We start from the raw sequence: 72,089 nt of genomic DNA, 5'->3' as shown, positions 1-72,089 counted from the left end.
TGTAATTTTTACAGTAACAGTGCATATTTATGGCACTGATTACTGTAGTAATGTCACTGGTACCCCCAAAAGTGTCAAAAATGTCAGTCAAGGGTCCGATCTGTCCGCCGCAATGTCGCAGTCCCGAAAAAAAAATCGCAGATCGCCGACAAACACCAAAAACTACAGAAATCTTTCCCTTAGTTAGTAAACGCAATAACTTTTGCGCAAACCAATCAAAATACGCTTATTGCAATTTTTTTTTTACCAAAAATATGTAGCAGAAAACAAATTGGCCTAAAATTATAAAAAAATTTGATTTTTAAATTTTTTGGGGGGGGGAATTTCATATAAAAAAATGTGAAAAATATTGTTATTTTTTCAAAATTGTCGCTCTTTTTTTGTTTATAGCGCAAAAAGTAAAAATCGCACAGGTGATCAAATACCACCAAAAAAAAGCTCTGTTGGTGGAGAAAAAAAAAGACGTCAATTTCGTTTGGGTACGGCGTTGCATGACCGCGCAATTGTCAGTTAAAGTCGCACAGTGCCGAATCGCAAAAAGTGGCCCAGACGTAAGACAGCAAAATCCTCCGGTGGTAAAGTGGTTAAGCAGGGAATGTTATTAGATGAGCCGTAATAGGAGACCATGTTAGAACAGTTCATAGTGTCTTTAAAATTTGACAGTCTTTACAAAGCTGTAAACTAGGTCTATTGCATCTCATCTTGATTCTAATAACATCCACTACTCAAGCCTTAAAGAAGGGGGAAGTCTTTACCCCAAAATGTGTTGGCTGTATTTGATGTACTTAACGAATAGACATTTAAAAAAGATATCAGGTGTTGTACTAGGTGCTCCTCAATACCCACCTCAAGGTTTATTGCTCTTTTCAGAGAGATCGGAGAGGTCGCAACCTATGATCAAAACAAGGTCCACCTACACAATACCTTCAATATGGTTCAGCTACTTTGAAGGAAGTCGCACTCCACTGTTTATCAATCAGAACCAAGTATAACATCTATCTGTCCAGCAATATCACACAGATATCAGATGATTCGATAATAGAAGTCAGCGAATCTTATTCACTAAGCTCTGGGTAAAAGAACAGTGAACGGCCTGATTGCCTTTAATAAATCAACACCAGTGATGCAGAGAGTGTTGCCCTGCATCATCCATGATCACCCAATGCCAGAAGAAGACAAACGCAGACCCAACACATTGGGTAACCAGACAGAAGACATAAGAAAATGGTAAGTAGAAAAAGAACCATAATGTACTGCTGGCTATGGTCTCAAGGGGGGAAGGGGATCCTTTGTGAAGGTAGGGATGCACGAAGCCTGGAGTTGGGTTTTAAAATATTTTGTAGGGTTACCTCACTTTGCACAATGCCCCTTGCCCTAATAAACAAGGCTGGATTCATAAGATGCACAAATGTTGTCCTGACAACATAAAAAATATTGGGTTGGTTAATACGGCAGCCCTGAATGGAGTTTTTAAACTGGTGATTAAATTAATTGATGACAGAATGAGAACAGGGACCTAATAATACACATGTATCATGCTTTGAATGTTGTTACCCATTTGTACAAAAGTCACCACTACAATCAAGTCCCATGGGAAGTTCTTCTGGTTTCTTAAAGAAAGCTCATATATAACGCCTCGCCTGTATGTCTGCTTGTTTGTAGTTAACATGTCTAGCGCAAGATGCTTAATGTTGTTGTTGAAAAATTATTGGCATTAGTGCGGTGACCTCTCAGGTTTGATGTAAAGATCTTTTAATAGGCAATAGATTTTGATGTTGCTAATTGGAAAGTGTGAAACCTGTTTGCTTCTGTAGGCGCAATTCGATCAGTCACACAGTAGCATCCTTCAAGGATTAATAACACTGCATGCAACAACGGAACTTCATTTAATAATATGTTGCGTGCAGTGGTCACGGTTAGCGTGAAATCAATCGGTTTGCTTGTTATCTATTAATTGGTTCCAATGTTACACTAAATATGGCATAAAATGGACCATTTGGTCTCTTCATTACCACACTTGGTGTGTTCTGTTTTCAGATGTGGCTGGAGAAAAAACCTTGAACAGATGATTTTTATGGAATACCAATAGAGTGGAACTACAGAAGATGCAGAAGGTGCAACAGTTCCAGGTCCATAATGTCATGACTGCTGCCTCCACTTACCCTTTTAATGTTATATTCTAAAAAATGAGCAAATGCTAATGTTCTTTGCCAACAATCCACTCCGGCCCCATCTTTGCCAGCAAGTCCGGCCCCATCATCTGTTTTCGAGGGTCAACTAGTCAAGGCTCACAGAGTTTTATTTTGTAAACTTTACCACTTTTGAGTATAATAAAAAAAATGCTCACACCCTTTTGGGGCACATTACCAAGTAGTATCTAATGTTCCTGTGACTGAAGTGCTAAGGGATACATAACCCAGAAGGAAAAAAGATAATGGTGATCTGTCTAATGGACCAGACATATTTCTCACATATTTGGGTAACCAAGAATCTATCCAGTCCAAGAATAATCTAATCTAATTTTTTCTCATCTAATTTTTTTAGTGTTATCTTAGAACATACAGCCGTGGCCAAAGGTTTTGAGAATGACACAAATATTAATTTTCACAAAGTCTGCTGCCTCCATTTTTATGATGGCAATTTGCATAAACTCAAGAATGTTATGAAGAGTGAACCAACAAATTGCACTTAATTAAAAGTCCCTCTTTGCGATAAAAATGCACTTAATCCCATAAAAAACATTTCCACTGCATTTGTGAAGAAGGCTTCAGGGCACCCAAGGAAGTCCAGCAAGCGTCAGGACCTTCTCCTACAGTTGATTCAGCAGTGGGGTCGGGGCACCACCAGTGCGGAGCTTGCTCAGAAATGGCAGCAGGCAGGCATGCATGCATCTGTACGCACAGTGAGGTGAACACTCTTGGAGGATTGTCTGGTGTCAAGAATGGCAGCAAAGAAGCCACTTCTTTCCAGGAAAACCATCAGGGACAGACTGATATTCTGCAAAAGGTACAGGGATTGGACTGCTGAGGACTGGGGTAAAGTAATTTTCTCTGATGAATCCCCCTTTCCGATTGTTTGGGGCATTGGGAAAAACCTTGCCCAGAGAAGAAAAGGTGAGCGCTGCCATCAGACCTGTGTCATGCCAACACTAAAGCATCCTGAGACCATTCATGTGTGGCATTTGTTCTCAACCAAGGGGGTGTGCTCAATCACAATTTTGTCTAAAAACACAGCCATGAATAAAGAATGGTACAAAAACATCCTCCAAGAGCAACTTCTTCCAACCATCCAAGAACAGTTTGGTGATGAACAATGCCTTTTCCAGCAAGATGGAGCACCTTGTTACATAGTGTGAGGGGTTAGCTCGGTAGCGGGTGTGGGTGACCCCTTGGGGGGGTTCGTTACACAGAGAGACAGCCGAGGAGTGGTTGAAAAACAACGGTCTATGGTTTATTCTTCCAATTTGCTGGAAACAAGTGCAAGCATCCAAACAGCATAAATCAAACAAACATAAAATAAACCCTGGCCACTTGGGGCGTCTACCTTCACAACACAGGAACCTACCTATGGTGTCTGTCCCAACCTACTGCTGGGCAGACACTGCTGGTCATACAGAAGAAAACCAATAGTCTATTTGTTTTCTTTTCACACAGAAAAAGCCCACCACCTCACCTTCAGAAGTCTCTCAGCTCACTGCTCTCCTTAACGCACACAGCTTCAGGAGGCAGCAATCAGTAGTCATCCTCTGGATAACTTATAGAGGCCTTAATTGCCTCATCCTGAATAGCTGAAGCTTTCCAACGTCCTTAAACCTTTCTGGCTACCTCCGCAGCCGACACCCGATAGTAATTGGTGAATTGTCTAAACAAGGCAGAAATGTATCTCCCCTCTGTGACAACACCCACACATTTACCTGACTTCCTGTCACAATAGTTACATAGTTAGTCAGGTTGAAAAAAGACACAAGTCCATTGGGTTTAACCAAAAAAAAAAAAAAAAAAAAAACAGTATTGAAAACCCAACCATACAATCCCATATACACAATCCTATACCCGTTGTTGATCCAGAGGAAGGCGAAAATAAACCCCAGCAAAGCATGATCCAATTTGCTAAAGCAGGGGAAAAAAATTCCTTCCTGATCCCCCAAGAGGCAATCGGATATTCCCTGGATCAACTTTACCTAAAAAAAAAATGTAATACCCATTTATATTATGTACACCTAGGAAAGAATCCAGACCTTTTTTAAAGCAATCTAGTGAGCTAGCCAGAACCACCTCTGGAGGAAGTCTATTCCACATTTTCACAGCTCTTACGGTGAAGAAACCTTTCCGTATTTGGAGACAAAATCTATTTTCCTCTAGACGTAAAGAGTGCCCCCTTGTCCTCTGTGTTGACCTTAAAGTGAACAACTCAACACCAAGTTCACTATATGGTCCCCTTATGTATTTATACATGCTGATCATATCCCCCCCCCTTTATCTCCTCTTCTAAAGAGAGAATAAATTCAGTTCCTCTAATCTTTTCTCATAGCTGAGTTCCTCCATGCCTCTTATCAGTTTGGTTGCCCTTCTCTGCACTTTCTCCAGTTCCCTGATATCCTTTTTAAGAACTGGTGCCCAAAACTGAACTGCATATTCCAGATGAGGCCTTGTCATAAGGCAAAGTAATAACTAAGTTTCTTGGGGAACAAAACATCAAAATTGTGGATCCATGACCAGGAAATTCCCCAGGCCTTAATCCCATTCAGAACTTGAGGTCAATCCTCAAGAGGCGGGTGAACAAAGAAAACCCCACAAATTCTCACACACTCCAAGCATTGATTATGCAAGAATGGGCTGCCATCAGTCAGGATGTGGCCCATAAGTTCACTGACAGCATGCCAGGGTGAATTGCAGAGGTCTTGAAAAAGAAGGGTTAACACTGCAAATATTGACTCTTTGCATAAACGTAATGTAATTGTCAATAAAAGCCTTTGACACTTATGAAATGCTTCTAATTATACTTTAGTAAACCACAGTAGCATCTGAAAAAAAGAAATCTAAAAACACTGAAGCAGCAGACTTTGTGAAAATGAATATTTGTGCCATTCTCAAAACTTTTGGGCACGGCTGTATGTGTCATACCCTGCTGTTATTGTGGACCTCAATCTGCAATGTTTTATTTTTATTTTTGATGTCTTATACTTTTTTAGCTTTATTTGCCATTTGAGCCTCACTCTCCAGCTTGAATGTCAGAGGTCCCCTGATGTCATTTGGCTGAGCCAACACAGTGGGACTGATTTACTAAAAGAGTTGTAGCACACCCCCGAAGGAGTTTCTGTAGTTTGGTTGTTTTATCCCCCAAATTTAGTACAGAGGTAGCCAGGCACACTGCATTTTCTCTCTCTATCTCTGGCTCGATGAAGCAGTCTAGGGTGTGCCTTTTATGCTTTTATTTTTCAGAATAAACTTAAATGGAATGGGGGGCATGGGATACCCCAGGAACACTGAATAATCTGAGGACACCTCTCCTACTAGTTACTTTGTGGCGCAGAGCAGAAGAAGTAGCTGGAATTAAGTTCTCCTAAAGGGCCACTACTGACTGAACAGTTACATGAGCCCTCTGCAGAAAAGAAAACCAGCACACAGTCACTAGGGCTCATAATTTAGGTCACTACTCACAATGTCAGTTGCTTCTGTATGATATCTACGGGGCACTCTTCTGTTAGGGAGAAATAAAGTTCACAATACCACAGAACAGCTGGTAAACCTCCGCCAAATTCCATCGGGCACTCTTCAGCAAGCTCTCCAGATCAAAATCCCATACTAGAACTTTTGAAGTAGGCTTCCTAGCTATACTACAGCGACATGCACCAGTGACATCATAATAATTGTGACGTCACTGGTGCATCTGCGGTCCAAGGTGCGGTTCAGGCCTCGCTTTCGCCCTTACTCCCCGGAAGCCGGAACATCCACGGAGAGAGTGGAGAGCGGAGGAGAAGCAGTTCATCCATCTGCCAGGAAGTACCGAGACCCGCCGGCCAGGACTCACTAAGGCCCTCAGGCTTTTAATTATGCATCAAAATGTGAGTTTTTTAAGCACCCGTATCTTTTAATACATTTCTGGATGGTCTACACTTAGAGGCACCTCTGTCTTCTCTTTTTCTCTAAAGTAATCAACCGCTGCTCTATTGGCTACAGAGGAGCCAAGCTAAATTTGCCTGACACCCTATATCCTTACTTGGAGGGGGCTAGAAAGTAAAGCATGTTCACTTAGCTTATTGAATAAAGTGAAGCTATGTTAACTGAAAATTAATTTTCCTAAGTGAACCGTAGTAATTCAACCTCATAGTGACCCTACTGCTAAAAGTGTTTAATGGCATCAAACACTTGAGTCCCATAGTTTTTAGAGGTATGTAACCAACTGCATGGAGTTGTTATTTAAGAAAAGAGAAGTATGGCCAAAGCTTTTTTGCCCATCTTCTTCTGTAGGTCACACAAGTGCACTTGCTTGTGGCTCTGAAAGGACCCTGACCATATTATCAGGAGCCATCCAGATGCCTGATCAGCAGCTGGCTCAGCCTTTTAGCATGCTGCTGAGAGCCTGAGCCAGACGCTCCCACTCCTGCACCCTCCCCAGCCTGGCGCTCCAGTGAGCACTGGAGGAGCAGAGCTGAGAGTGGTGACTGACACTTCTGATCCTGTCATGTAAGCGCTCAGATCATGGGCTTAGAGCTGGCGAGGGACAGCCACAATATCAGAGTGAGAGAGGGTAGTTAACAGGAAAACCACTGTCAGAATTTAGGTGACCTCTAACATCTGACACCCAGCTGAAGAATCAAACTCATAGTAAGTAGAGTTAAACAGAGGAAGAACATAAATTATTCATAGATACACTTACACAGTTAAAATAACTGAAAGATGGAATATTTGGTTTCTTGCACAAGTCTAGTCTTGACTGTTTCTTATTAAAACAATATTGTGTCTTCTAACTGGAAGAAGTTCTCTCTAACTGCCACTATGTTTACCTTTAAAGACTTCAGTTTTGTCTTTGTTGTGAAGCTTATTGATGAATCTGGTTCCGCCCTAAATACTTGAGAATAGCCATTATTTTAAAGACCTACATTATGCAGGAAAGTTCTACAAATTTCCCATCCTAGACATCAAGGTCGCAGTCTGACCAGACGCCCCAAATCAGTCAGATTATCGAAGAAGCCAACAAAGGCTTTTTTTCCAAGCAGCTTGTCTGAACTTTGGCCTCTCGGAAGGTCAAAGTTCTGGTTCAAGTTTCTTCAAAGTTGTCTGTCTCCGGGGAAACACTGTAGACATGCATAATGAATATGTATTTTGTCTACTCAGCCTCTTCAACTTGTCTTTATTGTTTGGAGAGGCACAAATGTACCATTACATGATCACCGATTCTAGTAAACATATTATTCTTTGTTTCTTTTTCCCTAAGAATTTTTTTTTCACACTTTTTTTTTAATTGCTTATAGTATAGTCAACAAAATGGCGATACAAAAAAATAAATAAATAAAATAAATAAATATATATTATATAAATAATATAATATATGAATATAAAAAAAAAAAAAAAAACATATATATATATATATATATATATATATATATATATATATATATATATATATATTATTTGTATTATATATATATATATTTATATATATATATATATATATATATATATATATATATATATAATACAGATAATACATAAATAAATATAATAATAATAAATATATATATGTTTATATATATATATATATATATATATATATATATATATATATATTATATAAATATATATTTTTTAATTCCTTTCCATATGTATATAATATATGAATATAAATATATATATATATATATTTATTATTTGTATTATAAATATATATATATATATATATATATATATATATATATATATATATATATATATATATATATATATATATATATATATATAATACAGATATTAAATAAATAAATATAATAATAATAAATATATATATGTTTATATATATATATATATATATATATATTTTTTTTTTTTAATTCCTTTCCATATATATATATATATATATATATATATATATATATATATATATATATATATATATATATATTCTTCTTGTATTTTATTATTACTGTTATTATTATTATTCATATTACTATTATTATTATTACTAAAATGATTATTACATTTTTAAAGAAGACTTGCCCTAATTAGAAGCTCAATATGCTGTATCTTTAATTACATTTTTGTTTTTGTTTTGTTTACTTTAGTTGTAATGACAGAGCTAAAAACTTGAAGCCTAATACCTGACCTGCTTCCCACCTATGCAGTGTGGTAATGAGCATTTGCCGTATGTTTCCACAACAGGAATAACCGCGCAGCATGCATTGCATTACAGCAATGGTGTTTGGAATTTTTTTGTTTGTTGCGGTTGTTATTTAAAATAAATGAGCTGCCTTAACACATTAACATTAACACACTGGAATGGATCGAAAAAAAATGATGCGGCCTGAAAAGATTTTTTTGTGCATGCACACCTTGTCCCAACCTCCTGCCCTGGTCCATAATACTAATGGACAGAGTAGGAAGGCAAAATTTGAAAGTTTGCATTGCATCGTGGGAACTGAGATTTATTTTTTTTTTCTTCTTTGCTCATACCTGCATAGCTGTCACGTGTTAAGAAGAAATGACCTTACACAGGGATCTTTAACTTTCTGACAGTATTGTACATGAACTTTATTTTGATGGGTTTCTTTTGCAGAAGTGATTATTGTTTTTTTCAACAGTTTATTTTTTTTCTTTACGTTTTTTTTTTTTTTAATTATTATTTTTATTATAGAGAACCAGACCCTACTGACAGTACTGTACATTAACTTTATTTTGATGGGCTTCTTTTACAGAAGAGGTCATTGTCTTTTTAAGTGTTTTGCATTTTTTGTTTATGTTTTGTTTGTTTTTTTCTAATCATTATTTTTAAAAAAGAGAACTGGAACCTACTGACAGTACTGTACATGAGCTTTATTTTATGGGTTTTTGAGGTTATTGTTTTTTCAAGTGTTTTTGATTGTCTTTATGTTTTTTTTTTTTTATAAATCATTATTTTTATCACAGAAAACTGGACCCTACTGACAGTACTGTACATTAACTTTATTTTAATGGTTTTCTTTTACAGAATAACATGTTTAATTGAAATTAAATTGTTTCCTTAATTTAATAACTTTTATCAACAATAATTTTATCATAGGAAAATGGACCCTACTGGTCCTATTTGCAATGTGAAAAATAATTAAAATGATTTTATCATGCAAGTGCCATTTTATGTAGTGCTCGCTTATTGTTTTTACAGAGATAGAAAATAAGGGAGAATCTGAATAGAGTCACAGATATATAAAGGCAAAACAATAAATAAACAAATAAATAACTAACAGTGGTTCTTATCCTTACCTACTCTGTACAAAACTAAATAACTTTATGGTGCATTTTTATAACTGCATTTTTCACTTGTGCAGTCTAAATGTTTCCATCATATTTGTAGATGTTGATAAGGTAAACCCTTCTCAGCTGTTTTGAAATAATAATAACCTTTATTAAAAAAAAATAAATGAAAAATAACTCCATTATCTTACCAGTTCTCAGAGCACCAAACAGTATTTTATTTATTTATTTTTTATGTTTTTTTAATCATTATTTTATCATAGAGAACTGGACCCTACTGACAGTATTGAACATGAACTTTATTTTGAGGTAAACTAAGGCTGCATTCACACTTGAGCGTAGCGTTTTTTACCGCGATTTTACCGCGATTTTTACCGCGATTTTTACCGCGATTTTACCGCGATTTTTTCAGGCGTTTTTCATTGACATCTATCAAAAACGCTGGTAATCAGCCCAAAAAGAAGCTCATGTACTTTTTTCAGCTACAGGCGTTTTGCAAAACGCTCAGATGTGAACAGGGGCCATTTAAATGAATGGGGTTTTACTTGTTGGGCGTTTTGGAAGAGTTTCTTTTGAGCGTTTTTGGAGCTGAAAACGCCCAGGTGTGAATGGAGCCTTACAGTGGTTCTTATCCTTACCTACTCTGTCCAAAACGAAACAATTTTATGGTGCATTTTTATAACCGCATTTTTCACGTGTGCAGTCTAAATGTTTCCATCATATTTGTAGACGTTGATAAAGTCAACCCTTCTCAGCTTTTTTGAAATACTAATAACCTTGATTAAAAAAAATACAAAAAAAAATCCATTATCTTACCAGTTCTCAGAGCACCAAACCAGATTTCATTTACCTATTTATTATGTTTTTTTTTTTTTAATCATTATTTTTATCATAGAGAACTGGACCCTACTGACAGTATTGTACATGAACTTTATTTTGATTTGTTTTTTTTTTCTTTCAATTAATAATGTTTTTTTTTCCAAAATAATAATTTTTATCAACAATAATTTTATCATAGGAACTGGACCCTACTGGTCCTATTTGCAATGAGAAAAATTCAAAAATAATTTTATCATGCCAGTGCCATTTTATGTAGTGCTTGCTTATTGTTATTACAAAGATGGAAAACAAGGGAAAATCTGAATAGTCACAGATATATAAAGGCAAAAAAAATAAAAATAAATAGATAACAGTGGTTCTCATCCTTACCTACTCTGTCCAAAACGAAATAATTGTATGGTGCATTTTTATAACTGCATTTTTCACGTGTGCAGTCTAAATGTTTCCATCATATTTTTAGATTTTGATAAAGTCAACCCTTCTCAGCTTTTTTGAAATACTAATACCCTTGATTAAAAAAAATAAAAAATAACTCCATTATCTTACCAGTTCTCAGAGCACCAAGAGCAGACAGGAAGGCATACAAAGGTCCTGAAAATTTTCAATCCAATTTAGTAGGGCCTAATAGCAAAAGTGCATTCTGAGCACCTTTAAATGAGATCTGCAAGCTTGGTGGGAACAAGTGGAAGTCTATTACGAGAAACATAACTCCCTACAGTAAACCTTACACTGTATGTGTTTTTATGTTTTTAAAGTTTAAAAGAATTGACCTCCGGAAGCAGACACGCTGCTGAGATGAGGCAGGACTGAAGTCAGGGAGAAAAGGTTGGATAAAAGGCTTTTGTGATACGAATCTCTGTCTCTACTGCCCTTAGCAGAAAGGCTTAAATATCTCCTCCATGGACAAACAGATCAATACAAGCTTTTTAACATCTACAATGAGAGCTCATTAATGCTCTCTCCGTGTCCTCTCTGTGCTTTGGTGACCTGGTGGGAGCTCGGGAAAGTGAACTACAGCAAGATAATTATCAGAGGAAAAACTACTTCATAGCATCTCCTCCTGGCATGTCAATTGTTTTTCTAATTATTCCGGACAGAAGTAAGTGAAAGAGCAAACTAATTGAAAAGGCATTATGATTTATCTGGCAGGGAGAAAGCGGGCCCCTTTAGGTGAGGTTAGGTGCCGTCATTAGGTGTGCTTGGCCTTTTAAATGGCAGAAAGAGCAAGGAAGGGCTGCCAGGTTTGATTGTAATAATTTATGAATGGGTCAGCTTATTGGCCTATAGAGAGATGGAGAGCGGAGCTACTGTACATGTGAAATGACTGCCTATCCTCGCAATCCAGCACTACTACATCAGTCTGAAACATCGGCAATCACATAATAATAATAACAAAATTTAAATATTTGAAATTAAATAAAATTTCCGCCCACTATTGTTTCATTTATTTGTTATTAATATTATGATGATCAAGGCTCAAAATGTTAAGTTCTGATCTACTAGCCAGGCCTTAAGAGTTACTTGCTACCAGTTTCCCAACCCAACCCTACCCTGCCCCGCCCCTAGACACGCCCTTGTAAATGATCTCATGAAATTACATTGTGAAATGTTTTATGCAGAATTAGCAGCTGAAAAGTGGTCTGGTGTAGGGATGATCGAACTTTTGAAAAGTTTGGTTCGGCCAGAACACCTAAATTTCCCGAAAGTTCGGTTCGGATTCCAGAACCCCATTGAAATCAATGGGACCCGAACTTCTGGAATCAAAAAACACCATTTTGAAGCCCTAAAACCCAATAAATGCCCCCAAAAAAGTGCCTAGGGTTCTGGGTCATACCCCAGGGACTATGAATCAGGCAAAAAAAAGTTCTTAAAAATTGTCGTTTTTGATTAGAAATTATTGAAAAAATTATTGAAAAAAAAAAAAAAGAGATTTCTTTGGATTTAGTGTCTGGGGGGGGGGGGGGTCTAAAATGTGTACCTGTGAAGTTTCAGCTCAGTAGCATGTCCAGAACCAGAAGAAAACAGATTATTTTCCTTAGAATTTCAGTAGCGCAGGGATAGTGTTATCTTCCTTTCACACCTGGGCGTTTTTGTTTCAGGTGTTTATTGGGCGTTTTTTGGACGTCTTTGGAGGCAGGCATGACATCTGAACTTCTGTATAGGGGTATATATATATATATATATATATATATATATATATATATATATATGTGTGTGTGTATATACATATATATATATATATGTGTGTGTGTGTATGTGTGTGTGTGTATATATATATATGTGTATGTATATATGTATATATATATATATATATATATATATATATATATATATATATATATATGTATGTATACCCCTAACCCAGAATCTGCATAGTGGGGTCACCCTGGCATAGCAGAGTCAGTTCACCCTAATCTACATTACGGTCACCCTGACACTTAAAACTTTCCCTACAAAAACTAGATTATTGAATCTAACTATAGTGGTATATAGTACCCTAACTACACTGCATATCCCTTTCCTCACACTAATAATTGCAAAATGACATTGGAGCAGCAGGAGTAACAGAAATGCTTCCACTCTATTCCACAGCCTCTCTATTACAGTGCTAGAGGTTTGGCGGGGCTATGTTATATACTGGGGGGCGTATGGGGGGCGTATTCACTCCTGATTGGCCTCTGGACCCCCTAGTCACTCCAATTGGCTTTTACTGATGTTTCTGGGCCAATCATGGGCTTTTAAAGCTCAGTTTCTGTCCCATTGCGTTTTGGGCGGTTCTGGTGGCCAATTCCGAACTTTTACTGCAAAAAGTTCGGAATTCGGCCAAATTTCAAACACCCAATGTTCGGGTCGAACTGATGGTCGACCCGAACCGTTGGATCATCCCTAGTCTGGTGCTGTCAGAGAAACCTTCAGCTGCAGACTGGCCGTCACATGACACGCACCACATGACTTCCACATGACTTCCTGGCTGCCTATAAAAGCTGAGCAAGTGCTCAGAGGAATTGCTGGTTTGTCTTTCAGCTTCCTGTACCTGAGTTCCTGTTTCCTGTTTGATTGTTACCTGCTGTGACCCTGACCTACTCTGCTCTTCTCCTGGACCCGACCTCCTGTGTTTGACCCTCTGCCTGTGACCCGTCTTCTGTCCCTTGACCTTCTGCTTGTAACTCAGTCTTGCCTCTTGTCTCCAGTGCCTTGACCCTCAGTCTGTGTCCTGGATTGTCTGCTTACCTGTGTTTAACTCTCAGCCTGCTCCGGACTTTATACTTACTTCCTCTGCTGCATCCTGATCAGTCTCTGCTCCAGTTCTACAGGACCTCCACACAAGCTCTACCCTGCCTGCTGGTAGCTTGTACCTCTTTGTGCCATCCACCCGCTGTATCACCTCCAGAGGGGCGGAGTGCGCTTAGTCGCAACAGCGAACCACTCTCGGCATCTTGGCCTCGGTGAGTACCTCTATTCTGATAGGTGCCATCTGTGACACACCTCCATCCCAATATAAACATATAAAACAGAACAAATTGGCCCTTTGGATGAGGTGAGCACATGTGGCCAGTGATGAAAAATGGATGTAGATATATATATATAAAAAAAAGTATTTTCAACCTTTATTGCAGTTTGTTGGAGTAAAGAAAATAATAACATCATGCACCATGAAACACATGAAAATGCCAAACTGATTGGTGGTATTGCAGTACACGATACTGATAATAATAGGTAACGTATATGTATACATAATAGTACAATGCATATTAGTCTCAAAAGTAAATACATAATAGTACAATGCATCTTGGTCTTGACGTGTTTCGCGAGCTACCGCTCACTTCTTCAAGAGTGGATGCATGGGAAGCATGTAAATCGGTTGGGCTTCTAATCAGTGGTGGTGGGATAAGTCTGACCCAGGAGCTGAAGGGTCCAAGTAGACGGGAACCAACATGGCGGCATATGGGAGGTGAGTGGTAGGTGTGTAAAATGAGAAAGTGTACCTTCCATATCATAGAAGTGAATGCTGGTGACATGAAACAAGTGTTCAAGTATTGAAAAAAGAAGAAGAATTTCCCAACTACCATCCTTCCCAATGGTTCCCCCAAGCAGGGATGGTCCATAGGACCGTAACATCATGTAACAAGGTGGCAAAAGACAGGTCAAGCAGAGGCCAAAGGGGGGAGAAGGACGCCGAGTGTGCGATTTTAACAATATTAACATAAAGCGTTATTCATTGATCTAACTGTGATAAATAAAATAAGGATGAAATATGATTGGCTTCTATAGGCACTGTACACATCATGCAGCAGCTATGGATTTTAGGGTGTAACTCCACCAGTCCTACCAGGCGCCTGTTCATATTTGTGGACTACTGTACACATCATTACTGCCTTGTTAAAGTGGTAGTAAAGCAAGAAGTTTTTTTTTTTATCTTATTGCATTCTATGCATTAAGATAAAAAATCTTCTGTGTACAGAAGCCCCCCCGGCACCCCCTAATACTTACCTGAGCCCTGTCTCAATCCAGCAATCTCAGCACAGCTGCAGCACAGTCACTGCAGTGGCATCATTGGCTCCCACTGCTATTAATCAAAGTCAGTTAGGCAATGAGGAGAGAGAGGGGGCTGGGCCGAACCACTATAGTAGAACTTACCTGTCCAGGGAGCCCGCGATGCCGGCACCCAAAGCCGATTTACATATCGACTCTCGGGTGCCGCCGTCGCCATCCAGTGTAAGGAAACCCTGCAGTGAAGCCTTTCGCTTTGTAATTGGCCCAGTGGCGGAGGAAAAAGGAGGGGGCCGAACTTCCGAGGGACAGCGCCGTGGCGCTCTCTCTCCCAGGAAGTGGGGAAGGGTACCTGTCAAAAAGGGGAAGCAGATCAGCGGAGTTCCACTTTTGAGTGGAACTCCGCTTTAAGTAAATCTTTTAATGCTATATTAAATATAGCTTTAAAAAAATTAAAACCAATGAATGACGCTTTCACTGACCTAGGATGCAGAGAGACTTACAGCAGAGCACAGCACTGGACAGGGGAGCGGGAGCTGCCAAAGTTAACTTTTCTATTAACAAGCTAGTGAGTGGTTGCTAGGCAGTCCAAGCAACCAATCACCAGCTTGTTAAGAGGAAAAGCAAACTTTGATAGCTCCAGCCCAACCCCCCCTCTCCACTCCGCCCACGCCCACCTCATCTAGTTCTTTTCCGACTCCCACTGTATGCCAGGCCCTGCTAAGAGAATGACGGGGGGGGGGGGCTGGGAGGATAATTGGCTCCCATTCAACCCCGCCTACTGGAGGGGCCTGCCCCCCCCCCCCTCTGAAGCGGCTCCACACTTGCCCTTTAGCTTATTTCCACTCGCTTAATGTGAGCAGGCGAATTTTGAGGGCTGACGATGATTATTATTATTCATAATAATATTATATATTGCAACAATCGTAATGATTAGGAATACAAAAAACTATTTTATTTATTACAGGTACTTATATAGCGCTGTTGCTTTACATATATATTGTTCCAGCAGAGCAGGAGTATGAAAAATCAAGGGGGGGGGTACATCCAGAACTGTTTGAGGTGACACTGGGTAACAAAATCAAGTAAAAAGGGGGGGAAAGGAACTCATAGAAGGACCCGTGAGTAGCCAATTCCACAGGGAAAATAGTGCCAGGGGGCCCCCTTTTCCAGGGGCCAACAAGGGGCGGGCACAAGCATGGCAAGGCAGGCACAGCGTGGCAACAGTAAATAAAGTGCAGGGGAGGAATACTCACACCGTATGCAGGTCTCAGTCTATCCAGCCATGCCATGGCCTCATCCGGGTCTTCAAAGAAATGCACCCGGTCCACGCCAACCACACGGAACCTGGCTGGGAACAACATGGCGTATTTCAGGTTGCTGGCACGCAGTTTCCGCTTGACATCCGTAAACTTGCCCCGACGTCGCTGGACCTCCGCGGAAAAATCTGGGAAGGCGAGCACCTGGGTGTTGAGGTGGGGTATATTCCCTTTTTCCCGAGCCAGGCGGAGGATAACATCCCGATCATTATAACTGAGGAATTTGACAATGAACACCCGTGCAGGGACCCCCGGGGGCAGTGGTTTAGATGGTACTCGGTGGGCCCCTTCCACCACAAAGGACTGGGAGAAGGGTTCATGGCCATAGGCAGTGATTAGCAGGTCCTCTAGAAAAGTGGCTGGGGATGCACATTCTGCATCCTCTGGCAGGCCGACAAACCGCAAATTATTGCTGCGCATGCGGTTTTCCAGGTCATCCTGCTTGGCCAGGAGCTGGGCAATATGGAGCTCAGCCTGGTCGGATGAGGCCTGCAAGGGAGGGACTGCATCTTCCACATGGCCCAAGCGGCGTTCGGTCTCGGACAACCGGTCCCGCAACCTTTGGCGGATAAGAGACACATTTTGCTGTCAGAGTCGCCTGGCAGGTAGAGATGGCATCCAGGACCTGTGTGAGGTCAGCGGCGGGAACCTCCGGCAGTGCAGACTGGGCCGTGCCATCTTCTGGCGGAGCCCCCTTGTCCTTGTGCCGGAATTTATCAAGCTTCGTGGCCGCTTCAGACTTCTTACAAGGAGGAGACATACTGCCACTAACTCCGGGAGGGAATCGGGGCCAAGAGAAGGTAAGTCCTGGGTCTGATAAAAGACAGGATCGAAGAGACAGGATGATGCCCGCGGAGCTCTCGTTCAGTGCGTCTTACTCCATCGCGCTTCAGGCCACGCCCCCTTTACATATATATGGTAAATCTGTAATTTTACAGAGATATCAAGTTTTCCAAAATACTTCTGAAAATCCCTAGTAATAATATTAACAATCTCATACAATAACTACTACCAATCTCACCCTAATAATAAAACATAATTTATAGCTGAATTATAATTGAAAATGTTCAAATGGTAATTTTAGGTCAATATATGCTTATTGATTTAACCAAAAAAGCAGCGCTGGTTTTTGGTTCAATCTGTTCTACTTATCCACCTGCTTGGGGTATTATATTTTGAGCAAATGAACTGTATCCAGAGCGATGGATTTTGGATAATTGTAAACAGATATATGCTTATTATTTTTCAGTGTTTTTTTGTTATTTTTGCAACAAAAATAACAATGCATATTAAATTAAAAGAATTAATCATTTAAATATAACTGTCATTTTTCAAATTTTAGTTGCATGTAGAAAGTTACTGTTATTGTTTTTGTTGCTAGTATTTGTATTATCCTTACAACAATATATAATAAATAATATATAATAAAAAATAAAATAATCACATAATCACCACCACTAAATTCTTTCAAATAACAATAATAATAATTGTAATGTGTATTGCAATTAAAATAGCAATTATTACAATAACGTTTATCAAATTACAATTATTGGTAGAACAATGCTTAATATTTCTATTGCTCTTAATTTTTTGATTAATTATAACAGAAGACGTAGTAGTAGTAGCAGCATCAGTGTTAATAGGAGTAGTAGTTTATATTTGCCCTTAATCATTTCCTATAATATATTTATGAACTGTTTTCATTATGTTATGCAGAGCATATTAAACAATTGACATAAATCACTGCCCCCTCCAGACTTAGCCCCCCCATTGTCTTAAACACACAATCATACACACTCTAGGGCAGACTTTCTCAAACAGGGTCTCTCCAGAGGTTTTCCATCCAAGTTCTATTTAGCTGTCTGCAGGGCCTTTTTCCAGCAGGAATGTGGGGGAATGCGGTTCCGGCACCTCCAGCACCCCCAGCACTGAATGGATGTAACGGTAAGAGGTGCTGGGGAATCCTGGAAGGTATATTGTTGCTGGCTGCTGGGGATCTATTTGTGCCTGGGGGGTAACTATTTTTGCTGGGGTGGTCTATTGTTACTGGTGGAGGATCTATTGTCGCTGGAGTGATACTGTTGAGGGAGGGGTCTATTGATGCTGGCTAATGGAGGGCCTATTAATGCTGGCTGCTGGGAGATATATCGTTACTGGTGGGGGTCTATTGTTACAGAGGTGGATCTATTGTTGCTAGGGAGTGTTTTGTTGCGGTGGTCTATTGGTAATGGGTGGGCCTATTGTTGATGGGGGAGTCTGTTGTCGCAGGGGATCTATTTTCCTGCATTTCTTGCTATCATTAACACATTCCATACAAATTACATAGCACCACAAAATGATGCTTGGTTCTGTATTCTGTAAAAGGGGCGGTACTGGGAGGTGGGTAGGGGGCGGAGACAAGGGGTGACTTAGAAGGGGACAGTACCTGCACCTATTCTCCTGGTGTCTGTAAGGAGGGTAGCCTTCTACTAACCACTAAAAAAAGGGGGTCGATCTCCCCCTGTCCCCCAATGTAAGGGACGGCTAAATTGATCATCAATGTAAGAAGCCACTTTTCCACTAATAGGACTTATTATTACTTGATTATAATTGGAAAAAAATTTTGTTACTATGTAACTATGATTTTAATTGGAAAATAATTTTGTTCTATAGAGCAGAGGGATGCTTTTATTTAGTAGGGGTTCCTAAAGATAATTATTTTTAGGGTTCCTCTGCAGTAAAACGTTTGGGAAAGCTACTCTAGGGTCAGGTTGGTTGGATGCCAAAAAAAAACCTATTGGTATAGATTTGGTTAAAGAGTACAGAAATGCTTCTTACAGGGACTTAAATCTGCTTGTTCAAACATTTTGTTTTCCGACTTCACATTTCACTCTACTGATGATGCAACTGATATCTACTGTATATTTATATTTATTATTGCTTTCATTATTTCTCAGTACTGCCTCACAATGTCAATTTTCCTGGAAGATCAGAGTCGGCCTCTAAATTCCTAGACAGCAGGCAAACTTCTTATTACTCCTATTCGGCATATAACTTCTTGTAATATTATCACAATGCTCAAGAAAGATATAAAAATGGAGAGTGATAATCTATAAAGTATAGCCAATGTGGACCACTGTTTCCTAAACAAAAAGCCATCCTTCATACCCTGAATATCTGAGATTTTCATCACATGCAGACGCTCAGATCAGTGAAGCAGAAAATTGTTTCTAATGAACAAAGGCAACAACAAGGATCCTGAATACCAAATGTTAACTTCTTTCAGAGGAGTATAATTTTTTATGCAAATGCTGGGAAATATATGAAGCTGAAATATGCAACTCATTGTTAGTAGTGGAGAAGTGGGGAAGACCTGATCATGGTAATTTAGTGGAAGAGGAGGACATTATTTATTACATTGTAGCATGATGGAAGAGTATTGTTAGTCCATATAGGGCTTGAATTGGTGCCATGTTCATCACAAACCAAGCCGTTAAAACTATAACATATCTCTGGTGATTCAGTAATTTTAACTTAATATTGAAAAGTTTACCCTAACGCTTTCTAAAAGTATTAACTGTACTCCTTTTGGAATTCCATGTTTTTATAATGCAGACTAGGGATCGACTGATATCGATTTTTCGTTGCCGATACCGATATTGCATATCGGTATCGGCCGATATGGGCCGATATTTTGTACATTTTAAAGTTTTGAAAAATAAAGAAAATTTTTGACACAAATCTGGTACTGAACATGTGGGGTAGGTCTTTTAGCTGTAATGTGCGGTCTTCCCTTCCCTCCCTGCCTGCCAGGAATCCCGTGTGAACCTAGTTTAGTGTTATTAAAATCCTAGAATCCACTTTTTTAGTGTTTTATATAATGTCCAGTGTGTGTTTTTGTAATAGAATAGTGGGAAATACCTTCATTACATCGCTGCTCCGGGCTCTCCTCGCTAATCTCCCACTCTGCAGTTTTCTCCTCTTATAGCTGTCAGAGGAGGATCTCAGCCCCTTCCCTCTGCAGTGTACACAGAAACGCCGGGTATTAGATTAGAATAGTGGGAAATACCTTCATTACATCGCTGCTCCGGGCTCAGCTAATATCCCACTCTTTTTTTGGAATATTAATTTAATATCTTGTAATTATTTATATATTTATTAATTTAGAGCAAGCGCTATAGGTAGCCTTTTAGACTACTTACCTACATAATATCCCACTCTGCTGTTTTCTTCTCTCATAGCTGTCAAAGGAGGATCTCAGCCCCTCCCCTCTGCAGTGTACACAGAAGCGTTGGGTATTAGATTAGAATAGTGTGAAATACCTTCATTACAGCTCCCGCTCTGCTGTCCTTCTCTCCTCCCCCACCAACAGCTGGGGGTCACAGAAGGGCCGAGCGGCGATGTAATGAAGGTATGTCACACTATTTCATTACAAAAACACACACTGGACATTATATAAAGCACTAATAAAGTGGGTGCTAGGATTTTACATATGCTAATATTACATACACTAATATCGGTAATATTGGCTAGCTCCGGGGCTGATACCGATAATCTGTAAAAGTGAATATCGGCCCTCCGATAATCAGCTTTGCCGATAATCGGTCGATCCCTAATGCGGACACAAGGTAATATTTGTGCCAGGCTATAAAGATCTGGCTATTGCTGCATTTGTCTGATAAATTGCACATGGCTAGAATGTGTAAGGCCCCTTTCACACATATGGACAGTTTGTCCATTTTTCATTCATCCATTGGCGAATGAAAAATGGACATCAATGTATCTCTATGGAAAAACGGATGTAAATGGATGATCATCCACTTACATCCGTTTAAATCCGCTTCCCTCAACATCCCTTTTTTGGAACTAATCAAAGCCCTATTTTTCTTCCGTTAAAAAAATAGGTGAGCCGGAATACGGATGTAAATTGACTAATGGTCCGTTTTTGCATGAAAAAAGGGCTCCTGGACTCAAGTGGTTAGGGACTCTAGTTGGAGGATGTAAAAAAAAAGGAGGAAAAACTGATCCAAACTTTATCTGTTTTTTCTTTGAAATAACATGACTGAACTGAATAAATGAATGGCCCACATGTGTAAAAGGGGCCTAAGAGATTTTGAGTTGCTGTAATTGCACTCTTACGCTATGAAAAGTTTCTGGCACTGCAACACTGCCACTTTGTAGCCTGTACACCTGACCCTCGATAGGCACCTTTAGGGTTCATGTCAATGGCCTTTTGTTTACTTCGGAACTGCTTCTCTCCCCATACAAGTCTATAGAAATGCAAAAACAGCTGAAGCAGGTCACGTGTAGGTCAGCAGGAGGTCAACTGCTCCAGCAATGATCTTTGAAGCTTTAAAACCTTCTGCACTTGCCCATTAAAGCTTGTAGACGTTGTTCCTTAAAAGGCCCCACTCAACAGGTTTTGCCAGTCTGTATCTAGCTGTCTTTTGCCTTTGGGATTTTTGACCTTGGCCCCTATTTTGCCTCTGTTTCCCACCAGCCTTGGCTATTTTCCTGTATGTTCATAGTTTGGGCCGATTCCATGCTGTACCTGGTTGCCTGTTATTTACTGCAAGTTGCACCCTGGGACATTATCAGTGTTATTTCCAAGTCACTGTTGCATACCTCCCAACTTTCTGAGAAGAGAAAGAGGGACACCTATTAGCAAAAGTATGTATTCACAGGACACCACCCTGCCACGCCCCCGTATAAGGAGAATTAATACACAAAAAATGATTGGTTAAACCCACAAGTGTTTTTTTTTTCTATTTAACCACTGCTATTCCTTTATATTGGTATTTGAAATGTACAAATGAAACAATTTATAATTTGGATGAAAGGTTTAGCACTGTAAAACAGTTTTTGATAGATTAATAGTGCATTTTTTTATACAAGTACATACATCAGACCAAAATGAGGGACAAATGAGGAGGAAAGAGGGACAGAGGAACTTTGTTCCAAATGAGTGACAGTCCCACAAAATCAGAGACAGTTGGAAGCTATGCTGGTGGTTTCTGTATGGACCTTATATCCCAGGTAACACACTGGTAAAGTGTACTGCATCTTAGTCTCAAGCTGGATTTTTAAGGAATGACAGATCAGGAAACTAACTAAGAATAAATTTAATCCTACTCTTAATGAGCTGTATTCTTTGCCTGACCCCCAAAGGTGGTCCTTCTGAGGGGTTAAATATCTATAGAAATAAGGTGTACAGCGCCACATATATGAAAACACATAGAAATGATGGAAAGGAGGAAAAATTCATATATTTGTACCTATAGAAAGCCAAAGCTCAGCCCCAAGAACAGTCCATGGGTCCACAGTAAATAATTCGATTTTGCCCTTTGATGAAACCAACATCATCAACAAAAGATGGAGGAGAATCCAGCACTAAGAAATAAATCTGGTCCACAGACGATACAACACCACGTGCTCTGAAGAAAAATCTCCTTACCAGAACATTTGACCCTCGGTCGGGAGTGGTCAAAAGGGCATGTGTTAGGATGACAGGCTCTAAATGTTGGCACAGGTGTCAAACACAAGGCCCGCGGGCCGAATCCGGCCCTCCAGGCCATTTCATGTGGCCCTCGCATGTCTTCTGCAGGTGCAGGAGAGCTCCAGCCCTCTTGGGGTCTTCCTCCAGACCCTGTACTTTTTGCTTTTCAGCAATACCTACAGCTTTTTCCCAGCAGCAGCACAAGATAAGGAGGTGCACTGTGATGTAAGGGAGGGTGGGGGGTTCAATTTCTGATGGTGACGTCTTATGTAAGAGTATGGGATACTCTGGACATCTAGTCTTACAGATACAACTGGCCCTTTTGAGGGCAATAATGATGCTGATGCGGCCCGCGATTAAATTAAGTTTGACATCCCTGGCTGTACACATCCAAGCTCCGGTCAGCGGTCCAATGTCATTACATTTATAAAGATGGTAACTCCAAAGCACTCCCAATTCTCGTCAGCTGGATAAGCCAAATAAACATTTTAGCATTCTTCGTTTCTTCTTGCTTGGTTTGTCAGGTAGAAGCAAATAATATCTTGAATTTAGGAGAACCCCTTCTTTTGCTAATCCTCAGGAGCAGGTTGAGGAGGATAGATTTTTTTTCAGTGCTATTCTTGTTTTCTTGTTATTTCTTTCCTTGCGTCTCTTCTTATTTGATGGTGCCAGTGTTCTCCAGACCTGCAAAGTTAGGAGCATGAAATTGTCCAAAATATCTTGGTATGCTAACGCTTTAAGAGTTGCCTTCACTGGAACTAAGGGGCCAAGCCCAACCCCTGAAAAACAACCCCACACCATAATCCCCCCTCCACCAAATGATTTGGACCAGTGCACAATGCAAGGACCATAAAGACATGGGTGAGCAGGTTTGGGGGTGAAGGAACTTGACTGGCTCGCCGTCTCCGCTCTAATTCATTCCAAAGGTGTTTGATCAGGTTGAGGTCAGGACTCTGTGAAGGCCAGTCAAATTCCTCCACCCCAAACTTGCTCATCCATGTCTTTATGGGCCTTAATTTGTGCACGGGTGCACAGTTATGCTGGAACAAAATGTCTTGATATGCTGATACCTTAAGAGTTTCCTACACTTGAAATAAGGGGCCAAGCCCATCCCTGAAAAACAACCCAACATCATAATCCCCCTCCCCACCAAATGGTTTGGACCAGTGCACAAATCAAGGTCTATAAATATATGGATGAGCAAGTTTGTGGAGGAGCTTGACTGGCATGCACAGAGTCCTGACCTCAACCGGATAGAACACCTTTGGGATGAATTAGAGGGGAGACTGCAAACCAGGCCTTCTCATCCAACATCAGTGCCTGAACTCACAAATGTGCTTCTGGAAGAATGGTCAAACATTCCCATAGACACACTCCTAAACCTTGTGGACAGCCTTCCCAGAAGAGTTGAGGCTGTTATAGCTGCAAAGGGTGGGCCAACATAATATTGAACCCTATGCACTAAGATTGGGGTGCCATTAAAGTTCATGTGCATGTAAAGGCAGGTGCCCCAATACTTTTGGTAGCATAGTGTATGTTGTGGTATCTGGCACCAAGATAGGTGGTGCATTGAGGTGCATTATCCTGCTGAAAGAGGCCACTGCCATCAGGTAAATCCTGTTTCCATGAAGGGGTGTACTTGGCCACCAGCAGTTTTAAGGTAAGTAGCATCCACATGAATGGCAGGACCCAAAGTTTTCCAGCAGAACATTCCCAAAACATCACACTGGGGTTTCTTTACTAAAGCTGGAGAGTGCAAAATCAGGCTCACTTCAACCAATCAGCTTTCAGGTTGTATTTCCAAAGCTTAATTGAACAAGCTGAGGTTAGAAGCTGATTGGTTTATTTGCAGAAGTGAGCCTGATTTTGCACTCTCTAGCTTTAGTAAATAAACCCCATTGCCTCTGCCAGCTTGCTTTCTGCCCACACTGTATCCTGATGCCACCCCTTCCCCAGGTAACATACACAGCCATCCATATGATGTAAAAGAAAGCATGATTCATCAGAGCAGGCCACCTTCTTCCATTGCTCTATGGTCTTGGTCTGATGATCATGTACCTATTTTAGGTGCTTTTGGCTGTTGACACAGCTCAGTTTAGGCACCCTCACCAGTCTGCGGCTACACAGCCCCATACACAACAAATTGCTATGTCCATTTTTTTTTTTTATGCTTTTAAAACATCAATTTCTTGGAGAAGTTGCTGCCTAATATACTCCACCGACTTTCAGGTGCCATTGTAACAAAATATTCAATACAGTAAAACCTTGGATTACGAGCATAATCTGTTCCTTGTAATCAAAAGAACTCGTATATCAAAGTGAATTTCTCCATAAGAAATAATAGAAACTCAGATGATTCCTTCCACAACCATTTATTCATAAGTCCTTCAGTTTATAGTTCATATAAAAAGATTATGGCAATGTGATAGGTTGTGTAACCTTAAAATGACCATCCATAAATGGCGCCTCCACAAGGGGATCAGAAGCAAAATCCAGAGCTACAGAGTATAAAAGAGAAGAGAGGCGCCTCTAAGTGCAGCAATATGGTTACATTTATTCATAGGTTCAACGTTTAGCAACTCACATGGTTGATGATTAAAATAGGCACATCTAAGAGTGCAGGCATCCAGGGTAAAGCTGTCCACATAGACCGTCCTCCGCACCGCTGCCTCTCACTGCCGTCAGTCTGCAATCGTGAACGAGAAGACTACCCTGCAGTAGAACGATCTGAAATAGAGGCTTAAAGCGCTTGTAGAGCACAGCGTCAAAGGGATGACTCTGATGGCATGCAGTGCATACTTAGATGTGCCTCTTTTAATCATCAACCATGTGAGTTGCTAAATATTGTACCTTCATAAATGTAACCATATTGCTACACTTGGAGGCGCCTCTCTTCTATTTTATACTCAGTTGTGACATGACGCTACTTGTATATCAAGACATTGCTTGTTTATCAAGTCAAAATTTAAGAAAAAAAAATTAATAAAAAAATGTGCTTGTCTTGCAAAACACTCTCAAACTAAGTTACTCTCATTCCAAGGCTTTACTGTATATATATATATATATATATATATATATATACACACTGCCCCCTAGAGGGCTGCTAAGAATTACACCTTGCGGGTGGGTCCTCTGGGTTACCATTCGCAAACCGATAGCAGGAAAAACGGCATTTAAAGTCCTTGGCTCAGACAATAATCAGTCCAGAGGAAGTGTGTTTTTTGTTTTTTTATTTAGAACTGGGATGGGAGAAGGGATGAGTGGGATGCTCCGATGCTCCGACTATGAACTATTCACAAAACTGAGGACACTAGCTGCAATGTGTGCGGCAAGGCCACTGCTTCACCCTTCCACTCAAGTGAAGATAAAAAGTATGATCCTGCTTGAGTTACTCTTCAGGGTCTAACTTGGCACCCCCTTTCTAACTTGCTGTGTGTGCTGAACTCCTGTTCGCTGACACTCTTCCGGAGCGGTCCCCTTTCCTGAGCAGACCCCTGGCAAGCTTCCCGGTACTCACGGACACTGTTTTTCCCAAGGTTGCTTCTGCCTCAACTCCGCTTGTCAGTCTCCTAGACCTCCTGGCTCAACACCACACTTCTGGTCCACTAGGCCGACCGCCGCTGACCGCTTTCCTCAGCAAACAGGAGGAGAGACAGCCGTCACCCTCCTCCTTGGACCTGGCTTCCCGCTCAAAGATGCCCTGTCACATGTGACCTTTACTTTTATAACATATCTCAGGATGCATCACTGTTCGTGCCAACCCACTGGGATAGTTACAAAAGCCTGTGTGTCACTGGCTGTGTTTCCTCCACTGTCCAACAGTCTCCCCTATTGGATACAGTGGGGACACTCCCTCAGGCCAGATGAATCACACATGGACACATGCAACAGGCCTAACTAACAATCAGGCTCCCCTGATAAGCAGATGGAGACACTAGGCTTTTACCTACCTAGCACCTACCTAGGAGGGTGCTACATATATATATATATATATATATATATATATATATATATATATATATATATATATATATATATATATATATATATATATATATATATATATATATATATTTATATATATATATATATTATATTCTGACCCACATTTTAATTAGTCTAATAAATTACACATGTCAATCAAGTTCAACCAAAATTCTATTTTAAAGATTATAAGTCTTGTAGCTCAGTCTTATAAATAGTAATAGGTATGTGCACATGCATTATAAAGGGATATCACAGATTCATGGTTCAAACACGGAGCAACAATTTGGATTCAGATGGGGGTAGGGCATGATTCCCTTCCCAGTTCTTAATTTTCAGCCTTCTTTTTCCTTTTCACAGCTAATTCAGAAAGTTGATCGCGTCTTAAATCATACTGGACATCTTTGGGGGTAAAAAGTAAGTACAGTTTTTTGTTTTGTTTTCTCGCCTCTCCACCATTGATGACCCGTTATTAGTTGACTGGCAGTATATACTTTTAAAATTATTTTATTTTTAATGACAAAAACTGTTCCATCCCCTTTAAGCAAAGTATGCGAGTCGGAGGTTTCCGTAACACTGGGTAATGAAGTCGAACATGAAATGAAATAACAAAATTAAAACACAGGAATGAGAAGGAGGATCAGGAACATTCTGCGTGTGAATATTAATTTCCCGGTGACTATGAGAACTGGGGAAATTTCCATAATCCTTCACTGTTCATGGAAACAAGGCATTGAGCTTCTTTCTAGAGGCACTGTCCTGTAACTGAATGGCTTAACATTTGCATTCAGGAATATGAGAAACACACAATGCACAAAATCCATGGCGTGGCAACGGCTTGTAAACTCTTCCAAAAAAAAATGTAACTCTTCAAAAAAAAAAAAAAAAAATGACCTGTATGTATGTCATGTGATATGAGATCACATGACATATATATATATATATATATATATATATTGTAAAGTTTGGGGGTTCTAGCTCCACCGGATTGAGTGCACAACCGTTTAAAACATAAACAAAAAGGCTTTATTTCAGCAAACTTAAACAGGCTTCCAGCAGTGCATAAATCAAACACAAAATAAAGTCCGCTTTTCTTCAGCACAAAGGAATAAAGCAAGAAAAAAGGCACATACGGTTTTGTGGATGGGTCTTCACCCCAAGGTTTGAAACAGTCCTCAATAGACCTCTCAGCAGCTTCCAGCAAACTTGCAGCTCCTTCAGACAGGTGCAACCACCAAACTACTCCTCCCCCACACTCACCTATTGCTGCTTCCTGTCTCTTAAGGACTGCTTCTCATGGGTCTTAACCCTGTATGTGCTGGAATCCCTTATGGTCAGGGGTGGGGGCTCTTTCCCACCCGAATATCACTACAGAGCCCCCCAAATTCCGGGTCCCAAATATCGCTCTATTCAACACAGAGAGCACTGCGATTCAGTCCTCCTGATTTTAGCTATTTCCAGGAATTTCTCACCCGTCTTGGGTGACCCCCTGAACATTTCCCAACTTCCCTTAAAGAGACCACAACCCAAACACAGGAGATATATAGCGATTGTCCAGGACCCAACCTTGGCGTCCTGTACATATCCCCCCCCTCTGCCTCAACGCGGAGGTGTTGGAGGCACCACACGACAGCATACAGTGGACTCGGGAGAGGGCATCGGCATTCTGATGCTGTCTCCCGGGTCTGTGTTCTACCACAAAATTAAACTCCTGGAGAGAAAGGAACCACCTTGTCACCCTGGCATTGGTGTACTTGTTCTGTCTCATCCAGGTCAATGGGGCATGGTCTGACACCAGGCGAAACCTCCTACCTAGGAGAAAATACCGTAGGGAGTCCAAAGCCCACTTGATGGCAAGACACTCCCGCTCCACCACAGCGTAGTTTCTCTCTGCTGTCGTTAGCTTCCTACTCAGAAAAACCACGGGGTGTTCTTCCCCATTGACCACTTGAGAGAGGACCGCTCCTAATCCTTCACTTGAAGCATCTGTCTGCACTACAAAATCCTTGGAGAAATCGGGAGCTACGAGCACCGGATGTTGGCATAATGCCGCCTTAAGCTTCTGAAAAGCTTCTTCGGCATTTGCGCTCCACTTTATCATCACTGACTTTCTACCTTTGGTCAAGTCAGTCAATGGTGCAGCAATGGTGGCAAAGTTGGGGACAAACCTCCGGTAGTAGCCAACTATGCCCAAAAATGCTCTGACCTGCTTTTTGGTTAGGGGACGGGGCCAGCCCTGTATGGCTTCTACCTTATTCATTTGGGGTTTAACCAGCCCTCTACCCACAATGTACCCTAGGTACTTGGCTTCCTCCATCCCAATTGCACATTTCTCTGGATTGATGGTGAACCCTGCTCTTCTCAAGGAGTCTACGACTGCCTGAACCCGGGGAAGATGGGACTCCCAATCAGTGCTGAAGACGACTATGTCATCCAGGTAGACGGAAGCATATCTTTGATGTGGACGTAAAGTTTTATCCATGGCCCGTTGGAATGTGACAGGGGCAGAGTGCAGACCAAATGGCATCCTTTTGTACTGGAAGTGGCCTTCCGGGGTGGAGAAGGCTGTTTTCTCCCTGGCCTCCTTGGTTAGGGGAATCTGCCAGTACCCTTTTGTGAGGTCAAGCGTGGTGATATACCTGGCTGGACCCAACCTCTCAATTAACTCGTCTATCCGGGGCATAGGATATGCATCGAACTTGGAGATTTCATTAAGCTTTCTGAAGTCATTGCAGAAGCGAAGAGTGCCGTTGGGTTTAGGCACCAACACAATTGGACTCGACCACTCGCTCTGCGACTCTTCAATGACATCAAGCTCAAGCATTCTTTTTACCTCCTCAGACACTGCCACCCTATGAGCTTCTGGGATACGATACGGCTTTAACCGGATTTTTTCATTGGGCTCGGTTACAATGTCATGCTCGATGACATTGGTGAGACCAGGTAACCCTGAAAACATGTCCCTATTTCTTTGCAGAAATTCTTTTGCCTGTTGGGTTTGGGGCCTAGACAGGGTAGCAGCAACCTGCACTAGGTCAATCCCTGCAGGGTCCCCTGACTGGACACCTATCACTGCAGACACCTGTTCTCTATCTCTCCAGGGTTTCAACAAATTTATGTGGTAGATCTGGTATGGCTTTCTTCTCCCAGGCTGGTGTACCTTGTAGTTCACTTCCCCCATTTTTTCCACTATCTCAAACGGACCGTGCCACTTGGCCAAGAACTTGCTCTCCACCGTTGGTATTAGGACGGCCACCCGGTCTCCTATTTGAAATTGTCTGATTTTAGCCGACCGGTTGTACACCCTTCTTTGGGCATCTTGAGCCTTCTGCAGATGCTCCCTCACCAACGGCATTACCTTAGCCACTCTCTCTCGCATTTGGGAGATATGCTCTACCACAGTTTTGTGTGGGGACGACTCACTTTCCCATGTCTCCTTTACTAGATCTAGCAACCCCCGGGGCCTTCGCCCATACACTAACTCAAACGGTGAGAAACCCGTTGATGCTTGTGGAACCTCCCGGATGGCAAACAACAGGGCAGGGAGTAACATATCCCAATCCTTCCCATCTTTCTGGACCACTCTTTTTAACATGCATTTTAAAGTTTTATTGAACCTCTCGACTAGGCCATCAGTCTGCGGGTGATAGACGGACGTCCGCAACTGCTTAATCTGGAACAGTTTGCACAAGTCCGCCATCACTTTGGACATAAAAGGGGTGCCCTGGTCCGTCAATATTTCTTTGGGGAACCCCGTTCGGGAAAACATTTGAAACAGTTCCCTGGCAATGGCCTTAGAGGAAGTTTTCCTTAAAGGGACTGCTTCTGGATATCTAGTGGCATAGTCTAGGATGACTAGTATATATTGGTACCCCCTTGCTGACTTCACCAGGGGTCCTACGAGATCCATTGCAATTCGTTCAAATGGTACCTCGATAATTGGGCTGGGGAACCAGCAACTGCTCGACAGTTTCCCCTCGGCTTTCAGCCACTCGATAAACCAAGTTATCTTTCAATGCAAAATGAGGAAACCTCTGGTCTGCACCTGGTATTTGTGGGATCCCATCAATAACAGAAACCTGCTCTCTAGCATTGACCAAGGTAAGATCCTGCAATTGAGCGGTGCCAAACGCACCCCTGGATACGTCCAGGTCTGGATGCACTGGCCTTGAGGAGGTTTCCCCTTCACTCTCCTCAACCTGGGACTGTGGTGGGGAGAGTTCCTCATCATCCTCTCCCAGCATAACCTGTAACGGGGAGACTTCCCCCCCCTCAGAGGTCAGCTCGGTCTTGCGACCTGAAACAGAAACAATATCGTCCACTTTAACATTTTCTGCAATGTCATTGTTAGTGACAGGTACCTCCCCATCAGGGGGTTGTGTTGTGGGGATTTCAGGCCCGGACCCCTCAGACTCTGTTCCTTCGAGGCCGAGGGTCCCCAGTCCCCTTGGTTGTCCAGGCTGTTCACACTGTACCTGGTTCCATAGTTCAAAAAACAGTGGGCAGTCCCGCCCCACTATGACATCATGTATCAAATTTCTTACCACCCCGACTTCTTGTGTCACAGAGGTACCACCATAGGCAACAGTCACTGGCACCAGGGGGTACTCTCTGGTGTCCCCATGGATACATACTACCCGTAGAGTCTTACTTACTGGGCCGAGTCTTCCGATCACCCTGGTATGTACCAGCGTTACCATGCTACCAGAGTCCAGCAGAGCCTTGGCAGGAAGGTGGTTCACCCATAGTTCACATTCAAACTGTCCGGTCGCTATATCAAGATGGGTGGCACATGCTCTTTGCACATAAAAAGAGCTTCTCCGGACAGTCCCACACTCCATAGGCTCCTCCTGAAGTGGGCATTGTGCCCGGGTATGCCCCCAGGACCGACATCGCCAGCACTGTATGTCTCCCATCCTTGGGACAGGAACCAACCTCCGTGGTTCTGCTGAAGAAGATACCGGTTTGTGGGTGACAACGTCTGGCGGAGCTTCTCTCCTAGGTGCTGTGGCTGACCTGGTTGCCCTATGTGTGGGTTCCCGATGCTTGGCAGGCCCGAGCAGGTCTTCCACCACAGTGTATCTTTCGACCAACTCTACCAGCTGGTCAGCGGTTGCAGGGTCGCCATGGCTTACCCAGCGCTGTAGGTCATCTGGTAGGGACCGCAGGTACCAGTCCATCACTACCCGTTCCACCATTTGCGGGCCTGTCAGCTTCTCTGGTTGCAGCCATTTTTTCACCAGCTGTACCAGTTCGTGCATCTGGGACCTGGGTGGCCGATTAGGTTTGTACCTCCAGCGGTGCACCCTCTGAGCCCGGACAGCTGTGGTCACCCCCAGGCGGGCCAAGATCTCTGCCTTCAGACGCTCATAGTCGCTGATGTGCTCAGTTGGAAGGTCAAAGTAGGCTTTTTGCGGGTCACCAGTAAGGAAAGGGGAGATAATGCCAGCCCATTGGTCACGGGGCCACCCCTCTCTCTCCGCTATCCTCTCAAAAGTTGTGAGAAAAGCCTCCACATCATCACTGGGGGTCAGTTTTTGCAAGTAATGACTGGCTCTCACAGATACTGGGTTGCCATCGGCAATGACTGCTTGCTCTCGTCCCTGAGCCAAACGCTGTACTGCCTCCTGCAAGGCAGCCACCTGTGCTTGAGTGGACTCCTGCTGGGCAGTAAACTGAGCAGCTAGCAACCGTGTGCTTTCCTGTTGTGCCTTTACAGCCTGTGCCAGGGCTTGCTGCTGCTGAGCCATTGCTTCCTCATGGCGACGGTTTGCCTCTACTGAGGCTTGCTGCTGGGTCACAGTGGCTTGCACCAGTGCTTTAATAACCTCCTCCATGCCTGCTGTTTGTAGTGTCTGAGCTGTTTTCACCCAAGACATGCCATAGGTATACTGTCTCTTTAAATGTCAGTTTTTGGTTTTAAACGGCTTTTGCGGCTGCAAAATGCACTCTGCCCGCATCCGAGACACCAGTTGTAAAGTTTGGGGGTTCTAGCTCCACCGGATTGAGTGCACAACCGTTTAAAACATAAACAAAAAGGCTTTATTTCAGCAAACTTAAACAGGCTTCCAGCAGTGCATAAATCAAACACAAAATAAAGTCCGCTTTTCTTCAGCACAAAGGAATAAAGCAAGAAAAAAGGCACATACGGTTTTGTGGATGGGTCTTCACCCCAAGGTTTGAAACAGTCCTCAATAGACCTCTCAGCAGCTTCCAGCAAACTTGCAGCTCCTTCAGACAGGTGCAACCACCAAACTACTCCTCCCCCACACTCACCTATTGCTGCTTCCTGTCTCTTAAGGACTGCTTCTCATGGGTCTTAACCCTGTATGTGCTGGAATCCCTTATGGTCAGGGGTGGGGGCTCTTTCCCACCTGAATATCACTACAGAGCCCCCCAAATTCCGGGTCCCAAATATCGCTCTATTCAACACAGAGAGCACTGCGATTCAGTCCTCCTGATTTTAGCTATTTCCAGGAATTTCTCACCCGTCTTGGGTGACCCCCTGAACATTTCCCAACTTCCCTTAAAGAGACCACAACCCAAACACAGGAGATATATAGCGATTGTCCAGGACCCAACCTTGGCGTCCTGTACAATATATATATATAAATATATATGTATATATATATACTGTATATATTTATATATATATATATATATTGTGAGGTTTTTAGCTCGGTGGCGGGCGTGGATGACCCCTTTGGGGGGTGCGTTTACACAGGGAGACAGCCGAGAAGTGGTTGCAAACAACAGTTTGGTTTATTCTTGCAGTTTACTTCACACAAGTGCAAGCCTCAAAACAGCAAAATAAAAATAAAACACAAAATAAATCCTTGCCACTGTTGGCGGCTACCTTCTCACACACAGGAACCTATCTAATGAAGTCTGTCCCCAACCTAATGTTGGGCAGACTTGGCTGATCATACAGCAGACTCTCAATAGTCCATGTTTTATCTCTTCACACAACAAATGTCCATTGAACCTGTCCCTTTGTTTGTCTCTTCACATAGCAACCATTCCTTTGCTTGGCTCTTCACATAGCAAACAGTTCATTTATTTCTTCCACATAGAAATAGTTCATTTTCTTACCTTGAGAAGTCTTCACACTTTTTTACCCTCCTCAGCGCCCATTGCTTCAGGAGGTCTTCCCCATGCTCACACAGCTTTCAGGGGGCATTCCTTCTCCCCTGCCCACATGGCGTCGGGAGGTACACATCTGACTGTCCTCCTCTCCCCAGCTTCACACAGCGTCAGGAGGCAGCAATCCTTAGACTTCCTTTGGACAAATTATAGAGGCCTTCATTTCCTCATTCTGAACAGCTGAATGGTTTTCAACTTCCTGCTGGCTATCTCTGCAGCCGACACCCTATAGTAATTGGTGAATTTTCTAAACCAGGTGGAAAGGTATCTCCTGTCTGTGACTACATCCACAGATTTACCTGACTTCCTGTCACAATATATATATATATATATATATATACATACATACATATATATATATATATATATATATATATATACAGGGCAGTGTCAAAATGTAGCATGGTCTTGCATTACATATTTGATCACAGAACAAACATACTGGGCATTGCAGAGGATAAGGTAATAAGATTAGTGTTTAGTTATTTAAAACCAAACACATAAAGCCGATTAATTCATATCAGCTAAATACATTCCAGATGCAGCAAAAAATAAAAGGTGGTCAAAGACTGACAGTTTGTTTTCTTTAAAAAGCAGCCTCAGCCTGAGTAGAAAAGCCTGTCCCTTGCCATCATAAAGCAGAAATAGACCCTTGCTCTCTGTTTATAAGTAGTGGTCCCTCTGCAAAGGTCTAGCATGCCCCCTGCTAAGTAGCTCTGCTAACAGTAAAGTCTGTTGTTCCTACTGATTGGTGAAATCATAGCTTTGACTCAGCATATGGCAGGTCAGATCTCTACAGAGAGACCACTGCTTTCACACAGACGTTAGTGTCATTCTTTACGTCCTCATGCTAGTGGGGGACAGGCTGTCCTACTGAAGCTGTGGCTTTTAAAGAAAATGAACTGAAGGATGTTGTATACCATTTCTTTTGATGCAAGTGGAAAGTATTTAGTTGATTTAAACTGAATGTTTATTTGGGCTTTAACCACTTAAGGACCGCCCGCTGCAGTTATACTGCAGCAGGCAGCCCCTCCTGCGCGCGCCTGCAGCTAGCAGGCGCGCGCGCCCCCCACTCGGCAGGGGGGACTCGGATGCACAGGGCAGGTGGCTCCGATTGCCGCCTGACACCCGCGATCGCTCCCCGCTAAGAGAGAAGGACGGTCAGCTGTTGTAAACACAGCCGACCGTCCTTCTCTCTGGAATGATCATAGAGCCCCTGTGATCCTTCTATATAGGATCACAGGTCTCTATGATCATTTCACAAGCCACGCCCCCCCCCCCCCACAGTTAGAATCACTCCACTAGGCTCACATTTAATCCCTTGATCACCCCCAGTAATAACCCATTCCCTGCCAGTGTCATTAGTACAGTAACAGTGCATATTTTTAGCACTGATTACTGTAGTGATGTCACTGGTCCCCCCAAAAGTGTCAAGAATGTCAGTTAGGGGTCCGATCTGTCCGCCGCAATGTCGCAGTCCCGCTAAAAATTGCACATCGCCGCCATTACTGGTAAAAATAAAAAGAAGACAATAAAAATGACATAAATCTTTCCCATAGTTAGTAGACACGATAACTTTTGCCGAATCGCAAAATAGGGCCTGGTCAGGAAGGGGGTAAAACCTTTCCGAGGCTAAAGTGGTTAAACCAAACAGGTTGTTGCACATTTTGCCATGATGTTAAAAAATATAAATAATTGGGAATGGCCCCCATTGCATTTTGCAGTGGAGCGCACACACACACCAAAGCACATCACAACACACATACTTTACCTTGTGCTGTGGTGTGCCATATTGCTAATATCGGATCTCATGTAAACCACTTTGGGAAGCCAATGAAATGCAATGTGTCGGCACTGAAGGTTTGGTGGCAAATTAGAGTGGATGGGCTGTTAGTCCTCACTTGAGCGCATCTACGTTATTAAAAGAGACCAGATCAATATAAGATCTGTTTCTGTACTGATACAGCCTAATTATCCAGATAAGTGATCTCCACAGATAATGTAAAGAGTGCCAGTTAATATCTTTTTTTCTTACTTCATTTAGGAGAATAAATAAAATAGGTCGAGAAGAAGAGGTTGATGTTTACCCAGAAAGTGTTTTTTTTTTCTAGTTTGTTGTACACTTTTGCTGTGCAATTAGATTAGATATTGAAAGCTTCTACTAATGAGAAACCAAAAATGTGCCAATTGCACAAAAAAATATCAATCAATCAAGCAACCAATCAGTCAATCAATTAATCAGTTTTACACATAGAATACAAAAGCCATTGTCATTACATTTAAATATGTATAAAACCTGTCACTAAAATATCATATAATCTTTCACATGTAAATGTGTATTTAAACAAATTTTCAATATTTTTAAATCTGTAGCTTTCATTGAAATAATAATAGGTGATCCTGCCATGAAGGTGTTCAGGCACTTCCTGTTATATGACAGGATGGGAAACTAGACCTTACATTGCGTTATCTCATAAGAAATGTATGTGTTTTTTTTTGTTTGTTTTTTTTTGTTTGTTCAAAATGTTTGATAAAATGCAATGCATTCTCTACATGGATTATTAGCTCAGTGGTTGTTCAGCAGGGTCACTGACTTAACTGCCTGATATACTGGTTTTTCAGGAGAGGGTGATACATTCTGGAAATAGAGCGATAAAAACACAAAACATCAAGCATGTAAAATATCAATGTTTCATGAAGAAAACTACTTCCAAGTAAATGTTACAGTAATAAGTCAAAATGCATACAATTAGGTCCATATATACAGTATTTGGACACAGGCACAATTTTAGTTTTTTCAGGTATTTACCAAAACATATTTAAGCTATAGTTACATAATGGATATGGGCTGAAAGTGCACACTCTCATGTTGATTTTGAGGGTATGTACATCCAAATGAGAGGAAGGGTTTAGGAATTACAACTCTTAAGAACAGCCACCCCCCCCCCTTTTTCAAGGGACCAAAAGTAATTGGACAATTAAATCAAAGGCTGTTTTATGGCCAGGTGTGGGCTACTCATTCATTATTTCTTTATCAAATAAGTAGGTAAAAGGTCTGGAGTTGATTTGAAGTGTGGTATTTGCATTTGGAATCTATAGCTGTGAACCAACATCATGTGTTCAAAGGAGCTGTCCATGCAAGTGAAACAGGCCATTGTAAGACTTCAAAAATGAAACAAATCCATCAAAGAGATAGCAGTGACATTAGGAGTGGCCAAATCAACAGTTTGGTACATTCTGAGGAAAGAAGAAGAATGCACTGGTGAACTCAGCAACATAAAAAGGCCTGGACGTCCATGGAAGACAACAGTAGTGGATGATCGCAGAATCCTCTCTATGGTAAAGAAAAACCCATTCACAACATCCAGACAAGTGAAGGACACTCTCCAGGAGGTGGGTGTATCATTGTCAAAGTCTACAATCAAGAGAAGACTTCACAAGAGCAAATACAGAGGGTTTACCACAAGATGCAAACCACTAATAAGCCTGAAGAATAGAAAAGCCAGATTAGACTTTACTAAAAAAACATCTAAAAAAGCCAGACCAGTTCTGGAAAAGCATTCTTTGGATGGATGAAACTAAGATTAATCTTACCAGAATGACAGGAAGAAAAAAGTTTGGAGAAGGCTTGGAACAGCTTATGATCCAAAGCACACAACGTCATCTGTAAAACATGGTGGAGGCAGTGTGATGGCATGGGCATGCATGGCTTCCAGTGGCACTGGGTTTTTGGTGTTTATTGATGATGTGACAGAAGACAGAAGAAGCTGGGATAATTCTGCATTGTTTAGAGTTATACTGTCAGCGCAGATTCAGCCAAAGGCAGCAAAGTTGATTGGACAATGATCCAAAGTTGATTGGACAATGATCCAAACACACACTGCAAAAGCAACCCATGAGCTTTTGAAGGAAAAGAAGTGGAATTGTCGGGGTTATTGGGGGTTGATTAAAATAATAATAGGTAAAAAGAAAAGTGATTTTAAAAGCCATGTATTCATATTATGCATAAGAGATTCTGAATGGTGCTGCATGGCGTCCATCTTGTTTTTAAGGTGAAATAGAGTTCATTATGTACTTGTTAAACAAAATGTCTCTTACAGGCTTACAATAGGGTCCTATACTTTCAGCAGACATTTCTATTTTCTTTTGTCATAAATAAGATCCCTTTTGACATCTCGATCAGATAAAACTTAGTCAGTCTGACGCTATGTTAAGGGGGGATATCTCAGTCTGTCTATAAGTATATAACAATGGACAATACCCCAGTATATTCTAGCAGACATTTAAAGATGAACCATATAAGTTTTTATAGATACATTATCATATGTGAGAAGATATTAGCCATAATTATGTCATTATATTATGTAAGGCATATACATATATATTTAGGAATGTTATATCACATTTTGGGTTTATATTCTCAGCAATAATCTTACTTAGAATTCTTTTTCTAATAAGTGTAAGGACATATGTATCTCGTCACTAGTTACCTCATTTCAGAGAAGTCTAGTCTAAGTGCTCAAGGTGTTGTAAATCCTACAGGCCAGACATCTTAATTGACAGTGTAAGACATGGTCAAATAATTAATTGCTTCTCACTAGCCGACAGGTCAGTAGGTCATCAGATAACATGGTGGAAATTATGTTACATACAGAATCTAATGAACGGTACGATACTGCCCTCTGGAGGCGAAATACCAGGTGCAGTCTTGAGATAATTTTAGATATTCCAATATAAAAATATTATATTGTGTTAAATAATATAATTATTGGAATGGCATTACTTGCCCAGGTGAATTATGGAGATACAGGTGGACATTTATGTATGTACTGGGAGTCTGGAGAAAGTTTTATGTTGTGTTATATGATTAATCTTACATATAGAGAAATCATCATTTAACTTTATTATCCAAGTATGGGGTTAATTATCAAAAGGGGTGTGTCTCTGACCTCACCAGTTTAGGTATAGAATATCCCAACCAATTGGGATAATGTTTCATCCCTCTGGGTTTTACTTATGGTAATTTATATAGCTCTTTGTTCTTACCATATAAAAGACCAACCCAGATGAGAGAGAGGACATGACACTTTACACTACTGACAACACACCTCACACTTACACCACACACGCTATTACATTTTTCGATAGACTCATCCAGACATACTTCCTGGTCCATCATTCATCTGAAACTTGGAGGAAACTCCTCCCTCACTGGCATCCATCTTAGGACTCTGGTAACACCATCTTAAGTATGGTAATTATGCCTTGCTATGTTATTTGATTTTATTCAACAATTGTTTATTCCTTCCTTGTATGTTTTATATTGCATATTTAAGGGTAATGAGATTACAATCCCAGCCGTATAAGCCATAGTATATTTTTCTCTAAAAAGCTGATTTTTGTTTTTATACATTTTTATTAATATCAGATTCAATGCATTATTTGCAATTTTAAGTCTTCCGTTTTGCATGGCTTATTCTCATTCCTTCTGCAGTGGAATGACTTTGGGCTATGTGATTCGCAGACCATTGTAGTCTGTTTATATAGAACATTAATTTATGGCTTATACTATACCTGGGAAGAAATGGTAATCTTGCTTTTACTTTGGTTTCACTTTCACTTTGTTTTGTTTCACTTTGTTTTACTTTCACTTTCATTATTGAGCTAAACATCACATTGCATTGATTGTTTGAAGTTAGTATTTTTTATGTAGAAGTTATCTTTTTGTGTCATTTCTTGTTTGATCATATATCGTGTTTGCATGTCTTGAGAATAAATATTTTTAGATATATTCCACGCTGTAGACTGTTCTCACTAAGATTGGTATATGCTTTTAAAAAGAAATTAATCAATTAAAAAGAATTCACGACATTGATTTATGGCAATAGGTGAAGACTCTCCTTTTTCACAGATCTTTGCTTATTAACCATAAATAAATACACTGCTATATTCAGAGCAGTATAAATATTCTGACATAAGTACGAGCGCAAGATATTTATTATTAAATATTCTTACATATAATGGAGGCACTGCTGAGATCATTATTGATTTCTTACATATGCCAATCATAAATATTGATCAGGTGACATAATCAATAACTTAAAAAAAAAAAAAAAAAAAAAATTTTTTTTTGGAATTTTTTTTTATTATTAATTATGAATGTGATAGAAATGCCTTAAAAATGTCTACAGCAGGTAATGTTCACGCTGCCAACTCTGGCAAGGTGTGAGTCCCTAGTGGTAATGCCACAACCCCAGTAGATTTGGCACAGATCATAAATGTGTGGAAACACCTCTCTGAGTCTGAAATGGTGGAATATGTAATGCTGGTTAGAGTCATATATCAAAATCCTCAGAACGTCGGGCCAATAAAGGGCATCTGACATGGGTAGAGGACAACCTGTATGTATGAACTCACCAATAAGCTTATCTAACACCAAAAGACGTCAGGAAGTGTGATCACATACTTTTTGAGTCATGGCTAATCTTACTGTATCTTTATGAGGAACTGCACCAGAAGGCTCAGCAAAAAGGAATTTAGTAAAGTTTCAATCTCCACTCCAAATAAATGAGAGTATGAGATTAGGAACCTCCTTGAGCAGGTGAAAGTAACCTCTATTGGGACACATCAGTTAAGAGAATGTAGCGTGAAACTGCAAAATAAAGTAGAATTGTGGCAAAAGTCTTATCAAGTAACTGTAATGAAAGTAATCATGTGAAAGTGAAATGTAAATGATTAATGCAATAATTAGGAAGTTTTGAGCAAGGAAAAATGTTTTTCTAGCAAAAAGTTGCCAAGTAACCAGCAGTGGAAAAGTTTGAAAAAAAAAAAATAATAATAAAAATGTAACTGTTCAAGTCATGACAGGAACTCATCAGTAAATACATAGGAGAGTTCCAAAGGTCGTGGTGTCCATGTAAAAGGGTAAATGCTTAATTAGTCTTGCATTATAAAAATATGAAATAATTATTCATAGACCCAGATATGATTCCCAGTCTGTTGGTTAAGACCCAGACAAGGGGGGGGACCAGGCAAAGAGTCCCTGTCCCACCCCAGCCATATTCCTAAAATAGGAGGGCAGAAATTGGGCAGCCATGCATAAATAGGTATGAGTCGTATCAGGTCATTGCAAAAAGACTAGCACCCCTAAAAAGACACCATGCACCTCCAGTTTTTTTTTTTTAACAAAGTTTTAAAAAGAGTACTGTCCTGATTTTGTTATGAAAGTGGTCCTTAAACATTATTGATCATCTTGAGGCCTATGAAAACAACTGTCTGTGTTGTGCCTGCAGGATGTCAATTAAAATGCAGCCCACATAAAAACCTTACTGCTGCTAGAGCTGTTATCTACAATTTAAAATGTAGACAGCACCAAGGCCCCATCATTTTTTTTTGCTGTACTCAAAAGTGCCTAACACCCTTCAATGAAGGAGCTGAGTACAACCACCTGTAATTTAAATCCCTATGCTTTGAGGCATTGCCCATGTACATAATAATAAGTTTGGCAAAGGAGCAAGATATGCCACCTAGGCCCCAAAGGGAACACCGGATACCTTAAGGAGGACACCGGACATCCCATTAACAAGGGGGGGGGACACCCACAAATAAATAGGGATTTGCCCCATCCTAGGGTTCCCCAAAATCCTCGGGAAGATCAAGTGACATTAAGGCCCAGACCTCACGCCAGAACCGAGTAACTGGTTCTAATGGGGATCTGTCCCATAGGTCTGAACCCGAGAGACATAGGCACCGCAGGAGGCGGAGCCAATAATCCAATTCTAAAAAGTTTTCAGCAGAGTAGAAGCCAAGTGGGATCAGCTGATCACTTGATTCACTTTGGGCACTACAGCCCAGAACTAAAATAAATCCATCTTTAGGAAACAAATCCTGTGGCCAGCCAAGGGCCATAAAATCCTTAAATGCCCACGGGGGCAGGAATCAAAGGGATACACTGAATAAAGGCATAGAATACAGAGATTCTAACACCATTTTATTCCCAGGTCACAGCATTGTGGATCCTGAAACCCTATCAGGGAATCTTGGTTGTTATATACTAACTACCCTCCTATTTCTCAGTGGTCACTTCATCCCTCTGACTCAAACAGGTCGCTCAAAGCGGACATATTTTGAAAAATCGCCCATGACGGTGATACCAAGGAGGATTAAACCCTAATGACGTAATGCAGTCAAGAGGTTAAAGGTTGTATACGGTAACCAAGAAGGAATCCTCAATGCCAGGTAGTTTTATTGCCTACAATAAATTGCATTGATGCCCCAAAGGGGGAGATATTATATTTTTTTTCTCCTAAGTAGTAGGTAAATTTTAAACAACATATTGTATCATTATATTATTGTTCGATGCGTGGTATCCATGGCGATAAATACATCTCCATGTTAATAAGCCCCAGAAGTCAGTCGCCCTAGGAAAGGTCGCATATATAGTCTCACCTTCCCTGGTGGTCATATAAAGGACTGATCACACGGTGGATTAAAGGAGAACTCTGAGAAAGCTTAGGGTACCAACATCGCATTGAAATGTCAATTGATAAGAATGTATATTCATACTATATGTTTCATCCAATAGGAAGAGATTAACTTTCCATGCCAGGTCGTTGATTGGTACAGACGATGATGTTTGCCAAAGACACAGCGATTGGATGGGTCATCTCTCCTTAGAGTCCAGTTCTGGATGGAACCCCTCATTGAATCGGATCCCTTTACAGGAATCAAGCTGCGAGACGCCCCAGATTCTTGTTGACGGAGAGGAAGATTTGTTTCAACAGATCTTTGTGCATTTGATCCGAGGAAATCCATTGAGAGAAATCACACTATCTCCTGTTTTCAGTTGAAGGAGATGTGAGAATGATGCATTGCTTATGTGAGCAAACCTCAGTCTAGGTGTATGACACTCTAGACCATGCTGAAACCATTCATTATCCAACCAACATCCAAGGTTGAATGTCCAAACAGATTTCTCGGATTCCTGATTGCCAACATCGTTTTACTGCGCTTTGAATGGTAGTTGCTAATGCCATTGCGGAAGTTAATTTCTGTCTCCATCAAGACTTTACAAGCTGATGTTGCAGATTTTCAGGAACATTTGTGTTTCTTTACCAGGATCAGAATTCAAAGAGACTAACAAGGAACAGTTTGTGACATAGCTAACGCTAAGCAAAGTCGCTACGAACTGACATTTTGAACTGATTTTTTTTCCTCAAATTTTTTTTACCGCTTTACTTAAAAGTTATGAACAATTCCCAATATGAACTATTCTCTTACAAAAAGAGAACAAGACATTTTTTTTCCACTACTCCTTAAAAAGCTTTCTTTCCAGATAGGCCTAAGTTGCTCACTTGTCTACTGGGAAGGAAGGGGGGGATATGTCGGGGTTATTGGGGGTTGATTAAAATAATAATAGGTAAAAAGAAAAGTGATTTTAAAAGCCATGTATTCATATTATGCATAAGAGATTCTGAATGGTGCTGCATGGCGTCCATCTTGTTTTTAAGGTGAAATAGAGTTCATTATGTACTTGTTAAACAAAATGTCTCTTACAGGCTTACAATAGGGTCCTATACTTTCAGCAGACATTTCTATTTTCTTTTGTCATAAATAAGATCCCTTTTGACATCTCGATCAGATAAAACTTAGTCAGTCTGACGCTATGTTAAGGGGGGATATCTCAGTCTGTCTATAAGTATATAACAATGGACAATACCCCAGTATATTCTAGCAGACATTTAAAGATGAACCATATAAGTTTTTATAGATACATTATCATATGTGAGAAGATATTAGCCATAATTATGTCATTATATTATGTAAGGCATATACATATATATTTAGGAATGTTATATCACATTTTGGGTTTATATTCTCAGCAATAATCTTACTTAGAATTCTTTTTCTAATAAGTGTAAGGACATATGTATCTCGTCACTAGTTACCTCATTTCAGAGAAGTCTAGTCTAAGTGCTCAAGGTGTTGTAAATCCTACAGGCCAGACATCTTAATTGACAGTGTAAGACATGGTCAAATAATTAATTGCTTCTCACTAGCCGACAGGTCAGTAGGTCATCAGATAACATGGTGGAAATTATGTTACATACAGAATCTAATGAACGGTACGATACTGCCCTCTGGAGGCGAAATACCAGGTGCAGTCTTGAGATAATTTTAGATATTCCAATATAAAAATATTATATTGTGTTAAATAATATAATTATTGGAATGGCATTACTTGCCCAGGTGAATTATGGAGATACAGGTGGACATTTATGTATGTACTGGGAGTCTGGAGAAAGTTTTATGTTGTGTTATATGATTAATCTTACATATAGAGAAATCATCATTTAACTTTATTATCCAAGTATGGGGTTAATTATCAAAAGGGGTGTGTCTCTGACCTCACCAGTTTAGGTATAGAATATCCCAACCAATTGGGATAATGTTTCATCCCTCTGGGTTTTACTTATGGTAATTTTTATAGCTCTTTGTTCTTACCATATAAAAGACCAACCCAGATGAGAGAGAGGACATGACACTTTACACTACTGACAACACACCTCACACTTACACCACACACGCTATTACATTTTTCGATAGACTCATCCAGACATACTTCCTGGTCCATCATTCATCTGAAACTTGGAGGAAACTCCTCCCTCACTGGCATCCATCTTAGGACTCTGGTAACACCATCTTAAGTATGGTAATTATGCCTTGCTATGTTATTTGATTTTATTCAACAATTGTTTATTCCTTCCTTGTATGTTTTATATTGCATATTTAAGGGTAATGAGATTACAATCCCAGCCGTATAAGCCATAGTATATTTTTCTCTAAAAAGCTGATTTTTGTTTTTATACATTTTTATTAATATCAGATTCAATGCATTATTTGCAATTTTAAGTCTTCCGTTTTGCATGGCTTATTCTCATTCCTTCTGCAGTGGAATGACTTTGGGCTATGTGATTCGCAGACCATTGTAGTCTGTTTATATAGAACATTAATTTATGGCTTATACTATACCTGGGAAGAAATGGTAATCTTGCTTTTACTTTGGTTTCACTTTCACTTTGTTTTGTTTCACTTTGTTTTACTTTCACTTTCATTATTGAGCTAAACATCACATTGCATTGATTGTTTGAAGTTAGTATTTTTTATGTAGAAGTTATCTTTTTGTGTCATTTCTTGTTTGATCATATATCGTGTTTGCATGTCTTGAGAATAAATATTTTTAGATATATTCCACGCTGTAGACTGTTCTCACTAAGATTGGTATATGCTTTTAAAAAGAAATTAATCAATTAAAAAGAATTCACGACATTGATTTATGGCAATAGGTGAAGACTCTCCTTTTTCACAGATCTTTGCTTATTAACCATAAATAAATACACTGCTATATTCAGAGCAGTATAAATATTCTGACATAAGTACGAGCGCAAGATATTTATTATTAAATATTCTTACAGAATATTTTGTAATGGGTGAGTCAATCACCTGATCTCAACCCAATTGCATGCATTTCACTTGCTGAAGGCAGAAAGACCCACAAACAAAGAACAACTGAAGACAGCTGCAGTTAGAGTCTGGTAAAGCCTCAAAAAAGGAGGAAACCCAGTCTTTGGTAATAACCATGGGTTCCAGACTTCAGGCAGTCATTGTCAGTAAAGGATTCTCAACAAAATATTAAAAATGAACATTTTATTTATGATTATATTCATTTGTCCAATTACATTTGAGCCCCTAAAAATGGAGAGCTGTGTATAAAAATGGTTGCAGTTCCTAAAAATTGTACTTGATATGTATGTTCAACCCCTTGAATTAAAGCTGAAAGTCTGCACTTCAAATTGGATTGTTTAATTTAAAATTTTTATTCTGGTGGCATATGGAGCCAGAAGTATGAAAATTGTGCTTATGTCCAAACATATATGGAATGAACTGTGTGTATGGAAAATGCGCTTTTGTTTCCCTTTAATAATACTGAGTGATCGTGATACCATTCCCGACTTAAATTATTGATCTATTTTTTTCCTTTGTTTTTCATGCAATGTTATGTGTGAAGAATAAAAATGTTTTGCGTGTTTTATAAAAGCAGCACAAACATGCTGAAAATTTTTGTTGTTCATACATTAAAAAAAATAAGTTGAATATGGACTCATGATCCATTGGGGATCATTCAGTATAAATAAAGGAAAAAGTGCAACAAGTTACCCTCAACAGCCAATCAGATATCACCTTGAAGTTGTCAGGTAATCATCTGGACCATAAATTCTTATTGGTTGTTGTAGGTTGCAGCAGATTTTGTTTTTCAGTGCTGAATAAGTCCAAATGCATTAATTACTCACAATAATATCATTTTTTGTTGTAATAGAGATGAAATATGGGTGCTGAAAATAGCGAGGGAGCTGGCTTTGTGTCATCCTGGCTCTGTCCCTAACTCAGGATCTGGATAAAGCTTCTGAGCTTACAGATGGCAGAGGTGAGAATTATCAACCAACTCTGATGGAACAAGGGAAGGCCTAACAGCCAAATTATAAGAATCCACTGACAGCGCCTGATGTCTCTCTTGGCAGCCCAAAAATCGTTCCTTTTTAATTTAGTAGAGTGGATTTTATATTTACTTGGGTTTAAAGTGAACCTGGGCTTTGCCCCTGCCGAGTACAACTTCATCCTATAACGTATAGCATACAAAGGACTAAAGGCTCTCCCTTCCATCCCTATATTACTGCACTGGGTGCCTAAGTAGCCAATTACCAAACAGCAGCTCTGCCATATGAAAGGAAGGGAAATACCTCACGTGTTTTCCCATGCCCAGAAGTACCAGTGTCTGATCAGGGTGAAGCTGGAGTGATAGGTAGGTAAGTATGTACTTTGGGGAAAGGGGGCAATAAAAATAACCTATTGTTTTGTCTTATTTGTTTAGGATATTGTGGGCAAAGGGTTCGGACTTCAATAAGGTTGTTATTGTTTTGTCACCTTTTGGAGATTTCCATAGGTAGGAACCCTTTGGATATTGTAACAACTGCCCATCTGTTACCTACATATTGTAACAATTACCCTTTTTTGCCCACATAGTGTAATAAATGGCCATTTATTGCCCACATGTTGTAACAATTAGCCATTTGTTCCTCGCCTATTGTAACGATTACACATCCGTTTCCCATGTATCGTAATGATTGCCCATCTGTTTCCCACATATTGTAATAATTGCCCATTAGTTGGTTACATATTTTAATGCTTACCTATTTGTTGCCCAGGTATTGTAACAATTGCCCCTTTGTTGCTCGCGTATTGTAACAGTTGCCCATCCGTTGTCTAGAAATTGTACTGATTGTCTATTTGTGGCTGGATATTGTAAAGATAATGTAACAATTATCCATTTGTTGCACACCTATTGTAATGATTGTCTATCTGTTGCCCACGTATAGTAATAATTGGCCATTTGTTGCCCACATATTGTAACAATTGCCCTTCGCTTGTTCACATGTTGTAAAAAATGCTAATTTGTGTCCCACATATTGTAAGGACTGTGCATTTGTTACCCAAGTATTGTAATGATTGCCCATTGATTGTACATTTATTGTAATGATTGCCCATTTATTATCCACCTTGAGTATTGATTGCCTGTTTGTTTCCCATATATTGTGACTCTTACCCTTTTGTTGGTCATGTAAAGTCATAATTATCCGTTTTTACCTGCAAAATATGGAGTCAGCACTTTTTGTTTAGAGAGCCATATACATCTGTATTAATACAAAAATGTATTTTAAATTAAGGTTTTAAATAAACAAAATTAAATAAAGCAGCAATTACTATACTATTAGATGGGTAAGCCATGATTTCTGGAGAGGTAGGGTATTGTGCTCTGCAGATGGGTAATTCTTGCAGCCAGAAGTACAGTAGGATATTTAATTAAGACTAATAAATATAGCACCCCTTACAACAAGCTTATTGTGTTTACTTGGAGTCTTGCTTCAAAGTGTATGTAAAGCCGAAAGCTTTTTTACTTTTGTCTAGTATGGGAATGGTTAGGACTCTAGCCTTTTTTTCTAATTTGTTGTCTGTTTCCCATTAGGGATATTTCCCTTTAATTCTTTTCCATAAAAATAGAAAGTAAGAGGAGATTTCTCCAAAGCAAGGGGGATTCCTAACTTGGACAGTTGTAACCAGAACAGGTGTCCCCATTGGTAGACTTACCCTCACCTCCTGTTGCTGTAACAGCTTAATTTTGTGTACCAGAGACAAAGGTCACCAGAACAAAAAGAGAAGGTGACGACATAGACAGAATTAAAGTCTTGGGAATTTAAAGAAATGTGCAAGGTGTTGGATCTCTTGAAGAAGTAAATGTTCTCAGTCAGGTTTTGAATGGTATAGAGCAGGGTTTCTCAACTAGAGTTCCTCCAGAGGTTGATAAGGATTCCTTGAGCAATGAGATACGTTCCCACTGACACTGTTGATCATAGTTACATAGTAGGTGAGGTTGAATAAAGACAATAGTCCATCCAGTTCAACCTGTGTAGGTGTGTGTGGCCATAATCATCTACCATACCCTTGAATGTTTTGATCCTTGAGATGTACGTCCAAGAGTCTCTTAAAAGTAGCCATACTCCCCGCAGTTACTACCTTTTGTGGCAGAGAATTCCACAGCCTTGTAGCCCTTACTGTAAAGAACCCCCTGCATAGCCTGAGGTTAAAAACGCTTCTCCTCTAATCGCATTAAATGGCCTCGTGTCCTCATACATTCCTTGCGACTGAATAATTTTATTTCTATGCTGAGTTCACCATTGAGGTATTTGTAAATCATGTCCCCTCTCTTCGGCGTCTCTTCTCCAGGGAGTATAAATCAAGCGCTTGTAAACGCTCTTAATAATTTAGGTCCTCCAATCCCCTAACTAGTTTAGTTGCCCTTCTCTAGACTCTCTCCAGCTCCGGCACATCCCTTCTGAGCACTGGCGACCAGAACTGGACAGAATACTCCAGATGTGGTCGGACCAGAGTTTTATAAAGTGGTAGGATTATAGTTTTATCTCTGGAATACATCCCCTTCCTTACGTATGCTAATATTCTGCCGACTTTGGCAGCCGCAGCTTGACATTGCATGCTATTGCTAAGTCTATCCTTTTTAGCTATCTGGGGGAATTCTTCCCAATGACCACAAGTGTAAGGAGCATTCTTTCCACTGGCAACCACCCTAATGTATCAAGTCCTGTAGATATAGTCATAGTTAGCAGGGGTTACCTGAGATTGGAAAGTTATTCCAAAGGTTCCTCTGTGTTGAAAAGGTTGAGAAAGGCCGGTGAAGAGAGAAATATTTTCCTTAGACAGTTCTCCCAGGGGTGAAGGTTGTAGGATCCAAAGGAGGTTTATTAGTCTAGTACACACTTTATTCAACAGTACAATGCCTTGATAAAGGGGAACCCTTTGAACACCTGAAACAGATTGGATTTTTTATGAATAAATGTAAATCTGGTCTTCGTATGTTCTTTTGGAGCTTGCCTTCTTGCACACCCAGTCCCTACTTGAGAGATAAAAACCTGATAGAGGTTTTAACACTTCACTATGCTATCCAAAAGAAAAAAAAAATATTGGGCTTACATATACTTTCCCAACCTACAATTTTTTTTATATAATACATTTTTTGTAAATCATTCAATTTGACCAGAGAAAACCTTATTATTTATAGCAATATACCCTTGTTATCTTGGGTTCATTTTTTTCCCTAACAGCTACATACGGTTAAACAGAACACTATTTTTATCAAACACAATTGCACTTGTACCATACACTAGCTGTGTTAAAATATGTTGCATAATTAAACATTGATACAGTTAGGCTTCTGGCATGGAGCCTCATGTAAAAATGGCAGAATTGGCCACAGCAAACGTAAAAAATAAATAAAAAAATAAATAAAAAGGGGGACGTTTTTCAAATTTTGAATAAATCCACACACTCTATCCTGAGAGTATAATGGGACTTGGCATTCAGGCACAGAAAATACAGAGAGAAGGCAGTAAATAGTGATTTAGCACACTGAGTGGTGTGCTGAGCATGCAGTAATCAGCTTGTGAGTACAGTTCCCTGCTCGGAGATGATAAAGAATTCTTCCTTTACAAAATAAGCTCACTTACGGCTTCTGTAGGTGTAATGGAACTCAGCGGGGTACCGTACCGAAGCCTGGGTACTTACAGCACAAACAAAGTCAAGCTATTGATTTGAAAGTATTTTAGCGACTGACAGTTGTATTATTCTCCCTGTCTGTACAATGTAGCCTAAATGTTCTAAATCAGAACTTTGGCAACCTTTGCAGCTTTTGGGGAACAAAAAGTCCCACCGCTGGCTGCAATTAAAAGAATGCCGCTAAGCACTGTTTTGGCCTCAGCTGACCGTATGACATATCTAGAAAAACAATTAACCTTTCTTTAAAAAAAAAGTAAAAAAAAAAAAATTATAGTTGACATATTTTAACACTGTTATTTAAAGGGAATATGTATATTGTCCTGTGAATCTGCAATTTTTATAAAATGATAAGTAGCTCCTAAGCCTCTAAAATTTGGGCATTTGTGACAAAAATATGGAATTTAAACCTACACGTGGTCCATTTTCTCTCTCAATCAATCAATTTACACAAACTAAGATTCTACCAGGATTGGGCAGATCCATGGGTACCAGTGGCGGCTAGTGCTCCATGGGCCGGGGACTGCAGCAGACGGACCGCACCTTACACCCCCCCCCTGGATCACAGCAGGACAGGACCACGGCAGGGGGCAGGACAGGACCCGGCTCACTCACCCTGCCTTGACATCTGCAGCAGCAGGCGGCGGCGGCTTCTTCCCCCGTCTTCTGCGACTCCTCCCTACTCCTCCATGCCCAATGGCATGGCTTCTCCTTTCGGCCAATCGGAAAACAGGTCTCAGAACTCGCTTCCCGATTGGCCAGGAGGAGGATCCGTGTGACAATAGCAAATTTTTATTCGCTATTGTCACACAACTGGGTGGGCTCGGGGCGCAGAGTACTGCGCCCTGAGCCCACCCTTTTTTTTAGCCTATTAGAGCCCCTGGCTCTAATCACATGGTTAAAAAAAAAAAGCCTCATTGAACTCAATACGTCCGGCGCCCCGCATGTAGATTAGGGGGGCCGGGTGCATGGATAGGGGGGCCCCATATACACCAGCCACCACTTATGGGTACTAAAAAAGCCAGAAAAAAAAAATCATCCAGTTGTCTACATGAAGTACTCTCTCTCAACTCCTTCTTTCCTTGGACTTCCTACCATTTCAGCACCATGGTCCTGCCCTCCATGAAGCAGGAAGTTAAAGTATCACTAAAAGAAACGTTTTATATTTTTCGTTTTTGGTGGAGTGGAGGGATATTAGAACACCTGCCAGTTTATATTGCTGTCTATGCCCCCGTTAAAGTGTTACTAAATCCAGGAGCTTGCATTCACTGTATCTGGTCTCCCACAGTACACAGAACACAGGAATGCAATTATTTTCATAAATATAAACTGCTAAATACCTTTTCTCATCAGCAGTCTTGTGACTTTTATCAGTGTCTGGTTAAAGCTTGTAGGAGGAGTTTTCATTTCCCCCTGATGGTTCTATGAGGCTGCAGGATCCCTGATACTATGTCAAGACAGTGCTGATTGGCCCTGTGCTGATCACATGCACCCTCCCAAGAAAAAAAAAAATCTCTCTAGCAATACACACCAAAATTGGCATCTGCAGATTGTCCCCTAGCCTCTTTTCTATCAGGAGAGGGATTGGGGACAGTGGGGAGGATCAGAGAAGACAGGATCAAACAAGCTTTTTACACAATGCAGAGGTTCCACAGTGAGTATAACAAGCATTTACTGTATATACCGACTGTTTTTACTGCTGTGGGTTTACTAACACTTTAAGGAGATTTGCACTCTAGATTTTGTCCTGTATACCATTATTATTGAAAGTAAAAGAAAATCCCAGACTTTTGGTTGTCCCCAGAAAAGTAATAAAGGGGAAATCTTCCAATGGGGACACTAGTTCTGATGACCCCTGGAATTCCTTTAATTTTCAGGGATTTGTTCTCACTTCCTGCTTGGCTCTGGGACAGGAAGTGAAGGGAAATTTCTGCAATGGGACGTGGATGGCAAAGAAAAAAAATTGCTGGCAGGAACTATAACACTCCAAAAAAAAAAAAAAAAACAGTTTTGCCTTAATTTATTTCTTGCTGCTCAGCTATATTCACAAGACATACACAGCTTAATGAGTTTGTGGAGGGACACCTTTCTCTATCACTAGCACACCCAAGTCCCATTTCCAGTTAGAGAGACGCTAAAGGTATTCCCTGGTGGGCTTTCTTGCTGGAAAGCCCAGTATGCACCACAAAGAAAAAGATGTAAAAAAGCAGCCTATCTTTGATTTTTATTTGTAAAATATGTATTACATTTTATTTTCGTTTGCAAATCAAAAATGTATAATCTTTTAAATATGTAGTGATGTCATGCATGCAAATGATTAAAATGAAATGACCTTGCACAGCACGCTATTTCAATGTGATTCTAATAAAAATCAGCATATGCTGATTTGCAAGTATACTGTACATACACAAAATTTAAACAATTTTACAATAACAATAAAAATATAAAAAGTGTCCAAATATTGCACGAATAGTCTTTTGTTATCCATCAACGATCTGTGATCTCCCTTAGCAATCTCATATAACAACAATGTTCTTTAAACTAACACCTTTCCAATGTGATCAGAGCAACTCCTCACGCTGGATTGACCCCTAAATCAATAGACGGTCAGAAAAGCTTTATGCACTAAAATCTCCACTATTGATCCTCTCCGTTACTCAAATATGGTTCTAAATTCTTCAATTGGCAGACACATGACAATGACATTTTGTATTCTCTCATATTCTCTCATAAAACTTCCATAGTGTGATGTTGTAAAAATCTTTAAAAAAAAAAAAAAACAGTAAGATTCAAGTAAAAAACTCACACGCATGTTTGCTATATTTAGCACCAAATGAAACCGCTCTATGGATTCACTGGCAAAGGGCTCTACCTCCCAATTACTATGAGATTCTTTGTACTGGGGTAATGATGTCATCTACTTAGCCACTCAACAGGTTTCGTCCCCTTCCATAGCCCCAAATGTGTGTAAGTCAGCACAAGCCTTTTTCAGTTTGATCCATTAACCCTTTGTATTCTAACAGCCATACTCATATTCAATAATTAATGATTACATTGTATGCTAATCTCTTAGGTCTTGTTGTCCTCCTCCTTGTTATCTTCAGACACTGGTCAGAATCATTCCCTCCCCATAGTTTCAGCCTGCAACTCCTGCAAACCTACAACAGTGTTAAGCACGTGTTGCAAATGTAATAATTCACTAAAATGTATCTATAAGACTATTTATTTTTTATATTGAATATGCTCCAATGTTCCCCGCCCTATAGCTGCACTTACACAAAAGGGCAAGTGTGCTTATGACATTATTGGCCTTATATAGTCATATGGCCATATTAGGTCGATGACATTGACCGGATATAGCCGAGTGGCCATATTAGTGTAACGCACCCCCTAAAGAGCCACTGGAAATATTGGTCCTATCTCCCCCCTCAGAGTACACACAGCCAGGCACACAGCATTTTCTGCATTTTTCCACTGGCTCCAAAGAACAGTGTAGGGTTTTTTTTTTTGGGGGGGGGGTTATTGAGAATGATGAACTGGGATATAGAGAGGAAGCATGGGATACCCTGAAAACTGTAGAACTGGATAGCTTAAGGGCTTCTCAATTTCTGGCTGCACTGCACAGACTGCTGGCTGCACCTGTAAAACAATGAATGTCGCTCAGGGCTGGGCTCACAGCAACTCTGTGCTTAGGCTGTTCAGTTGTCAGATAATTGTCAGCACTCATTGTTTCCTCAGTGACTCACCTGGTTATCATTTTCTGCTCGTCAGTCTCGCCTACAGCCAGCCTTTTCTGGCTATTTAAGCTGCCTTGCTCATTCCTTTCCTGCCTTTTCCTTGTCAAGATATCCTGAGTTTCTCTGATGTGCTCCTGTTAAAGACTTTGCCCGGCTGATGTCCCTTCTGGTTCCTGATCCCGACCTTCTGCTTCTGACTACACTGATTTCTGGCTCCCTGATCACTGACTTGTCTGATTTCCCATTTTGGCTTCCAAACCCTGGCTTATATTTTGACTACGTTCCTGATCTGTACTATTTTTACTATTACATTAAAGGTGGGATTTTTACAATATTTTCTGTCTCATTCTGATTCATGGTTCCTGACAATGTCCCACAGGATCTCTATGCTGACAGTGACCTGTACTCCTTCCAGAATTTAAAAGCTACACAGTCACTAATGCCTCAACAATGGGGGTCTCACTTAGCCACAGTATCATTGGTTGTCTGCTGCCGATATTATTCAGGCTTTTCTTGGTAAGGGAGATGTAGACTTACACCACCATAGGAAAGATGGATTCTTTCCCACCAACTTCCCCTTGGCTCTCTCCAGTGAGCTTCCTCAGACCCTACTTGATCCTTGGTTTTCAGCTTGTGAATAGGCCCACCAGTTAAGCTTAATTGGTACCTTGGTGTCTTCCTCACAGATCCTTCCAGAAATCTGCCCCAGGAACAGAGCCCCTGCACAGGGATCTCCTCCAGTAGGACTGGACTCAGGAACTCTGAGCCTGCTGCTCTGGCCTCAAACTATTTATGAGCTCTCTCACCACCTTCTGGTCTCACCTCTCCAGGGATTGGCTGAAATCTCATAAATATTTAGGCTGCCTGTTCTATCTTTCCCCCCACTATACTTCTAGAATCATCTAGAAGACAGTGAGAAGCAATAGAACAGCAGCCTTTAAAATACTGAACAGCCCCACACAATCACCCCCTGCTCCATTGAATACAGAGAAGCTAAACTAAATCTACCTATCAGCCTACTCTATACCAGTAGGGTGCTACATTAGATCAATAATATTGACCTAATATGGCTACATTAGGTCAATGACATTGACCTAATATGATCACATGAAATGAGCATCCCCGCCCCTTTGTGTATTTCCGCTGTGGGAGGAGAATTTCCTGTCTGCAGCTCATTGCCCCAACAATGACAGCTAACTTCCAAGGTTTAGATGAACTTGCATTCAGACTGAAGCCAAGGTTATCACTAATTAACCACTTGCCGACCAACAGCCGAAGATATACGGCAGCAGGTTCCCACGAAACACTGTACCCGCACGGCGCTTTGCAGAAGCGATCGTGAAGGAGCGCACGCATGCCCATTCGCCAGTGGGCAAGCTGATCTGCAGGGTCAGCAGCCTCGATTTCTGCCGGGCACCCGCGATCGCTCCCTGTGGAGACAGAACGGCAGTCTGCTGTTGTAAACACAACAGACCGTTGCTCTGTCAGCAATCAAGACAGGGTTCCTGTGTTCCTCCTATTTAGGAACACAGGTCCCTGTGTTGATTCCAGAAGCCCATCCCCCCAACAGTTAGAAAACAGCCAATAGGCATACATTTAACCCTTTGATCTCCCCTGGTGTTAACCCCTTCCCTGCCAGTGTCATTAGTACAGAAACTGTGCATATTTTTAGTAATGTCACTGGTCCCCCCCCCAAAAGTGTCAAAAATGTCAGTTAGGGGTCCGATCTGTCCACCGCAATGTCACAGTCCCGCTAAAAATCGCAGATCACCACCATTACTAGTAAAAAAATAAATAAATAATTAAAAATGACATAAATCTTTCCCCTAGTTTGTAGATGCAATGACTTTTGCACAAACCAATCAAAATACGCTTATTGGGATTTTTTATTACCAGAAATATGTAGCAGAATACAAATTGGCCTAAACTGATGAAAAATTTTGATTTTTCATTTTTTTTTATTGGGAATGTTATATAGCAGAAAGTGAAAAATATTGTTCTTTTTTTCTGAATTGTCTGTCTTTTTTTGTTTATAGCACAAAAAAAAAAAATCGCAGAGGTGATCAAATACCACCAAAAGAAAGCTCTGTTTGTGGGGAAAAGGACATCAATTGTATTTAGGTACAGCGTCGCCGGACCACACATTTGTCAGTTAAAGTAACGCAGTGCAGAATCGCAAAAAAATGGCCTGGTCATTAAGGTGGAAAATCTTCCGGTCCAGAAGTGGTTAAAGCTATCAGGCTCTGATGTATTCATTTAAAAAATCCAGAATGTTTAATTCTTAGATAATTCCCTATGTAAATGAGACCCCTTCCAGTGCTCCTGCACTCGGTCTAATCCCCAAAACTGCACAAGCAATGGATTTCTAATATGCCAATGCTATAAATGTGTGTTTCTTATAAGTGGTAAAACATGAATAGTCATAATACACGTATAGTAGTATATAACATTTTCTTATATGCTACCTCTACATCTTATAAATGAAGTGCACCAGACCTGGTTGGAGTTAGAAAGTTTGCCTTTATCTCGCTCTCCTGTGTTGCACCTCGGAGTATAACTGCTCTTCCTACCTGCAAATAGTAACAGCAAGAGAATTTGTCAAACTGTGACACAGAGAGTGATTCACCACCCAGGGCTATCTGATCAGCATCTGGCATTTTGGTGCTGCCTGCTCAATCGCATGGATCCTTTTTACACTTAGACTTCCAGATCTCACGCCTGTTAATTTGATGACACTCTTAATTGTAAAACGGCTCCCTGGTGGGGTCTGATTTTTTTCTCTCTGTAAAAGTCACATTTTGCTATGGCATTTACTTTTTCCTCTGCATCTGAAACATAGGCTGTCACTTGGTTGATTTGGTTTATTAACCGGTTTGCACACACATGTGGCAGTTGTTTACTTTTCAGAAACTGTCTGGTTCCGCTGGCTGCCCCTGCAGATTTCCAGATTAGATACAAATCCAGGTCATATTAAAAAACATGGGGGTTGTCTCCAAGGCTTACTGACTGGCCTTTTGAACTCAAATTCTTGTACCCCTCTTTTTCTGCACAGCTTGTCCCTTTGTTATCTGATTTATAGATTTGAATAAGTAAATATATTATTGGAGGCCCAACTCCAAAGTAACAGCAATAATAGGATCATTTGTCAGGACCTGAACCTGGGGCCTCTGCTGTGTCTGGCAATGTCTCTGCTTGCTGAGACACCTGGAATGCTGGACAGTTCCCTGGACAATTCCTTGAATGATCCTGCTGTGAATCTTAGATGCCTTGAACCGTGAACTCTTTGCTCCTCCCATGAACTTCCTGCTTTAAGCCATGTCTCTGCACTTCCTGGTTGCCAGAATATTGTGCCTTCTCCAACCTATATCTTGCTTTTGTCTCGCCTGCTGCTGTCCATATCTTCACTACCATTCGTTACTGACATTTGGCTTGCTCCTTGACTGCTTCTGCTTAATCCCAACCTGCAACTATTCGTTACCGACCTTTGGCTTATTCCTTGACTACGCTTCTGCTTGATCTTTACCTGCTAAATCTGCTACTTGACCTTGGCATGCTCACCTCTTGGTGGGGTGATCCTGAGGACCAAGACCTGGTGCTAACACTCCGCAAAATCCATCTCCACCATCAGAAGCTCTGGTGGACAGCGGTGACCCTTCGTCATCTGCCAGGATGACCTGCCTATGATCTTATCCTGCTGGTTCCTGTGTGAGCTTCCACTGCTATAGCAAATGGTCTTTGAGCCTGACCCCTGATCGTGACATAATTGTTCTTTTGGTTTAATTGTCTTCTAAAGACTTGCAGCCAGCCCCTGAATTTAACCCACAAGTCTAACCTTACCTTGGTCCCCATTTCAGTGATCTTCACTGTGCTGCTTTACTGCATACACTTTCTGCAGAAATCCCTCCTGATGGATCCTCCACTTTTTTAATATATGTTCCTCTGTTCCAATCCTTCCTTTGAAGAGCTGTACTCATAGTGGTCTCCAGCGGTCCTAAGGAGTATTTCTAAAGTTGAATTATTTTGTATATATCTTTCTTTCAATCAACTCATGCCAGCAAGAAATATCTAGACACAGCTCCTTTCCTAGGCTGGCAAAGCTTAGGCTGGCTTCACTGCAGGCTATCATAACACATCATGAACATGTTAGGTCTTTGCACTAACATTCATTTTGAATGGCTTCTCAAAATACTAAAGAGACCTCTGATGCACCTGCATCGAAGCACCCTGCAGCACACAGTATTCAACTACCATAGATTTTGGTGAAATTGTTGGAAGGAGGGATGGCGCACTGCGGTGTAAAAATACTCCATAGATGAAAAAATACTAGCAAGAAAGTGTTGATGAAAAAATATCATAAAGTTTTAATAGGTGAGAGATGGAATTAAAATAAAAGCCAAACCAGTCCTGGAGTCTCCGGTATCTCCCTGGGGTGCTGTGGGAATCCCATGCTATAGAAAGCAGGACGATCCAGACCCAAAGATGGTGAAAGGAGAGGAGAGATGGTATGAAATCCCAGGGGTGCAGGAGGATGTCAATTCGGCTAGAGAAGACCTTGTGGGTATTGTGTGCGGCCCCTACACAGACCTGTTACCGAATACACCGCAATCGCTGGAACTGACGCCTGGATGACGCCACCGGAAGTGACGACCGGAACTCGGGTGGATCGCTTGGCTGGATATAGGAGATGGAACGCCCGCTTCTGGTTGCCGCAACTACATGTTTTGCGCGCATGCGCTTTGTCAAGGATCTTTTTAACTACCTGTAAGTCTTATCACTAACCATCAATGTGATGGGGTCCTTCTTTCTCTGGCCACCTAAATAATGGACCCCTCTACTTACCACCTATGTAAGGTAGTCTTTCCTCCACTGGCCACCAATATAAGGAAAGGAGTTTGGGCTTGTGGTGTCATCATGGACGCCAGAGAAAGTTGCGGTGGCGCCATCTTTTTTCTGTACAACGCTAGTTTTTTCTTACCTGTCTTCTATATGAGAGTAACAGTCTAATACATTTTATATAATTTTTAATTTACTGCACTTTGTCCTCCTTCTCTTTTTTGCCTCATGTGCCTCATATAACATCTGGTTGGAGCCATAGTAGATGGAGTGGCTGTATGGCTGTGGCAATGTATGACTGTGTTGCAGTTAAGCGCATTTGATCCCGTTTCTTTGAGATCCTATCTGTCTGGTAAAAAGTGCATTGAGGGCATTTACCTGAAGAGCACTTAACATTTGGATTGTCTCACAACTCATCATCAGCATTTGGATTATTTATTTTTTTACACAAATACTTTTATATTACTTCGGAATCGTGGACTTTCATTGAACTTTTGGTAGAATTCACTTTATATACTATATATACTGTATATTGTTTACACCACTGTACTTATGTCACTGGGTCAATCATTTGGGCTGATTTTATATGGTCATATACATAGCACCTTAAAGTGATAGAACACCAGATTTTGAAGAAAACATTAATATAAGGAACAACTTCAATGACCATCAATGTAAGAAGCCTCTTTGTCAATGACCACCGATGTAGCCATACACTAGAAGAATTTTTTTCTCAGACAAATTAATTTCTATCAGTAAATGTGGGTTTCATTCGGTAAATTTCATTAATTCAAAAGCAAATGTTAAACACAAATAATTTTTGAAGTACTTTCAAACGGCATGCGTTACGTCCTTAAATGTACTGATGAGAATTTTGGTACTAATGTTTGTTTGATAACACTGATCTACATCGAGAAAACCTTGAAAATGAATTGGATCACTAATAAAGGAAAATTAAGTCCTGAGTGTTAATTTTCTCCAGGTTCAAAGATACAGCTTCAGGTCAAAATTGCATCAAAATAATTCAAAATTACGCAGGGGATGTGCAATTATGCTCCATAACTTTTCTGCAAAATATGATAAAGCAATGAGAATGGCCACACCACTCATTATAAATGTAATCTTTTTATTGATATACCAATAACATAACTTTCCATTCATTTATTAGTTTTTCATGTAACATTTTAATGCTTTCTCCACACCATTGGGACTTCGAAAGGCATGGACTTTTTCTTCTTGTTTAGCCAATGACGAAGATAAGTTGCACATGTAATACAACAATAATGAGGGACCCAACTCTTGTCCTGATCCCCTATTTTGCATCCAAAATAGGTGGTATGTCTCTTTTACCACTGCTGTCATACTGCACTTTTGGGATACAAATAACCTAGCCACAAATGTAGCAGACGTTATCTGGGTTGTTTACACAGTTTCGAGGCATCTTCGCTTCTGAGGGAAAATATCACGCAACTGTTCCTCGGAAATGTTAGGCAATGACACTTTCACAAGCCACCAGATGTAACTGTATGATGCCTAGATCTGAGCAAGACAAATGTACCTTGCTATAAAAAAAAAAAACAATAAATTACAGTTAGGTAATAATCTTTAGTCTCAAAGTGAAGATAAATTTATACACTTCCATGTGGTACCATTTTCATTGTTCCACCGTACTTTGTGGAGAAGTTACGAAGCATCATGATCATTAGACACCTCCCTCCCTTGTAGGCAAATATACTCGCCTGTGTATAAATCTTTACTGTGAAATATTTTCAATAAACTTTAGCCAATCAGCACCTTTATCACCTGTTTTCTAATTAATCTAATACAAATAGGTAAGAATTAGCACATTTTATCTCCGAGGTCGATCATTTTCCAAAATTTGTGGATCAGTGTAATCTACTAGTGTATGGCCAGCTAAAGGGACCACTAGACTAACTACCAATGTAAGAAGGAACGTTTCCACTGGGCACTGAGCAGCATTGTATGGGGGCACTATAATTTTCATTGTCCATGTTTCTCTTCTGGACATTGTTATTATTTGTTTCATTTGGTGGTTAATGCTGCAATTTTTTTTATAGTGCAGAGGGATGTAAAAAAAAATGATCTGCTCAGGGGTTCCCTGAAAAATGACAGGGGTTCCTCCATTAAAAAAAAAAAAAAGGTTAAAAAAAGAAGGTCTACAGCTAAGCAAGAAAAACATGAACAAATTAAGAGAAAAAAAAAATAATAATGCAATCCTGTTTTATAAAAGTAAGTATGCCTTAGCTATACTTTAAAGCAGACCTTGTACCCTACACAAGCTCCTCTTTTTAAGGGGCCAACCTGCCCTTGCTGAAATGCAGCATACTCTTAGAAAACCTGTAGGGTAAAAAAAACAAATAGTTAATATACTTACCTCTCCTCCAGTTTCTATGGGTGCAGGGTGTTGTGTCGTCCTTGCAGACAAGAGCCTAGGAAATGCAGAGTAGTCCAAACTTCCAGAGAAAATGATGCAAAGATAAATATCCAACTCATTTTGGATGCTCACAAATCCTTCTTTATCAGGGCTGTAAAATAAAACAACACAATAAAATACAACAGTATTACGAAATAGTATTTATATAGCATTGCTTTGTTTTCTAGCCCTAATTAAAGGGGATTTGCGAGCTCCTGAAATGCATTTGATTTGTATCTTTGTGTTAGTTTTAAAGCTAAAGTTTAGACATAAAAACAAAAAAATCAAAGGCTTTGTAAAGCTAGCTTACCTATATTCAAGAATGTCCCATGTTGTTGAACTTCCGGCACTATGATGGTTACTAGCTTTGGGTCTTTTGTGAAGCTTCTCTGGAAAAATTTTTGGACAAGGACCCTTCCCCTCCTTCCTCCGTCGCCATTGAGAAATGTTCTTTCATTGCTTTCAGGATCCAGATCTGAACCCAGGACCTCTGTTTCGTCTGGCAGTAGCTCTTCTTACTGTGTCACCTGCAATGCTGAACAGCTCCTTGTCGGACCCCTTGGACAATCTTATTTTTTATCTTGTTTCTGGTGAACATTGAACTCCTTGTTCCTCCCATGAACTTTGTGTTTTAGTCATATCTTTGCACTTCCTGCTTGCCAGCATATTGTACTCTTCTCAAGCCAATATGTTGCTCCTTTTACTCTTGCTGCCATCCATATCTATACAGCCTCTTATTAACAAACTTTGGCTTGTTCCTTGACTATGTTTCTGCTTGATTCTAAATGCAACCACAGGTTACTGACCTTTGGCTTGTTCACCCACTATGCTTCTGCTTGACCTCTACCTGTTACATGTGCTACCAGACCTTGGCTTGTCCACCATCTAGTGGGGCAATCCTGAGGATTGTGACTTGGCACTTGCATGCAGCAAAGGCCATCTCCACCATCAGGAGCTTTGGTGAAGGCCGGTTAGTGTGTAGACCCCGCGCCTTGGGTGAGCCTGCATCACGGCTTAGTAGCTTAGCCAGTAGCTACACTATATTGTCAATAGTATTGGGACACCTGCCTTTACATGCACATGAACTTTAATGGCATCTAAGTCTTAATCCGTAGGGTCCGATATTCAGCTGGCCCACCCTTTGCAGCTATAACAGCTTTGATTATTTTGGGAAGGCTGTCCACAAGGTTTAGAAGTGTGTCTATGGGAATGTTTAACTATTCTTCCAGAAGCACATTTGTGAGGTCAGACACTGATGTTGGATGATAAGGCCTGGCTCGCAGTCTCTGCTCTAATTCATCCCAAAGGTGCTCTATCAGGTTGAGGTCAGGACTCATGCCACACGCACTCATGCAACCCCATACCATCAGAGATGCAGGATTCTGAACTTGGCGCTGATAACAACTTGGGTTGTCCTTGTCCTCTTTAGTCCAGATGACATGGCGTCCCAGTTTTCCATAAAGAACTTCAAATTTTGATTTGTCTGACCACAGAACAGTTTTCCACTTTGCCACAGTTCATTTTAAATGAGCCTTGGCCCAGAGAAAATGCCTGTGCTTCTGGATCATGTTAAGATATGGCTTCTTTTTTGGCCTATAGAGTTTTAGCTGGCAACAGCGAATGGCACGGTTGATTGTGTCCACTGACAATGTTTTCTGGAAGTATTCCTGAGCCCATGTTGTGATTTCCATTATAGTAGCATTCCTGTATGTGATGCAGTGCCGTCTAAGGGCCAGAAGATCACCGCCATCCAGTATGGTTTTCCGGCCTTGACCCTTACGCACAGAGATTGTTCCAGATTCTCTGAATCTTTGGATGATATTATGCACTGTAGATGATGATAACTTCAAACTATTTGCAATTTTTCTCTGAGAAACTCCTTTCTGATATTGCTCCACTATATTTCACCACAGCATTGGGGGAATTGGTGATCCTCTGCCCATCTTGACTTTTAAAAGACACTGCCACTCTGAGAGGCTCTTTTTATACCCAATCGTGTTGCCAGTTGACCTAATAAGTTGCAAATTGGTCCTCCAGCTGTTCCTTATATGTACATTTAACTTTTCCGGCCTCTTATTGCTACCTGTCCCAACTTTTTGGAATGTGTAGCTCTCTTGAAATCCAAAATGAGCCAATATTTGGCATGACATTTCAAAATGTCTCACTTTCAACATTTGATATGTTATCTATATTATATTGTGAATAAAATATAAGTTTATGAGATTTGTAAATTAGTCCACTCCTTTTTTACTCACAATCTTTACAGTGTCCCAACTTTTTTGGAATTGGGTTGTAAAAGTGAATGTGGTTTTCATTTGGGGAAGTCCAGTAATTCCAAAATTGAATGTTACCTCAAAAGCAAAAAGTTGTTAAGCGTTTTTATAATAAAAATGTCCATATCTTTTTTTGCACGAGCGTTTGTTTGTAAATCTACTAGTGTATGGCCAGATACTGCTTTTCTAAAAGGGAAAGTGTGGGTCCCATTTTAGCTGCAAGGTCCACTTTAAAGTGGAAGTAAACCCTCCTATTGTTTTCAGCCAAGGAAGCTGCCATCTTGGCCTGTGTTTAATCTTCAACTGCCATGGTGTTGCACATGTGATCAGTTATGACACCAGTCATTGGATGATTTGACAGTTTGGTTGAGAGCACAACTAACATGACAGCTGGCATTTGCCGGGAATGTAACTGTTTTTGAAACTATTAAATCGATGGGTTTACTTCCGCTTTAAGTTATATTTTAACCAATTTTATTTAATGGAATTTTAATTAACAAGATATGTTCTGAATGGTTGTTAAGAATGTTTGCACATTGCAGCCTTTTTTTTTTTTGCTTTACTAAATAACACAACTGATTCTCTGTGATTTTTTTTTTTTTTTTTTTTTTACACCAAATGATAGTATTGTGTTTATATTGATATATATATATATATATATATATATTTTTTTATAAGTACCTGGCTTGACACTTGTATGTATATTATATAATCTTGCACTGTTATCTGTGGCTCATGCAATGCCTTGCAACTGTTACTGGAGGAAAATGTTTGGGTCTAACTGCTTCTTGCCTTAACCACAAAGACCACAGTAAGTCTAAGGAGGGTGAAGTATCCTTTGAAGAGATTAACTATCTGCTGGGGAGAGTGAAGACAGGATATTCACATTTTTTAGCTCCCCTGTGAACCAAGTTTCCCTATCGGCCCGTACGATCGGCCTGGCTGTTACACTAAGTAGGACAAACTGCTGCAAGAGTCTCAACTATTGCACAACCTGGGGAAACAGGAAACGTTTGTGTTCTCAGAAGAGACCTGTGAACAAGGCTGGTGTAGCCACTACTGAGAAAAGATATCATCTTATCAGCTCCTTACTGAAAACATGAGCTCAGCAATTTCTGTACGTCGCAGATGGCGAGCAACTAAATGGACATCACGGCTCACGACTTGTAAGCCTTATACAGCGGGGTAGCCATTTTGTTGCTTGTCATTTCAAGGCCTATCTAGTGTCAGACATATAGGCCAAGCACCCGTCACTGTTTTTTTTTTCATTGTTTCATTATTTTATTTTGGTTGAACTCCATAGACGTGTGTCTTTTTTCAATTGAACTAAATGGAACTATGTGGAATTAATGTTTTCCATTACTTCCATTTTAAACTTTCACACACATGCTAAAATATTTATTTTTTTTGCTAGAAGATTACTTAAAACCCTCACACGTTACATATTTTCTGAAAGCAGAGTTCCTGGAGAACAAAATGATGGCTGTTGCAATTTTTATGTTGCACAATATTTGCACAGCTATCTTTCAAATGCTTATTTTTAGGACACAATGCACTAAGACCCCATTCACACTAGCGCGACTTGTCAGGCGACTTGGTCGCTCGCCATTGAATAGTACAGGACCTGTTCTAATAGGAGCGACACAGGGGGTCTAAGTATAATATTAGTGCAACAAAAAACAATATAATACACAATATTTGATAAATAATAAAAGATGCAATTGCATCCAGTAAATAGATGCCAAGCATGTCACGACTTCCCACCTGGTCTATTGTAAAAAGAAAGTCGGCCGAGTGGGAACACTGTTATCCTCAATGGACGTCATATGACGTCCTCCAGGTGCGCACCTCATGCGCACCCTAGGGCCATGAAGCAGCATAATCTGTTACTGGTGGACACAGCAGAAGACAGATCATTGTACCAGATCAGTAAATTGTAAATATATATATATATATATATATATATATAGCCGGCAGCTAGAAGGTTGTAATAGTGCACAATGAAAACCCTTGAGCTAGTGTAACTAAAAATGCAGCCTTCATCCACATTGGCTTGTATACAATTTTTGGGCAATTTTTAGGCATTTTGCTAAGGTACCGATAAAAAAACATAGAGGCACCCCAAGGTGCCTAGACACCCTGGTTGAAAAAGGCTGCCATAGATTGTAGACTCTATAACTTTCACACAAAGTAAGTAATATACACCAATTTGGGTTATTTTTACCAAAGAAATGTAGTAGAATACATTTGATCTAAATTTATGAAGAAAGATTATTTAATTGCAAAATGTATAACAAAAACAAAGAAAACCTTTTTTTTTTTTCAAAATATTTGGTATTTTTTTTGTTTCTAAAGCAGAATAAAAGGAAATAAGTGGTGATTAAATGTCACCAAAAGAAAGCTCTGTCTGTCTCAAAAAAATATAAAAAAATCACTTGGGTACAGTATTGCATGACTGAGTAATTAGTATTCAAAGTGTGATAGCGCTGAAAGCAGAAAATTGGCATGGGCAGGAAGGGGATTAAAGTGTCCAATACTGAAGTGGTTAAAATTGCATGCTCCCGTGAAATGCTGAAAAACTACAGTACCCAAAACTTTTCATAGGTGATGCTTTAAAAGCCTTTACAGGTTATCAGTTTAGAGTTAATCATAAATTATGGCTCTAAAATTATTGCTCCTGCCCTGTCTTTCATGTTGATACCTGAAATGTGTGGCACAATCGCTGTTTACATACAACATACTGAACCAAAGCGCACATTTGAATGTATGCGCGGGGGGGCAGGGGAGCTTTTACAGTTTTTTAAATTATTTTTATTTATTTTATTAAAATGTATTTTTTACAGTTTTTTAAATGTTTTTTTTTTTTTTCATTTAACTTTATTGATATCACAAAGGGGCTAACAAGCTCCCTATGTGATAGCATAGGCGGATAAATGGTCCTCTTTATGGATCAAATCAAGCACAGATCAATAACCAGGGAATGGCGACTTTAAAATCGGAAGTAAAAAATCCTTTTCGCTTCTGTGTTCATTAAAGTGGTTGTAAACCTTCACTTAAAAAAAAATAAAAGAATAACAAATATGCCTTAACTTACCTGCTCTATGCAATTGTTTTACACAGAGCAGCCCAGATCCTCTTCTTCTGGGGTCCCCTGCCAGCACTCTAGGCCCCTCCTCTTAGGCGGGTGCCCCCACGGAAAGCCACTTTCACTGGGGGCACCTGTGCATGCTCACTCCCGAATCCCGCTGTTGCGTCCATTGGCACAGACAGCGGGTCTTGGTCCCGCCCCATGCCCCCGTGTCAAAGTATTTTATTGACAGCAGCAGGAGCCAATGGTTGGAGCCTCTGTGCTTGTGCACATCACTGGATCGGATTGGGATCAGGTAAGATAAAGGGGGGGTCTGGGGGGTAGCTGCAGCAATGCAGTGATAGAGAATAGATGATCCTCAATCTCTTCTGGATCTAACGATTGTGGCAGTTTACCGTCCTTCCGGGAACCACAGGATGGCAGCGGCTTTTCTCGGTTCCTTAGCACAGAGAGGCCCAGATCACTTTTAGTGAACAATCGCTGGTTGAAAAAAATTACACCAATTGAGGAGACCTGATTTTTTCTCTGCTGCAGTTAAAGGGTTAGTTCACCTTTCCTGCACATTCCCCACAAAACCCCCAATGCATTCCCAGATTCCCAACCTACTGCATATCACTGCTCAAACAGTAAAACTGGTGCTACTTTTCCCCTCCCTTTGTGCAGGCCATAAGCAGCCTGACAGCAAAAGCCCTTCGGGTGCTCGGGTCAGTGGTTGGAAGTGCGCACCCAGTGGCTGTTCCGTGTCATTCAAACTGCACTCATGCACAATTCTTTCTCTGATCGGAGTCACTAAAGCTAGAGAGAGAGCGCACCAAGCATGTGCTCAATATCAATGAACTGGAGAGGTTGCTGGGAATGCACTTCCAACGTCCGATCAGTTCTATCCTTCGGCTGGATGTAGGGGAATCGAGCACAGAGCGGTTTTCGCTGATTGGTCACACACTGATGAGTTAATCTCTTCTCTTTTCTGCCATCATCATGTTCCTTGTTAGCACAACTGATTGGCTCCTTGAGCTGCTTCCCCCTTTCCCAGTCAAAGCTCTGCTGCAAGGCTGGCAAGTCAAACAGGTGTTTCCATTGGGAGATTTACCCTCTATCACTGGCCAGTACAAATGCAAATGGCGAGTTTCCCCAGAGGAGACCACAGCAAAAAAAAAAAAAAAAAAACAGGGTTCTAACTTTTCCACGCTCCTTCGAAAAAATGTTGGCTTTAAATATACTTCAAGCTGTCACATTTCCTATTTTGACTTCCTATTATAAAGATTTATGTGTCACGGGTGTATTTTCACCAATCTAATTCTACAGATGGCTGTGGCTGGCCCTGAGTTAAAACATAATGTTATTCTATACAATGTGTGAATATGGTAATGAGGTACAAAAACCACTTAACGACTTTCTCGGTTGCCTCATGCCTGAGGCACGATCGTCACACTTGCTACTTTTGCTTTTTGGTGCAAAATTGCAAAGAAAATGTTATCTGTATTTGTGTGCTTCTATGCCATTGCTATACTGTCTAAGGTAACGGTGACCTGTAATTTGAATCCAGAGTTGGATTACAGGAAAACTGGCCCAAAACAAGATGGCAGCTCCCTCCTCATCCCCATTCCATCAATTGACGTTATTAAGGATTGCAATAGGCAAAGAGAAGCCACTCCATTTGCATTGTCTGTATTGGCACAGCCTTGCCCATCAGACACAAGTACATCCTCCCTTGTAAAATGACAGGCATGTGGGCGTGGTCTGGCTATGCACATGCATGTGGGGTAACACCTTGCCCGAGGGCATGCTCGCCAATGCCTGGGACCAGGCTGAGGCTGCAGTCATGTGAAGAATCAAACATTAAGGCAATCCCCAACTCAGAAATGAGCCACTTGTGTGCAATAAGTATGTGGAGTTCCTCCCTAAGATGTTTTGTCCTAAGTCACTACACACTTCTACTGATATATGTGTTGCATTTGGAGGGACATGCCGAGCCATTGGCCACTCCACTAGATAAGTGTACTTCCGCTACCTTACTCCCAGTAAAGAATAGAGTCCCACTGAACACATGGGGAGCCCCATTTTTGCTCTTAAGGAACTCCATCCTTCCCATACCTAGTGATTAGGCCTTAGATCTCCATAAGGCTAGTCTGCTCCCAGGGGTCAGAGGTGAGTACCACAGCTAGGAAAGGAATCAGAACACCGACCGTCTCACTACCAGATGACCTGTCACCTAACCAGGTACTACGGCAATGACTGGTTGCTGTAGCTGTTCTTCTTTTCAGTTGCCCATGGCAACTATCTCCTCTTCTTTGTCTTTCGAGTTAACCCTTTCTACTGGTGTTAAACATACCGCATACTGCTATTACAGACCCATGTTCTTAGGATTATGCCAAGGCCCAACATGCATCTATTTGAATAACTTCAGACCAAGCTTAGTGCAGTTAAAACAACTCTACTGAGAATTCAGCAGAAAATGTATAACATGCATAACGTTCTCAAACTAACTACACCTAACTGAGGCTGCCCCAGGTTACCTGAACAGGTGAAATAATAAGGAGTATAGGCCATTCTTGGAAAGGAAGTCCATGGCCTTGGTATGTCCCAATGAGTCAGAGTCTAGTGTTGAACCACAGGTCCCAGTGAACTCTTGTAAAGGTCCTGTCTTCTTTTCTCTGGCTGAAACCACTGATTGTGGAAGGGAGTTTCACATTCTTACAGCTCTAATAGTAAAAAAAAAACCCTTACACAGTATAAGGTTGAACTGCTTCTCGTCCAACTTCATTGAGTGGCCAAGTGTTTTTTTTCGAGTGACCGGAGACTTAATAGTTTCCTCCTTATGCTGGATTAAGATATTTGCATATTGTTATCATATCACCTTTTAAGTGTCTCTTCACCAGGGAGAATAAGTTTTATGTTTGTAAACGTTCCCTATAACTGAGATCCTCCAATCCACTTATTAGTTTTGTTCCTCTTATCTGGACTCTATCAATTTCCAGTATAATTCTTCTGAGGACTGGAGACCCAACTGGATGGCATAATCAAGGTGTGCCCAAACCAGAGTTTTGTAAAGTGGTAAAATTATAGTTTTATCCAGGGCTTTTTTTCTCAGAGAATAGGTGCATTAACTCCTCCCTTCTGAGTCACCCCTTAACTCCGTCCCCTACCCACCCCCGAGCACCATTCCTTGGTTTCACCTCCTACCCACCTCCCAGTACCACCCCTTTTAGAGAATTAATGATAACAAGAAAGGCAATATAATAGATCTAGAAACAATGGACACCCCAGCGACAATAGATCCACCCCTGCAACAATGGACTTCCAACATCCAGCAGCAATAGACTCTCCAGAAGCCAGCAGCATTAGGCCCCTCCTTCAACAGTAGATCCCTCCCAGCAATGATTGATTCCCTGCAACATGATACCCCACCAGCAACAACAGACTTCCCCAGCAACAATAGACCCGCTGCGCAAATAGATTCCCTCCATGCAGCAAATCCCCTCCAACAACAAATAGATCCCCTCCAGCAACACTAGATTCCCCAGTAGCCAGCATCCATAGACCCTCCAGCAGCCAGAAACAAAGACCCCTCCCTCAACAATAAATCCCTCCCAGCAACAACCCACCAGCAGCAAAAGACCCACCCCAGCACCAATAAATCCCTATGAGCAACAGAAGACCTGCCCAGCAACAAAAGACCCCCATCCAATGCAGCGATAGATTTCCTATTGGCCAGCATCAATAGACCCTCTAGCACATCCCAGCACCCCTTGCCATTACATACATTCAGTTCTGGAGGTGCCGGAACTGCGTTCCCCTGCGTTCCCGCTGAAAAAAAGCCCTGGTTTTATCTCTTGAATAACCTATCTATCCTTCTTGTCTTTTTCAAACCATACTATTGCCCAGTAGGGTCACCAGTCATAATGATGGGCCAAAAAGAACGGATGAGAAACAGGATAGGATGAGAAAAAGGATAGGTAGGTAAGGTCTCTGAAGTGTCAACATTTGCATATCACAGCTCTTTTAAATTTATGGCAGGAGGGGCACTACAGAGAACATCTAAAGGTATGTGCAGGACTTGGTTTACTTTATAGACCCCTCTCCACCTCATAGTGCGTCAAGTTTTTCCTGCATCCTCACTCCTATTTTCTTCACTGTGCATCCATGCCTTACGCCACCCCTCCTAAGGTTGGGCCTTATGCCTACAGCCCATGTGTACCACAATCCCTGTTCATATCTATGGACGGGGTCATAGATTTACTCCAAATGAAGCTCACAACCATCCATAGAAATAAACTGTTACCACAGCATGATTGCACAACAGGTGGAGGACCTGGTCGGGATGAAGTAAAGGTTGTGTGGCCCTACAGCCACTTGGTTCATGGAGATAAGGACTGGTGTCCTAAAGAATGGGATCCAGCCTTTGGCCAATATAGACACCCCACAGGTAGTCGGTGAAGACCCTTTCTTCCCCTGAGACCATGGGGGGGGGGGGCTACATCAACTGAGGAGTGACTCTTAAACAGACAGAGCCACACAATAAGGAACTCACAAATGGAGCTGTAAAACCCATCTGACTTCTTTCGCTTTTTTAATATGTTTTTATGTTCCAAGTCAGTGACTGAAATCAGAGAAAACAAGCCATGGCTGCCTTGCTGTTTGTCTAAGTACAGGGTTCCTTTAGGGACACTTGGCCTATGCAGTCCCATGTTTCCCTACATTGTGCTGCTGCTGCAAATCAGCAGTTAATTGTGAGGGTACATATACACAACAAAACTACCCAGACTGCCAGCAATGGTTTAAGCTCATTCCATCCAGTAAAACAAGCCTAAACCACTTTATAAATAGGCTAATTTACCTCTCAAATATGACTGGAGACATGGTAATTTTTTTTATTTCTGCAGTGTCAAAATGCTAATAATTAACGCAGAAGGGCCTCCATGTCTGCCACGCATTTATATATTTTGACAAGAAGATATAAATCTCCCCAGAGAAGAATAATAAAAAAAAATTGATGTAAAAAATTTCTTATTTAAAATTGATACCGTTAAATATTAAGGAAGTCTCTCAATTGTTGCTGTTTGAGCAAAGACGTGTCTCTTGGCACTTGGGGAGACGGCATCCTCAGTCGGTGAGTGGCTGCCTTATTGAGTTCTTTCACTTTTTTTTTTTTTGTTTAAGTCAAGAGTAATGATATCTAGCAGGGGAAAACATCAATTAATAATTTTCTGGATCTCCCGAGGCAATCGAAAACACTGAAACTGTAATTTGCTGAGGGCGATATAAGTGGAGGGCCAATTCCTAGTGATAAATAAACAGGGGGCACCCTGCTTTATGAGCGGCTAATGGGCCATAGCCACTAAATCATTAATGCCCCCCCTTTTTTTTGTTAATTTATGTAAAAGAGGCAATGAGCAAACTGCGTACTAATTTAAAGATTTTCTATTCTTCTAATCCCTGACTTAATTGTCTGTCAGGAAATATATTCCTCAAATGTGACTTTTTTGCTGTGCTTAGCAACTGTGAAAAAAATGGAATTTATTGTACTTGGTACTGTGACAAAGGAAAAGATACTAAGATTTTTATGAACTATTTAAAGGGGACTTGTGGATGAAACGGCAACTGGTGCCTGCAAACGGACTTCATTTTTATTCAAAGTGCCCTAATAGCCTTAAAACTCAGGGTGCTAATAAAGGAAAAAAAGACGTGACCCTTCATGGTAGCAATGTAGTCCAACTCTTCTTGTTGTCCTTGTCTCCCTATTGCCAACAAACTGTCAATTGGTGTCTTCATTGGTCAACCGTGAGGCAAATTAAACTGGAAAGGATGGGTTAGAAAGCAACCATGAGAGCTGTTTACTTTTTCAGT

This window comes from Pelophylax lessonae (genome assembly GCF_965119305.1).
Source record: "Pelophylax lessonae genome assembly, chromosome: 13".
In the NCBI taxonomy this organism is placed as follows: Eukaryota; Metazoa; Chordata; class Amphibia; order Anura; family Ranidae; genus Pelophylax; species Pelophylax lessonae.
The sequence above is the reverse complement of the archived record's forward strand: the minus strand, read 5'-3'. Positions refer to the sequence as shown.